Source organism: Panicum hallii, chromosome 1, assembly GCF_002211085.1.
Source record: "Panicum hallii strain FIL2 chromosome 1, PHallii_v3.1, whole genome shotgun sequence".
Lineage (NCBI taxonomy): Eukaryota > Viridiplantae > Streptophyta > Magnoliopsida > Poales > Poaceae > Panicum > Panicum hallii.
The window spans coordinates 35797775-35869863 of NC_038042.1; the positions used below are offsets into that span (position 1 = coordinate 35797775).

Consider the following 72089-nt stretch of genomic DNA (forward strand, 5'->3'; position numbering starts at 1 on the left):
ATGTCGTGTCTGGGCTTAGCATGACATCCGTCTTGACGACGTGTTGTAATTGTCGCGTATGTTTTCCGCTGCCAAAAACCATAGCTTTAATGGTTGGTAATCTTTTCTCTAGATTTGAAACTTCATACTTCTTTTATAACTCTTGTAATGTAATTCCCTATTATGTAATTGTGATGGTGATTGTATCTCTGGACTCACCTTTGTGTGAGGTAACCTTATTGATCCTGTGTATCGGTGGTTTATCGGGACGTTACCCGACAGGCCAAGGGATTATACCGTTTGAAGCACGTTGGAGCCCTCGGGATTGGACTCGCGTACTTGAGCCGGTATAATTCAGGTTGGTTCTGCCACAGCTGGTATCAGAGCTATAAGGTTACTCTGGAGATACATTTTACCTTAAAAATGCTTTCAGTATAAAAATTTGACCAACAAAATGTTTGGCAAAACTACGTTGGATTCGTTAAGGATTGTACTTAGTACGTAAAGCCCTAGGGTAATGCTTATAAGGGAAATAGAGTGGCTGTATTATATATATATATAACTCTAACTACCAGCATTACTTTACTGTCAAAACTTAAATTCCTGCACAACCCAACCTTACTTCCTGTAACGACATCTACGAACGGAGGTAAGAAGGTAAGGATCCTCAGCCAACTGAGGGAGCTTGGCCTTCCCGTCGGTGATGCGAACCGAACGCTGTTTCTCAAGCAGTGGCCTACTTGAGATGCTGCCAATGTACCAACCTTGGTTGACTACATTGGGAGTATATGGTTCGGCGCAGGGTATGGCGATCGCAGTTCATACCCCCGCACTTTGCGGTATCCCCCGTGAATACGTTATCTCGATAACGTATGTTAACGTTGTCTGTACGGCGGTAATTGTACAGATGCTGTTTCTATAGTGAACAGTAATGATTGGGGACGCTTTCATGACATGCTGGCATGAAAGGTTCAATATATACATCTTGTGGTTTTCTGCAGGTACGCTAACCTCGTTGCGTAAGCTTGAACGTAAGAACGACTAGTATATATATAGGGAGAGACGTATTTATATGATGCCACCGTAACTAACCACGTAAGTCCAAGGTTACTTGGCAGTTATTTTTGTTTGCGAGGACGATAGAACGTGCATACATCATGACATCTTGGATTGACCTGATTGACTTGTTTGATACGTTGATGTACTAAAATATGTTGTTTGTATCTGAATGCCTGCTTAGACTTTGTGTTGTGGGGGCCAATGTAATCTGATAGGCTATCCTAGAGTTGGGAAAGTCTTTAGTGAATCAAATCAGTTGGGTCATGTTTGGACCTTATCGTCGATCTTAGCTTGACCGCTAAATCAAATCCTTGATCTTGTTTTAAATCTGTTTCGGCAGAACCATTGAGTTCCTTCCTTTGATGGTTACATTTTAATAATCATCAACCAACCCTTCAATTCATCATTCAGAGATTTATCCATCCTTTCATGATGTTGTACCTTATATTGTTGACTATTCTGGTTACAACATCTGAAAACTACACCTTCAATTTTTGCTCAGATGATTTTGGATAAATTAAAAAGATGTATGACAATAATTACATTTTGCATACAATTCTCCCGGCAAAAGTCATGCATCATAACATATACCATTTTGGTCAATGCATGGTGTTGCATCATCATCGAAAGCCCGTAGACTAACTAACGAGTGTGCCTCTTGTACAGCTTTAGGTTGTCTTCGGCTTCTTAAGACCTATCTTGCTGCTGTTGGCACTATAGGGTTGCTATTCCTCTTTTGTGGTGGTGTTTAATCACATGATCATGTTGCCGTGTCGGAACCTAAGGCCTCATGTGCGCTGCAGCCATATGATTGAGCCATTAGGAGCGCACTGGTGACTAGGTCTATGTGACGTAACCCCACTGCAATCTCTTCTTGTGCAACCTTACTAGTGTCCTAACTTTTGATCCTCGTTTAAGGATATAGACTTACCCAGGTGTTAGTTACGAAAGAACGGTTGTAGGGCGCGAGTCACGTGTATCATCAACTCATGAGGGTATGCATCATACTTCATACATATCATACGTGCACACATTGCAAGTATCGTCATTCTTGCATCATAGTGTATGCATCATTCGGTCAGCATCATGGCAATTGCATTGTGTCATATGCATCATCTCGGTCGTGCATGGGATCCCTCATCCTCATGTTGCACCATTATTGCAATCATACATTACAACGGTGCATCATGTTCATGATTATATGTCGAGCATTGCACTCTAAGCTGAAGCATTTTATCATTATTTCTTGATTGCATCGGTCTAAATAGGCATGTTTTGCAATAACATCATCTAAAATTATTCAGGTAACAAACTCTGAGCAGAAATGTTTCAAACATCACTTATCAATCTCTCAAATTATTCTCGCTTGCTATCCATGAGTTTCGTGATGAATGTCGTCGACATTTATCATCATCAGGTGATGATCTTAACTCTATGAGAAATTGATCACTTTTTTTTTTTTCTTTTTTTTTTTCCTCTCTTCTTTCGTCAAACTCATCTATGTACAATCTCTTCATGCTCTCGTTATACTCATCTCGTCATGCTCTCATCATCAACCTTAATCTTCTCTGGTGTGATTGCTTTTGTCACTTTTGGTGTGTGATTCACTTCTCTTCCCCTTAGAGCCTTTCGTTCGAATCTCGGGACGAGATTCTTTTTAGGGGGGGAGGATGTGACAGTTCGTGTATTTGCAATACTAGATATATTTTGTTAGTGTGAAATATGTGTTTGTTTGTATAAAGCTTATGTGTGTTTGTGTGAAGTTTTTGAAAATTTAAAGTGCAAGTAAAAAGGGGTATTTTTGTAATTACAGAAAACCTAGGGTTGTTTTTGCAAAATGTATTTGGATTAGGATAATTTCAAAATAAGTGAAATATATTTTTCTTACTTTATGTCTTGTAAAAAAAATATATATATTTAATCAAAAGTTTAATTGGAAATGAGTATGTTGAAGTGTGTAAAATTTTTGGGTAAAATGGTAAAAATAAGGGTGTTTATGTAATTTTATAAAAGTATAAGTCCTTTTATGCAAGTATTTGAATTACAAAAGTAACTTTCAAAATTACTCAGGACTAAAGTGTAAAAGTGCAAGTCATCATGACATGTCTATCCAACCATTATGACGAGTTTATCCCGTCATAATGACGTGTCATGAATGCTTGCATTTAGGTCCTGAATTTTATAAAATTACGCTTTAAGGACAAAAGCAACTCAAATCCAACTTTTATTTAAAACTTCACGCGTAAAAATATAAATTTTGAGTTTTTGAACTTGAGCCCTAAAGAAATGTTGTAGAGTTTGAAAAACTCTCCAACTTTCATTTTGGGCATTCCTTCATTTGGGGTTTAAATCAACGGGAAATTTTGTTTTACAGTCAGGCCCCTGTAGTTTTCTATATTTATGCAAAGGTCCTTGGGAAATCCTGTTTCCCTTTCTCCTCTGCTCTTTCTCTCTCTGCCTTATCTTCTCCCTGGCGCTTCTTTGTTTCTTGGCCGGCAGCACCTCTCTGCTCCTTTCCTGTTTGTTCCTCCTCTCTCTCTCCTCCACCGACCGGAGCAGGCAGCAAGCGCAGGCGGCGGGCGCTCAGGGCCGGGCGGGCGACGGCCCGAGCGCGAGCGCGCAGGACGCGCGGCTGGCAGCCCAGGCGCGCAAGCGGGAGGCAGGCCAGCGGCTGGCCAGCGGCGCACGGCGCGTGGGAGCAGGCGCCAGGCGAGCGCAGGGGCAGCGGCCCGGGGCGCGCGCGTGCGAGCGCTGCGCGGGAGGCGCTGGTGCTGGGCGGCTTGGTGTGCGGCAGGGCCAGGCGGCGCGGGCCGAGCGGCGCACAGGCACTGGAGCGCGCGGAGGCTGGCGGCAGCGGCCAGGCGCGGCGCTGCACAGGAGCGGAGGCCGAGCTGGCGAGGCGTTCGGCTCGCGGCACCAGGCGGGTGCGGGAGTGTGTGGAGGCTGGCTCGTGCGAGCGCTGGTGGTGGCGCAGAAACTGGAGCGCAGGTGGAGGCATGTGGCGTGCAGGTGGGCGCCGGCGGCGCGCGGAGTTCAGAGCGCGCGGTTGGTGAGGCCGGCAGCACGCGGAGGTAGGCGCGGCGCGGTGGCTCGCGAGCTGGAGCACGATGGTGAACGGAGCAGGAACGGCTCAGACGGGTGCTGGCGGCGGACGTGGAGCTGGGCAGGAATGTGTGGGGCGCGTGCGCGGACAGTGCAGGCGTTGGGCGTGAGCGCACGGCGCGGACAGGTCCTAGCGCGCGAGCAGGTGTGTGCGCGGAGGGCCCAGGAGCCGAGCGTCACAGACGGCGCTGGCTCGGCCGAAGCGGCGGAGCGCAAGCGCGAATGCGGAGCGCGTGCGGAAGTCGGCGGTGCAGGTGGAGCCGCGAAGCGGCTGCGGTTCGGGCGGGCGAGCGACGGCACCACGGTGGCCGGCTGCGGCTCATGAGCGAAGACGCGCTGGCGGCGTGCAGCGCGGAACGCAGAGGTGGAGCAGCAGCACTGGGCCAGTGTAGGCGTGCGATTGTGGCTCGGAGTGAGCGCGCGCAACGCGGGAACAGGCGTGTGCGGGCCCGGGCGTCAAGCGAGCACGAGAGCGGGAGCGACCTGGTTTAGGCAATGCAGGAGCTTGTGTGCTGGAGAGCCGGTGCAGGTACTGAAGCGGCAGGAACGTCAGCGGCGCCGAGCGGGTCGCGCGAACGTGCGCGTAGTGACGCGCGGAAGCTGGCAGTATGTGCTGGTGTTGGGTGGCCGGAGCAAGTACGGCACAGATGCGGCGCGACAAGGCCGAGGCGACGCCGGTCCAGCAGATGAGGAGGAAGAGGAGCAGCAGCACGAGGTGGTCGAGGTGGAAACAGCGGCGCGGTTTTGATAGCAGCTAATCCGCAAACAGCATGGCGTCCAGGGTTTCCTCCCAGGGTTTGACCACGTCAAGTGCTCAGCGTGGGGCGGCAGAGGCCACAGTTAGTGATGCGGCTACGAGTTTGGCGAGGCGAGTCGAAAGGAGGAGTGGTGGAGCGAAGGCGGCAGTTAGGCGTGACGAGCTCGGAGGAGCCTCGATGCAATCAAGCACGGCAACCCTGCCCGGCAAGCTTTTTCGCCAACCACGGAGTCTCGTCATCGTCGAGCTTTTCTCATCACCAATCCTGTTTGCCACGGGAAATCACTTTCCGCCCATTCTTCTCCACAACTAAAGCTACCCCAAGGTTTGCCCTGATTCACTGAAACTTCTTAATGCCGGCGACTCGTTTGCCGAGATATCATCGTTAACATTCTGTTATCTGTTTTCCCGAACCGGGGACTTGATTGCTACATTTTAGAAAGTTCTAGGGTGTTCTTTGTAAAATTTCCAACGCTTTCTGTATTTCAAATCGATGAACTCCTACATTTCATAGATTTTCATAAGAAGTTCATAAAAATGTAAAATCAGTTTCGTTTGAAACCCTAAGTCAAAACCTATAAGTTTTATATTGTGATCTTGAGTGAAAGTCTTTAATGTGTGGTTTAGGTCAAATGTTAGAGAATGAATGTTTTATTGTGCCTTATATTGTATGCTTGTGTTATAGCTAGAAGATAAATTATAGGGTGTATGCTTTAAGTGGAGAAGTGTGATAGTTAGTTACTCCTATCACCCTAGAGCTCATATCCCTACCATCAAGACATTGTCCCCGTCTCGATTGCTGTTTCTTTAGATTCCTTGTCGTATAAGGATCCCTGTTAGTTTGTGTATGTCTGCTGCTTAGCCAAAACATCTCTACGGTTATGCCTCAGCATCAGCTTTTGGTTCAGCCGCTAAATATCAGTTTTCTTGAGTCTATGGTGTTTCTGTGTAACAGCTGTCAGTCAATACTTCTACCATCGGCTGGTTAGCTGATACGATTGTTACCTTTCTAGTATCGGCTATTGCCGATACAATTCTTTCGTTCTGTTCTACATTGGCTGCACATAGTCGATATATCTAAGATGCACCCACAATCTTAGGGTTCCTGCCATCGACCAACCCAGGCCGATTTTAGTTGCTCTCCATATCAGTTATGGCCGATCAATCCTTAGTTTTCCCATCTTTATCCACACACTTCTATCAGTCGATTTATCGACTGAGAGATCGGCTATCTATATCTACCGGTCATGTACCCTCAATCACACTCCTTTCGGCTCTACGTCACTCAATTGTTGTGCTGACGTAATCGAGTCGATACAACCACACTTAGTTACCTAGAATAACCCTTAAGCACCTCTCAGTTAAGACAACTACTTTAGGAATCATTCCTCTGCCAAAGTAATCGATGCTTTCATCGATCATCTAGGAACCCGATACACCTTTCCATCGGCTAAACCCTCATTGTTTCCAATCGGCTCTGTTGCAATCTTCAGCAAGTAGCCGATCATAATTAGATGTCCTCTTAAAGCTCTATCTAAGTTTAGTTTCAGATCTTTTTGGGTGTTAGGTGAATAGTGTGTTATATGAATGCTAAATTGCAATTGTATTGGGAAGTAAAGTAGTGTTATGTGCACACTTTGAATATAATGTCGCATTGCATGTAGATACGATTACTTCGGCAACGGTACCTACGAGATCTCCCCGGAGTCTACGGAGGATGTTCCTGAAGACCGAGTGAATGTCACCAAGAGATCAACTGAAGCCCCGAACCAAAGTTCGGAAGATGTTGACTTACTGACTTCAGACCCACCAGTAAAGGCAAGCCCCGGACATATCCCACTACTTTATTTACACTACAATCTATGTCTATCTATATTATATTTTGCATTAAGTCTAGGAATTGAAGTGAAACCCTAGATGCATGAATCCTAGGAATCCAATGTAATGCTCCCGAGTCCTTATCGGTTAGATGCTTCGCTAATAGGACCGGTAGAAGTCGAGTGATTTCCTGTCACTCGCGCGATATAGGAGTTGCATGTTTACATTTCTGCAATCACTATAAGGATGACGGACAGGGTCATGTGCTGCATCATGACCTGAAATTTTACCCTGTCTGTTTTGTTAAAAGTTGATAAGGTCGATCCATGTGGTAGTGGTGGCTAAGTTTTTGAAAGTACTAGCCACATGCCGCGAAATATGGTAAGCGGTAAGCCTAGTACCCGATTGGCCCGGCAAGTGGACGCGCTTCCACCACTCGACTTTTATTTTATGTTTACACGCACCGACGTGTGGGAGTACGTTCTGCAAGGCAGACAGGAATACGGGTTTTGTAGTCGCGCTACAGACGTATGTCCTGTACACATTGGGTGTGCGTACGGTCCTGCAGTCGCTTGTGGTGGCCCTGATCCACAACCCGGAATATGAGGGAAACGGTTGCTTGGAACGCCCTGTTGGTATTCCGAGCGTGTGAGTTAGGTTTACCTTGCAAGGTTAAATCCGATTCGAATCGTCCGCCTCTCACGAGGATTGAGATTGCTTATCCCTTTTACCACATTGAGTAAGAAGTGGAACTAATGATGGATAATCTTGATGGATGATAATCACTACCTTGCTTGCTTAGTGTAGGTGCTAATCTAGAATAAATACTCAACTAGAAAATGAAAGCTAAAATTTGAAAGTAGTTCGTACTCTTTGTTGCTTTTCAGCTGAAAATAAACCCAGAACCCTCACAATGCTTTCATGAGTCTAGCTATGGGCTAAAGTATACCCAATCCCGGGTAAGCCTTGCTGAGTATTAGTATACTCAGCCTTGCTAGTTTTATGTTTTTCAGGTAAAGCCCTTGAAGACCCTACTCTTTCCCTGTTTTGGCCCTGTGCTCTTCCAGAAGGTTGGTCCGTGGAATGGAATCCGTGCTCGGCCAACATTGGTGATACCGAGTGATGTCGTGTCTGGGCTTAGCATGACATCCGTCTTGACGACGTGTTGTAATTGTCGCGTATGTTTTCCGCTGCCAAAAACCATAGCTTTAATGGTTGGTAATCTTTTCTCTAGATTTGAAACTTCATACTTCTTTTATAAACTCTTGTAATGTAATTCCCTATTATGTAAATTGTGATGGTGATTGTATCTCTGGACTCACCTTTGTGTCAGGTAACCTTATTGATCCTGTGTATCGGTGGTTTATCGGGACGTTACCCGACAGGCCAAGGGATTATACCGTTTGAAGCACGTTGGAGCCCTCGGGATTGGACTCGCGTACTTGAGCCGGTATAATTCAGGTTGGTTCTGCCACAGCTGGTATCAGAGCTATAAGGTTACTCTGGAGATACATTTTACCTTAAAAATGCTTTCAGTATAAAAATTTGACCAACAAAATGTTTGGCAAAACTACGTTGGATTCGTTAAGGATTGTACTTAGTACGTAAAGCCCTAGGGTAATGCTTATAAGGGAAATAGAGGTGGCTGTATTATATATATATATAACTCTAACTACCAGCATTACTTTACTGTCAAAACTTAAATTCCTGCACAACCCAACCTTACTTCCTGTAACGACATCTACGAACGGAGGTAAGAAGGTAAGGATCCTCAGCCAACTGAGGGAGCTTGGCCTTCCCGTCGGTGATGCGAACCGAACGCTGTTTCTCAAGCAGTGGCCTACTTGAGATGCTGCCAATGTACCAACCTTGGTTGACTACATTGGGAGTATATGGTTCGGCGCAGGGTATGGCGATCGCAGTTCATACCCCCGCACTTTGCGGTATCCCCCGTGAATACGTTATCTCGATAACGTATGTTAACGTTGTCTGTACGGCGGTAATTGTACAGATGCTGTTTCTATAGTGAACAGTAATGATTGGGGACGCTTTCATGACATGCTGGCATGAAAGGTTCAATATATACATCTTGTGGTTTTCTGCAGGTACGCTAACCTCGTTGCGTAAGCTTGAACGTAAGAACGACTAGTATATATATAGGGAGAGACGTATTTATATGATGCCACCGTAACTAACCACGTAAGTCCAAGGTTACTTGGCAGTTATTTTTGTTTGCGAGGACGATAGAACGTGCATACATCATGACATCTTGGATTGACCTGATTGACTTGTTTGATACGTTGATGTACTAAAATATGTTGTTTGTATCTGAATGCCTGCTTAGACTTTGTGTTGTGGGGGCCAATGTAATCTGATAGGCTATCCTAGAGTTGGGAAAGTCTTTAGTGAATCAAATCAGTTGGGTCATGTTTGGACCTTATCGTCGATCTTAGCTTGACCGCTAAATCAAATCCTTGATCTTGTTTTAAATCTGTTTCGGCAGAACCATTGAGTTCCTTCCTTTGATGGTTACATTTTAATAATCATCAACCAACCCTTCAATTCATCATTCAGAGATTTATCCATCCTTTCATGATGTTGTACCTTATATTGTTGACTATTCTGGTTACAACATCTGAAAACTACACCTTCAATTTTTGCTCAGATGATTTTGGATAAATTAAAAAGATGTATGACAATAATTACATTTTGCATACAATTCATGTAACATACTACTCATATAACAACCAAAAAGATCTGATCTAAACCTAGACAGAGCTTTAGGGGGACAACCAACTAGAATCGGCTACTCGTTGAAGATTACACAAAGCCGATTGGAAACAACAGGGTTTAGCTGATGGAAAGGTGTATCAATTTCCTAGGTGATCGATGAAAGCATCGATTATTTTGGTAGAAGGATGATTCCTAAAACAGTTGTCTTAACTGAGATGTGCTTAAGTGTTATTCTAGGTAACTAAGTGTGGTTATATCGACTCGATTACGTCAACACAATAATTGAGTGACGTATAGCCGATTGGAGTGTGGTTAAGGGTATATGACTGATAAATATAGATAGCCGATCTTTCAGTCGATAAATCGACTGATAGGAGTGTGTGGATATGGAGATGGGAAAACTAAGGATCGATCGACCATAGCCGATATGGTAAACGACTAGAATCGGCTTGGATCGGCCGATGGCAAGAATCTTAAGATTGCGTGTGCACCTTTGATACATCGACTATGTGTAGTCGATGTAGGATAGATTAACAGATTTGTATCGGCAATAGTCGATACTAGAAAGGTAACAACCGTATTAGCTAACCAGCCGATGGTAGAAGCATCGACTGACAGCTGTTACACAGAAACATTCTAGACTCAAGGGAAACGGATGCTTAGCGGTTGATCTGATAGTCAACGCTGAAGCATAACCGCAGAGGGGTAAAAGCTAAGCAGCTGAAACACATAAACTAACAGGGATTCTTTTACGAAAAGGATCTTAAGGAAACGGCAATCAAGACAAGGATAATATCTTGACGGCAAGGATATAAGCACCAGGGTGATAAGATCAACTAGATATCACACTCTACAATTTATCTTCCCGCCATATCACATGCATACAATATAAGGTACAAACAAAGCATTCATTCCCTAACCTTAACCTAGACCATAAATCAAGACTTTCAATCAAGATCACAACATAAAACTTGTAGATTTCGACCTAGGGTTTCAAACAAAACTGATTTTGCATTTTTATGAACTTCCTACGAAAATCTATGAAATGTAGAAGTTCATCAATTTGAAATACAGAAAGCTTTGGAAATTTTACAAAGAACACCTTAGAACTTTTTAAAACATAGCAATCAAGTCCCTGGTCCGGGAAAACAAATAACAGAAGGATAACGACGACATTCCGGCAAAGGAATCGCCGGCATTAAGAAGATTCAGTGAATCAGGCAAACCTTGGGGTAGCCTTGGTTATGAAGGGGAATACGCGGAAAGTGAATTCCCGCGATGAATAGAACTGGCGACGATAAGATGGGCTCGACGATGACGAGATTTCATGAGTGACGAAGAAGCTTGCCGGGAATTGTAGTGGGTAGAGAATGGCCGAAGAGGTAATCCCCACGGTGATTTGCGGTCTTACTCGGCGATCGACGAGGAATAGGAGTTGCTGGACGTCGTGGACTTATGGGATGAGACGATGGAGCCGAATGGGTTCGCTATACTGACTTCTCCGCGAACCCTAGGGTTTTCCTGCTCACGAGCTGAGTCGGCCACCGGTAGAACGCTTCCGCTCGCACTCGCGAACGCGCTGGTTCAACTTCGCTCAGACCTCCAGGTTCTGTAACTCCGCCGTCCTCTCCATCCGCTGTGACGCCCTCAGAATCGGTCTATCACCGCCGCCGGTCATACGCTGCGCGTCGAACTCGCGCCGCGTTACTTCTGCCCTGATCACCTGGCCGCTGTACGGCTACTCCTTCCGAATTCGCCGCGCTATAACCGTCGCCTTTGCTTCACCATCCTTTCTTTTGGCTCGCCGCCCCTCGCGCATCTCGCGAGCAAGCGAGCTCGCGTCCTCGACACGACCACTCTTGCACCATCAGAGATCACCGGGGCGTAGTTAGGGTCGATGCCATCACGTTCTCGCATCTCGCGCAGAAGCTTTCTATCGCAACTCCTTCTGCGCGTGCCGTTGCTCGACACGTCGCACTCCAACACTATTTGCTCGTGCCCGTGGGTTCGTTTTGCTCCGGCCACTCAATACCTGCCCATACCGCCAACTCCCACGCGCCACCACGCGCATGCTTGCGCCACTCGCTCGGCATCGCCCACGAACCATTCCTGTGCCGCTGCCACGCATGCCTGCTGCCTCACCCGTGCGCCTGGGCCACTCCGCGCGTCACTGCTCACTCCGGGTTGCTCGCCTCCACCCGGGTCTCGCACCTGCTGCGCTCGCACGTGTCCTGCACGCCATTGCTCGCTCGGGGTCGCTCGCATCCAGCATATCCGTGCCGCGGCGCTGCGAGCCTCGCCCCAGCGCCGCTTGGTTCGCGTGCCGCTCACGCGTTTGCTCCACGCCTTCCATCCGTCCGCGCAACGCTCTCACCAACCACAGCGAGCCCCTGGGCCGCCAATCCTTTACCATTCTCCTCCGTCCAAGCCCGGCGCCGTCCCCGGGTACTGTCTCCGTGCTCCAACGCCACCGTGCGCCGTTGCTTGGCTCTGCTGGCGCTCGCGTGCTGTCGCCTGCGCTCGGCCCACTCCAGCCGAGCCGTCCCCGTGCGCGCCACCCGCTGCCCGCGCGCCCGCACTCGCCTGAGCCCGCCGCTCCCTGCCTGGACCTGCCTATCCGCGCCATCGCGGCCTGGGCCCGCCTCCAGCTCCTGCGCCGCCAAGGACCGACCTCCAGCGACGCCCGCCGGCCTGCCTCCGCCTGGACGCTCCCCGCCTGGCCCACCAGCCCGCGCGCTTAGCCCTACTGCTGCCGTCGCCCTGGCTCCCGCGCGCCGAGCCACCATCTGCCCGAGCCGCCGCTCGCTGGGCCATCTCGCTCGCCTCAGCGCCCCGCGCTCGCGAGCCGCCCGCCGCTCGGGCCGTCCGCGCCGGCCGCCTGGCTGCCCGCGCGCGCGCCCGCGCCTTGCGCTGCGGCCCGCGTCCGCCTGCGCGCCGCTGCCGCGGCCCACTGCCGCGTCACGCGCTCGCCGCTCGGGCCCCCGCACTCGCCCAGCGTCCGCTGCTGCCTGGGCAGCCCCCGCCCGCCGTCCGCCTGCCCGTAAGGGAGAAGCCCCGGGCGCCCCTGTGCCGAACCAGTGGAGGAGGAGAGAGGGAGGGAAAGGATGAGGAGGAAGCTGTGCTGTCGGTGGGGAAAAGAAAGAAGGAGACGGCAGGGATAAGGGAACAGAGGAGAAGAAGGATGAACAGACTTTCCCAAGGACCTTTGCGTAAATACAGAAAACTATAAGGGCCTATCTGTAAAACAAAATTTCCCGTTGATTTAAAACTCAAATGAAGAAATGCCCAAAATAAAAGTTGGAGAGTTTTTCAAGCTCTACAACATTGCTTTAGGGCCCAAATTCAAAAACTCAAAATTTATATTTTTACGCATGAAGTTTTGAACAAAAGTCGGATTTGAATTGCTTTTGTCCTTAAAGTGTAATTTTATAAAATTCAGGACTTAAATGCAAGCATTCATGACATGTCATAATGACGGGATAGAATCGTCATAATGATTGGATAGACATGTCATGATGACTTGCACTTTTTACACTTTAGCCCTGAGTAAATTTGAAAGTTACTTTTATAAATCAAACATTTGCATAAAAGGACTTTTACTTTTATAAAATTACATAAACACCCTTATTTTTTTACCATTTTACTCAAACTTTTTACCCACTTCAACACATACATTTCAAATGCAACTTTTGGATAAATATATATTTCTTTACAGGGAATAAAATATGAAAAACACGTTTGCAAAACCACCCTTTACTTATTTCGAAATTACCTCCCATCCAAACACATTTTGCAAAAACAACCCTAGGTTTTCTGTAATTACAAAAATACTCCTTTTTACTTGCACTTTGAAATTTTCAAAAACTTCACACAAACACACATAAGCTTTATACAAACAAACACATATTTCACACTAACAAAATATATCTGGTATTGCAAATACACGAACCGTCACAATACCAGCAGGATGCCGATGCCACATCTGTCTCCACAAACTGATCCGTTGAAGTACATAGCCCAAGCTCGTACGGAAAGCGCCGCTATGTTGGTATTAACCCTCTCAGCAATGAGATCCGCTAACGCCTGCCCTTTGACTGCTTTTGCGGGTTGATATCGGATATCGAACTCTGATAATGCAAACATCTATTTTCCCAATCGGCCTTTCAACACAGGAGCCGATAGCATATGCTTTATAACATCCGATTTGCAAATGATGATTACCTCAGCCGATAACAGGATGTGGCGAAGCTTGGTGCACATAAAAAATAAGCAAAGGCAGAGCTTCTCCATATCAGGATACCTTGTTTCTGCGTCCAACATCCTTCTGCTGAGGTAAAATACCACCCTCTCCTTGTTATCATATAATTGTACTACCACTGAAGCAATAGAGGTGTCACCGACTGACAAATATATATAAAATGGCCTACCTTGTTGTGGTGGAACCAACACAGGCGGTCGCGATAAATATTCTTTAATTTCTTCGAATGCCTGTTGCTGTTCTGCCCCCCAGCGAAATTCTTCATTGGTTTTGATTTTCACTAACTCCATAAAAGGTTCAATCCGCCCAGACAGATTAGAAATAAACCTCCTGACGAAGTTAATCTTGCCAATAAGTTGCTGGAGCTCCTTCTTGGTAGTGGGTGGCACCATAGTGCGCACGGCTTCCTGACTTTTTAAACCAATCTCGATTCCTCTTTCATGAACCAGAAAACCCAAAAACTGCCCAGCTGACACGCCAAAAGCGCACTTCTTTGGGTTCATCCTGAGCCTGAAGTTTCTAGTTCGTTCCAGAATCTGTCGTAAATCACCCAGATGTCCTTCAACCGATGCTGACTTCACCACGGCATCATCGATGTAAATTTCCACCAAATTGCCGATCAGATCATGGAAGATGTGGTTCATGGCACGCTGATACGTAGCACCAGCATTTTTCAGACCGAAGGTCATAACCACGTACTCGAATAGGCCCACCGCTCCAGGAAGTCTGAATACAGTCTTGTGTATATCTTCGGGGGCCATAAAAATCTGATTATACCCAGCGTTACCATCCATGAAACTCAAAATTTTATGACCAGCAGCTGCATTAATCAATATCTCTGCAACAGGCATTGGGTATTCATCCTTTAGAGTGGCCCTATTGAGATCTCTAAAATCCACGCAAACCCGCCATCGGCCATCCTTCTTCTGCACGGGTACAACACTTGAAATCCATTCGGCATACCTGCAAGCCCTGATAAATCCAGCTTCTAACATCTTCTCTACTTCTTTCTTCACTTCAACCAGGACATCGGCTTTCATCTGGCGTGCTCGCTGTTGGAACGGTCGAAATCCACTTTTAAGAGGAAGCCGATGCTCCACTATGCTCCTATCCAGCCCAGGCATCTTTGTATAATCCTAGGCGAAGCAATCGGCATATTCCTTTAATAGAGTTATCATCGGCTCTCGTATGGATGGATGCAACTTCTTACTAACGAATGTTGGTCGTGGCTTATCCCCAGGACCAATATCTATTTCTTCGAGTTCGTCAGCCGATGTGAAACCATATCCTAGTTTTCCATCCTCCGTTATATCGATGTTGTAAATGGAAAAAGAAGATGGTAACAAGAACATTGGTCGATCGTCGAGATCAGCCGCTTCATGTATCCCATTGTCTCTCAAGTTTTTACAAAAAAATAAGGCCGGCTGTCAGCGCAAGCCATCCCATAATGACTATGTTTCATTTTTTGGGGCCGATTGCAGGAATCAGCCTCCATAGGTACACCGTGATGACTTATCTCATATGACTCTTCTACTCCATAAGGCCGGTGGATAAGACCAGCCTCTCTCCATTTTTTGTAGCCTCGATGCGATCACACCCTTCTAAACTCATCCCTGAAATCGGCTCTTGATCTTCCGCATCCCAGATGCTCATGGCAGCATGCGAGATTTCTATTGAATCATCTGCATGGACCACCTCCACCTCATCTCCGTCCCACTGGATTAAACACTGATGCATTGTGGAAGGAATGCAACAGTTAGTGTGGATCCAATCCCTGCCAAGTAGGACAATGTAGGTACTTTTCCTGTTAACGACGAAGAAGGAGGTCAGAACAGTCTTATTCCCAATAGTGAGATCCACACTGAGGACACCCTGAGGTTCGGAAGTCTGCCCATTAAAATCACTTAGCGTGACATTAGTCTTGATTAGGTCTCCCATGGACCGCCCAAAATGGCGTAAGACCAAGTATGGCATAATATTGACCGCTGCCCCTGTATCCACCAACATCTTATTAACAGGTTGGCCGTTTATGTACCCTTTAAGATACAAGGCTTTTAGATGCTTTTAATTCTTGGCTTGTGGCTTCTCGAATATCACCGGTCGAGGTCCTAAATCAAGCTGGGCTACTGATGACTCCTCATGGGCCCGAGCGTGAAACTCTGCAGGGAGCACAAAGACCATATTTGTATCAGCCGATATGTTCTTATCAGCTCTTGCTGACTTGGGTCGCCACTCCTTTCTGGAAGGGCGTGACTCTTTTTTCTGCACATGATTGACCTGTTCTGCTAAATCCGGTCGCGCTTTCCTTAGTGACTCGATGTATTTGGCCTCAGCTTCCTCTAGGCTGCGCAGCCACTGAACCCTGCGCTTCTGAGAACGATTAAGTCCGTCAGGGCACCAACGTGGACGATGATACCTATCTTCCTCTTCATCAAAGTTCTCTTCCCTTCGTGGTGATTGAACCCACTCTTGTCGGGCTGGAATAGGCCCTAACCGTCAGAAAACCGAGACACCCTTTGCGTCTAGCTTTACAGGTCTGCACTCTGGGCAATCCCTAATGGTAGGCAGCCGACTCATACCAGAATCCCAATAATACCTGAAGAACGGGTAGTGCCAATGATCACGGGCGTCTTCATGCTTCCTCAAGCGCTTCCCAGTGCGACGCCCATATTCTTCCTCCTCGGATTCCCGCTAAAGACGCTGCTAGTACCGGTATTCATACTTCTTGAGAAGATCAAAATAAATGGGCCGTTGATTCCTCACATACCTTACTTGTTCTTCTGTGACATACCCCTTTCCTTCTTTTTGGGGCCGATCGCTGGGATCAGCCTCTTTGTTCTTGACTTGGTGGCGTGATGTTACCCCCGCCATACTGATGCCGAGCGCAAAATCCAGCTGTCGCCTTGCAGACCGGTCGTAACTTTCCACCATGTTTACAGCAGGGAAAGGCTGAGTGTCGACCTTCATGGCGGTCTGGCCTAAGATCAATCGGCCTTGCTCAATAGCCGATTGGATTTGCCGACGGAGCTCCTTGCAGTCGCTTGTGCTGTGGGTAAAGGAGTCGTGCCACTTACAATATGATCTTCCCTTCAACTCCTGCGCCGTAGGAGGCTTGTATCCTTCTGGAAACTTCAACTATTTTTCTTTTAACAATAGGTTGAAAATTTGTTCGACTTTACTCACATCAAAGTCAAACCCCTTTGCAGGCCCACTTTGCTTCACCCGCTTGCAGGGCACAGGATTTGCGCCGCGGGTCCACTCCGCGATGGATACTTCTTGCTTGTCCCTGAAGTCTTCGGCCTCCTCGGCATCAACAACCGCCACTTGTCGCTTGAATTTTTCTTGATACAACTTAGGATGACGCTGCTCGTGCGTGGTCAGCTTCTGGACCAGATGCGCCAAAGAGGTGAATTCCAATTGAAAAGCTAGATCTTTGATCGGCTTCAATAATCCCAATGATGCCAATTCGACTGCTTCTTTCTCTAAAATCCGTGTTGAGTAGCATCTATTCTTCACCTCCCTGAAACGTCGGACGAATTCCGCCATGGTCTCTCCACGCTTTTGTCGTACCTGTGCCAGATCGGCGATCCCGGCTTCTGCAGCTTCTGAATGATACTGAATGTGGAATTGTTCTTCCAGCTACATCTATGTACGAATAGAATCAGGACGTAATGATGTATACCATCCAAAGGTTGGTCCTGTGAGCGACTGCGAGAAAAACCTTACTCGCGACGGATCCGATACAGAGATCATCCCCAACTATGCCAGGTATCGGCTCACGTGTTCAATAGAACTGGAACCTTCTGCCTACTGAATTTGGTAAACTCAGGAAGCTGATACTTGGGCGGCAATGAGATTAGATCGTAATCGCTCGGATACGGCTTGGCATAGCCGATCGCCCTCCTCTTTGGTAATATGCCAAACTGGTCTCTCAGAATGGCAGTGATTTTCTCCGCTGCTTGTGACCCTGGGGCCGAGTGTGTACTGTCGTGGCTCGGCCCGGTAGCATAAGTTGCTAGCCATGCTTGTTTTTCTGCATCCGCTCCGGGAACCCCTCCAACTGCTCTCTGTACCGGATTATTGCTGTCCGGTATATAAGCACACATATAGCCATGTGGGATTTCTCTGGGTGGCTCTCTGAAGAATTGGTGATCCATAGGTTCACCACCCACTTTATAAACCACATAAGCCGGAGAACCATGTGACTCCACGGCCGCGAGTACATAAGGCAATGGTGGCCTAGTTTGGAACGGCAATTCTCCCTTATGACTCCCCAAGGTAGGCCCAGTTGGAGAACACTGATGCTTCATAATTTTCTGGACCACACGCAAAGCCACACGCTCGAAAGCGTTGACCAAGTTCTCAGAATGTCGGTGCAACGAGTGAGCCACCGCATAATTTACTTCCTGCCGCAGAGCTCTGGTACGGTCTTCAGATAGAACAGACAGATCTACTCCATCAAGAGCACCTTCGGGTGAAAACCCTTTCCACCTAACACCATGGTTGCGAGTCCTTTCAAAAGAGCCGATGAGATCGGCTTCGTATTGAGCCTTGATTTCATCATATCTCTGCTTGTGCTCAGCAGAGAGCTCCTCGTAGGTGATCGGATCGTCCCTTGCCATCCCGTTGACCGCAACTAACGAAGTTGACGAAGATGACAAAGATGATGAGGAAGGTGTGATGTAATTCCTGTATGCACAGACACGCGTAAAGGTTAGTCCGAGCCGTGATCGGCTCATCACTTCCTCCCCAGTATCGGCTACGAAGAGCCGATTGCATCATACCGGATCGGATCTTTTGGAATAGGCAACATATATATTTGATAGCAATATGAATCTTGCTTTACAAACACCAAACTGATCCAATCTACGATAACTAAGCCCTCACTGCATGATCGGAACATCCTACACGTGATTGAGCCTAATGAATAGCCAAAAGCATCGGAACAATCAACCTAAGCAGAGACCCAAAAACCAGCCAAAGAGCCGATTCCCGAAGCAATCTCTTTTCAAGCTACGATTCGATACTAATCATACTGTCGGAACTTTCAACTCGTTTGCAAGGCCTAATCATGCACATATTAAGCTAAATCCCTAATAAACAGACTAATCATAATAGATTGGATCTACTGATAAAAATAAAGCAAGACGTGACCATCGCATCCAAAATCGGACGCGACGACCACCAATCATTCATGAGCAACGAACAAAGCATGATCGGGATACGAAGAAAATAATGTTACTCTATGCGTGTTAAAATAACTAGTGCTACTCACCATCTACATGGCTTTAGAACGAGCAACACATAAAACAAACAGGCAAGGGTGATGCTACCCCGATCACGCAGAGCGTGATCGGAGCCGCATGACACTTACCCGAGAAAACCCCTAGAACAGGGGAGGCGATGCGCCGAGAGTTGTTGATGAATGATTCTGTCTCCTGTTTATTCATGGTACATATTTATAGTCTGTAGACTTGTCTTTCTTAACCAATCCTAACCAAACATGACACGACTCTTAACTGCCTATATCTATATTTACACGGCCTTTCTGGCCCCAAACATCCGCACAAGGTCCAATTCGCAAGCCTATTATAGTTATCTTCCAAGCCCATCTTGCTCCATGACCTATTTTCGGCCCGTCCAGATTATGGTGATAACATGATGACTTTATCTCATAGAGAAAAGAAGAAATAAAATTTATTAAAAAGATTTGCAAGGGAGTTTAGAATCACAAGTTGTGTGGGCTTCTTAAAATTGAACTGATCTCATGCCCCGTTTGGAGCCTTGAAATTGAATTACATTTTAATAATTATAATTTAGATATAAATCTATTAAGCCAATATGATTATATACAGAATATATTTGTATACTATTATTGGCCACATGAGAAAGATATTTATGTGCTATATTTTTACTATAGATGTGTGAGATAAAGAGTATGCTATAAGACATAGTTTGGTAGTGTATAGAATCGATTTTCATCTTCTATCCTGTAAATTTAGAATAAGCTTATTTCTAAATTTTGAAAAGTGATTGGAAAGTGGTGGGATATTAAATTCTAAACCAAATAAACTAGTATATTAAATTTCTCCAAAATAAGAGGACGGCCCGTCAAAGTTTACACCGTTCCATCTTCTAGCCGCTACCCTTTTTCACGGTTGGGTTGATCATTCTTCCAAACAAAGTTGCACTTTTTTTCTTGTTGAGAGACTGAAAAATTGCACATCTTTCAGTATCATACCAATACCAATGATAGCAAAGGTGACTTGGAGATGAATCACGGGATTTTTCCACTTAAGCCACCAAATTTTATACTATATGATGATTAAAAGGGACATTTTCAAACAATAAACAGCACCAGTGGACTCCGAAAAGCATCTAATAAAAAGGATCACAGAAAGTGGAAAGAGACAGGACTCGGATCCTAGCGAAGCATAAAAACAAATGGCCGAATCTTGTGGCCGTTATACACGGAGGCGTTGCCCTCAACGTGCTCCTCTGCCGACATCGCCAACGACCAGCTGCCCCCTCCTCATTATCCCCGTGCCTGATCCCCGATTGAGCAGATAATCAAGCCCCATTCTTGCAGCATCCGTGGTGTTGATTTCCTTCCCCTTCTATCCTCTCCAGTAACCCCCAGCAGGGCACCATTATTAGGCTGATAATGGTCCTCCTTCCCCTTCCCTACCACTAGTGGCATGCCATTGATGCCATCTTGATACCCTCCAACTTCTCGTCTCCGCTCGCTCTTCCAGATCTCATCCGCTTCTCCCTCTTGGCACTGTCCTGTTTCTTGCTGCTCCTGTCTCCGCGTGTGATTTGAGTCTGACTTCGTTCTGTGGCGCTTCTTGCTTTTGTTTCTTGGCTGCTCCTGCTCGCGTTCTTGGGTGTGGTGGAAGAGCGGAGATGGGGTTTTTCAGCGCCGTGCTGGGTTTCTTTGGGTTTGGAGTGGGACTGACCTTGGGGCTCGGGATTGGGTACTACCTCTTCATCTACTTCCAGCCCACCGATGTGAAGGTACGATCTACCTCACTCCCCTGATTTTTTTTCTGTGTGATTTGGGTGTCTCGTCTCCTCTTCGCGGAGTGGCCTGTAGGATGTTTAGGAGAATGGCGGCGGCCGAGAGAGGAATTTTGATGATTTCGGGGGTTGGATTTCAAATCGTAAAATGCTGAGCTTGTCTGGAACATATAGTTCAGTTCAGTTATGTTGCTTGCCTGCCTATTTTTAACAAGAAATGCTTGTATTGAGCACGCGAGACTATGGCCGTCTGATTTAATGGTCTTGGAATTCGCTTGTGTTGGTCATATAAGAGGGTTGTCTGGTTGCTTGCTGATGCTCTTATTCAAGTGCAGTGAATACTGACTACACAAGAAGAGAAATATAGTTGCTAGGAATCTGGCAGGTCCAGAGTGGTGAGGTTATGGATAATTCAAATAATTAATGCAATTCAAAGGGGAAAGATGGTAGAAGTTCGATTTTTTAATTTGCCTTAAAGATTGCGAACGGTTTAATTCTGTCAAATGCAAATTAGATGTTTGATGCATGATGTTTTGTACAACATCAGAATGTAGCTATTCAGTGCTTTGTTCTTGTTTCCTGTTTCAGATTGAATATTATTCGAGATCACATTGTTTTAATTCATGGCCATATGAAAATTAGTTATTGCCATCACAACTAGTGATGCATAGGTGTATCCTTTTTGTTTGCTTGAGCCAGTGTTCTTCATTCAATCATCTCATAATTTCAGGATGTGCATCGCTATAGTTTATTTCTACTGGAAGAAGTCTGAAATATATATAAATAGCCATTATGCTTTCTTCCTAAGCTCACTCACTAGACTGCAGTATCTAATATCATGTACTTGGAGGTGTAAGAATAGATTGAACTCTGGTATCTGGTATCTGAATGCCTTACATGCATACACTTATATTTATTACCAGCACCCAAATTTATCATTTTTGATGTTGCTTTCGCAGCACCCTGTGATCAGGCCACTTGTTGAACTTGATACAAAATCACTGGAGTACATGCTTCCTGAGATTCCTCTTTGGATAAAAAATCCAGACTTCGATCGGGTATGATTATCCTCTCAGTCAAACTTCTATGCCCTTTCCATAGTATCTTATATTTGAGCGCTGTAACATAACACAAGTCCCTTTCTTTTTGTTAAACAAAGATTGATTGGCTAAACAAATTCATTGAGACTATGTGGCCCTATCTTGACAAGGTATGTGCTACCCTCGGTGTTCTAAAAAAACCGCAATATGTTTTTTCAAAGTATTTTCTGCTTTATTTTTTTAAATGTCTTCTTTCCTAGGCAATATGTAAAATGGCAAAGGAAATCGCCAAACCAATTATTGCTGAGAACACTGCAAAGTATAAGATTGATTCAGTTGAATTTGAGCCATTAACATTAGGCTCACTGCCGCCAACATTTCAAGGTAAATTATTCTCTGACATTTTAGTTAAAATGAATATTTGAGAATTCAGTTACATGATGTAGCTTTTGGATGGTACAACTCCAACAGAATGTTTTTTCAGACTTGTAGTACTTTATTTCAGAAGAGTATTTTAGAATGTCATGTTTTTAGTGTCATGTGTTGATAGTATAGCATAACACAGAATCCTTTATCAAAAAAAAAAAAGAAGATCTCCACTACAGATTTCGTTACCCATGGTTCAAAATTCTCAATTGGTTTCCAGGTTGTCTAGACGTACATGCATGGTGAGTTGCTCAGGTGTTCATCCATACTTACACTAAATAGGATACCCCGAGCTGTTATATTGTTTCCTAATTATTTGCTGCCCAAAATTATACAACTCTTAACCTCACCACCATTACACACTGATAATCCAATCAGGCCTCCACTAACTGGCCATGGTTTTTCCAAGATAACTTCCATGATAATACCTGAGTTATTCACTACACATCTTTCAATGGCAATGGTCCAATCATCATTTCAATAATACCTGAGTTATTCACTGCACATCTTCCAATTATCCAATCATTTCCTAATATTTCATTGCTTTCATGTGTGCTCTAAGTTCTGGTATCAGAGACATTTGGCACATTTTATATTTTGAATACTTCTGAACATTAAAGTTAGGGCAGTGTCCCCAATGGTAGAGTTGACCACTATTTATAAGAAACTTACACATCACCTAAAGATGGCATGATAGAATGACTTGCAGACTTGACTAGACTGTCTACCACATAAGCAAAATGTTGATGTAAGCACCCTCATCTATCTATAGTGCATCCGTTTCAGATTTCTGCTTGTGTGGAGAGAGAATTGAGAGAGAGAGAAAAGATAGCTCTTCAACTAGAGCTAATCTATAGCGTAATCTGAGGTACTCGTGGGGCCACCCACACCTTTCCTCTCCTTCTCACAACTACTTTGGATAATGTGGTAATGTTGGATTGTTGGAGGGCTAGCCTTTTATGCTATCCATAGACGAGCTGGCAATCATATATTTTAGAGAAAATTCCCTATTTGGCCCTACTAAACTTACCTCTTCCTTCCTTAGCCCTTTTTTTTTTCCCGAACTTCCCTATCTGACACCACAACTTTCATTCTTCCCTAAATTGACCCTTCTTTTACCTCCGTTAGGTACTGCCATGAACTCACATGCAAACTTGTCAGATCTTTTTAGGAATAGACCAAAATGCCCTTGCTCTATTCTCCCTCCCCCACTCGATTCCTCAAACCTATGAAACTGACGGCGGTGGCGGCATGGATCCGGCGGAGGAACCAGGCGGAGGTGCACCCCCCCACGCGCGTCAAGGCGGAGGTACGGGAAGCGTCGCGCAGAACTAGGCGGGGGGCGGCGCTGCAGCAGGCGCGGGAGGCGTTGCGCTGCCTGTGGCGGGGGGCGGCGCTTGTGCATGCACGGCCTAATCCGCGGGCCTCCCGCTGCAAAACTACGAGTAGGGGAGCGGCAACCCCGGCGGCTCGCCGGCGCCCAGACCGGGCCCGCGGCCCTCCCCCAAACTCCCAGTACCACTCACGCCCCAAAACCCCCGAGCACAGACGTTCCTCGCCGGCGGCGACACAGCCACGCGCACGACGGCCGGCTGCACCCAGAGCTCCCAGCATTGACCAGCTGCCCGACTGGCACCATAGCACCCCACGGAGTGCGCCAAGACCCGCAGCAGCGCCTAAAAACAGTTGGAGCTCCTTGCTCCACGGCGACAGCCCCGGCCAAGCCTCACCGCGACGGCGCCCGTCCGTTCCGGCCACCCTAGGCCCGGAACTGACGCTGGGAACACGATCCTTACCTCTCACTCCTCCTCGCCAACCCCCTGCAACACGACCTAGAACCCAGGACACCCAACTTCACCGATGGCCTCACCTACATGGCACGATGGCGGACGGAGGTGGCGAAAACTCGATGCTCGTCGGTGACAAGGGATGGCAGGGGCTGGGATTCGAGCGAATGGGTTCGTGGGAGTGTGAGAAGGATGTGAGTGCAAGGAATTTGATTGGATTGAAGAGAGGGCGATGAATTTCGACGAATAGAGGAACTCGGCCAAAAGAGGAACGGACTGAGCGGGAGGAAGAAGATGACTGCCTGTGGTGGTTTATATTCAAATTCTCACGGTGATCCGATTTCCAACACATGCTTGCTTGTTTGGGCGTGGATCCCTTGCAGCGGGAGGCGGCAGGCGCGCAGCGTGGGGCGGGTCGCGGGGCCACGGGCCTGCTGCAGGGGCGGGTCTCCTGCAGGACCCGGCTCCCCTACCGAGCTCCTCCGCAACCAGTTGCATCCCGTGCAGGTTGGAGTCCACCACCAGGGATGCCGCCGGCCCGCCGCCCTGCTCCTCCTCCTCGGCGAGCGCCTGGCGCAGGCGGTCCCATAACGGCTCTCGGAGGCGGTCGTTGATCCGCAGCAGCATGCCGGCTAAGTCCGCGTCGCTGCTCGACGGGAGCAGGTCGGCCAACGGCACGCCCGCCGCGTGCAGGGTCCCGGCCAGCTGCAGCATCGGGGTGAGGTGGCCCTGAAATGGCAGCGGGAACATCAGCACGTGCCGCCGGCATCCACCACCGGTGCCCGCCGGAGACGCTGCCTCCGCCGTCGCCATGGCTGCTCAAGAACTAGCTTTGCGTGCGTGCAGTGCAGCCTTGGAGCACTAGGGAGAAGATGACGACGAATCTTGACGTTTGGTGAGCCCGCAGCAGCCTCAAGCGCTGCAACATGTACATGTACAGGGTAAAATGGTCTTTTCACGTGGCGGTTAACACTGTTGGTGCTCAAAACTGACGGAAGGGCCAATTTAGGGAAGAATGAAAGTTATGGTGTCAGATAGGGAAGTTCTGAAAAAAAAAGGGCCAAGGAAGGAAGAGGTAAGTTTAGTAGGGCCAAATAGGGAATTTTCTCTATATTTTAGAGTGGAGTAATAAATTATACCGAGCAACTGTTGGAGCTTCCCTTATTTTAAGTCGTCGTCTCTGTCATTAAAAGCAGATGCTGTTGTAGACCATAGGTTGCTTGATGCTGAGCTAGTATGACAATTTTCCTGACACTCCAATGAAGGGATGAAGGTCTACACCACTGATGAACAAGAACTTATAATGGAACCTTCAGTAAAGTGGGCTGGGAATCCTAATATCACCGTTGTAGTCAAAGCATATGGGCTAAAAGCAACGGCACAGGTACATTATATGTATGTGGGTTGAATTAGATTGTAGTTATACATGCTGCAGCACTTTATGTTTGAGAGATCAAGCTAATTTGAACAGACTAGTTTTCATTGTAAGATTATACTTTCCTGTATCATATCTACTGTTACAGGTAATTGATTTGCAAGTATTTGCTCTACCACGCATAACCTTGAAGCCACTGGTTCCTAGCTTTCCATGTTTTGCTAAAATACTCGTTTCACTCATGGAGAAGGTAAGTTCTGAAGCATGAATTAATTTTGGGTATTTCCGATGTATCAAGCGACTTATATGCTGTTTACGTTTCTGCAGCCCCATGTTGATTTTGGTCTGAAACTCTTAGGAGCAGATCTCATGGCTATGCCTGGCCTTTTTGGATTTGCTCAGGTCCGTTCTACATTAACAGGCTTGTCATTTCATCCATCTGATAGCATTTCTGGTATTCATAAATGTATAGTATGCAGCTCAGTCTTTTCTATTTATTAACTAGTTAATTTCTGCGTCAATAACTAAATCTAATTTATCAAGTCATCTACCAATACATTGTCAGTTTAGATCTCCTCTATCCAAAGAAACTTACAGATCATGCATGGATCCCACAGGAAACTATCAAGACCCAGGTAGCAAATATGTACTTGTGGCCCAAAGTTCTCGAGGTGCAAATCATGGATCCTGCAAAGTAATGCCATTGTTCAATTATTTCTTTTATTTATACATGTCTGTGTTAAGTTGGTTAATTCAGTACCTTTTCTCTAACATGGTACACACAGAGCACAAAAGAAGCCTGTTGGAATTCTCTATGTTAATGTAGTACGGGCTGTTAAACTCACCAAGAAAGATCTGTTGGGCAAATCAGATCCATATGTGAAGTTAAAGCTAACAGAGGACAAACTTCCGTCAAAGAAAACATCAGTGAAGCGAAGCAACCTGAACCCTGAATGGAATGAGGAATTCAAATTAGTTGTTAAAGACCCAGAATCTCAAGCTCTGGAGCTCACTGTTTATGATTGGGAGCAGGTAAACATTAATTTTCCCATGTCCTTCAGCCTTCTCTAATTAGGCTTATATATTCCAACCTTTCATGACTATATCTTGCCGTATCAGGTTGGGAAGCATGACAGGATTGGAATTAATGTTATTCCACTGAAAGACCTTACTCCAGACGAGACAAAATCTGTTACACTTAACCTGCTGAAGAGTATGGATGCAAATGACCCAGCAAATGAGAAGTTCCGGGGGCAGCTCACTGTTGATGTAACATATAAGCCATTCAAGAAAGATGATTCTGATGTTGAGACGAGTGATGAGTCTGGTGTCATCGAAAAGGCTCCTGATGGCACGCCAGAAGGTGGTGGTTTGCTGGTAGTTATTGTCCATGAAGCACAGGATGTTGAAGGAAAGCACCACACTAATCCATATGTGCGAATTTTGTTCAAAGGTGAAGAAAGGAAGACAAAGGTATGCAATAAAACCTTTAGATATGGAAATAAGTACTCATGCAAAATCACAGTAGTAAATTTTAATGTTTGTTTTGTCTAGAATGTTTTACTGTAACAAATACTTCCATTACATCATAGCTCCAGTCACCATGTTACAGATGTAATGCTTGAAATAATGTGTGCAGCATATTAAGAAGAATAGAGATCCACGATGGGAACAAGAATTTGAGTTTGTTTGTGGGGAACCTCCTATAAATGAAAAAATGCAAGTTGAAGTCATTAGCAGGCCATCAAGTCTTGGCATACATTCGAAGGTATTAGTTCTCTGATTTTACCTTTCTTGATATAATGATACAGAGTAATAGGCATTTTGAATTTACGTGAGTTGATAGAGTAAAATTGTAAGTACTATTTCTAGGCATATGCCTCATCAAGACTGCATGGCAGCTGTTGCTCCAGGAGTACAACCACATACTTAGTGGTCAGAGTAAAGTGCTCCCAGGGTCCTTGAACGTTTTTTGGATTCTTACATAGGTCGAAAAAGGCAAAAACTCTCCAATGAGCTTTTGGACCTTTAAACTTTTTAAATGGTTCATAATTGGACCTATGGTGAACCACTTGACTCAGATGCTCATTTTGATAGTTTATGGACCTAGGTGAGAATCCGTGGAAATGTTTAAGGACCCCTGCTGCGTTTTACTCTTAGTGGTCATACTGGGTGTATGCCCGTGCGTTGCTACGGGTGTCAAATACTTTTAGTGTAATAAGATAGCCGAAACATCATTTCTTTACCATTGCAAAATTGTCCATGGCGGCTACATTTGTGCATTAATAACTTTACTCCATATATGTATATGTATGGCTCATTTGAAAATATAGATAACTTCTTGTGCATTTATATCTCTTATAAAAAAAGCTCAAACATGCTTGACTGACTTCGAAATATAATTATAATTCTACGGAACTGACTCTTAATTACATGTTCATTACATTATTAGCTAGAGCATCACCAGCAATATAATCTTAGTAAGGAATCTAATGAAGTGGTTAATATGCCTCCATTTTTTTTTCTCGAATACGCAGGAGAGCTGCGTAACTTTGTATTAAGGAGGAAAATAATCCAATTACAAATCCAACTTCTCACCTTGGATTAGAGAAGTGGAGAGTGAGAAACCGAAGGTGACTGTTACAAAGAAACTAATGAACTAGGACCTGACCAAAACAACCTAGCAAAAAAACTAGGAGACCCTCCCTAAGCCTAGGGCAGCAAGGCCCTTAGCACCCCCTACTTGCCACAGATGTGATTCATCGTTGAAGGCCTGCAGCGTGATCTGAAGCCTTGGGGGGGATCCATCAAACACATGAATTTCTGTGCTTCCAGAGGATCCAAGCACCCAGCACGACTAGGGAATTGAAACCTTTCCTATGCTGCTTCGGAACTTTCCTCCAAGAAATTCTCCATCAATCAGCAAAGGAAACCGTCCGTCGGGGAGGCACCAAGTTGGTCAGATTTAGTGCTGCAAAATGCTCAACCAAAATTGTCGGGCGAAAACACAAGAGTGAGAATATGTTGGTCTGTCTCATCCTCTTGATCGCAGAGGGGGCAGTGATCAGGGTGTGGGAGCTGTCCAACAGCGGTTACGGATTGCAAGCCAAACAAAAATTTTGCACTTGTTAGGTGTCCAAGCTTTCCACAACCGTTTCCAAGGCTCAAAGTGGATGGCACCGGTGAAAAAGGCTCTATAAGCTGATCTAGAAGAGAATAGACCGGAGCTTTCAAATTTCCACCGGTGTAGGTCTTCTGTGCTAGTGAGATTAAACTCTGAGAATGCGTCCCAAAGCTCCAGATATTCCATGAGACCATGCTAACTGAGAGCCCCCCCTTATATCTGTAACCCAAGTGAGATCATTCATGGCATCAGCCACTGTTCTTGATTTTCTAACTCGCACAGGGACAGATTTGTGGACATTTGGTGCAAACTCCTCTAGGCTTTTTCCAAACAACCAACGATCAGCCCAGAACAAAGTATTGACCCCGTTGCCTACTGCTGTTACAGTTGAGATAGCAAACATCGCCGAGGTGTTGGAGTGGACTGGTATATCCAGGCCTGCCCATGGGCGATCTGGTTTGGTCTTTTCAATCCAAAGCCAGCGTATTTGCAGCGCCCAGCCCATGACCTCGAGGTTATGAATGCGCAGCCCCCCAAGGTCAACTGGTCGCATGGCCTTTTCCCAAGCAACCAAGCAGCAGCCTCCATTCACTTCTTTTCTTCCTTTCCAAAGAAAACCTCTTCGGATTTTGTCAATTGCGTGAATAAACCACTTGGGGACCTTGAGTGCAATTAGCAGATATATTGGGATGGCGGTGAGAACGAAACGTACCAGTACCGCACGACCAGCTAGGTTCATGAGAGAAGCCTTCCAACCAGTGAGTTTATTAGCAATTTTTTCGATCCATGCCAAAAGATCACCTCTTCTCAACTTTTTATCCAAGATGGGCAGACCTAGATAAGTGGTGGGAAAAGCAGAAGTTGTGCAATGTAACCTCTGGTTGACCACTTCCTCAATGTCTTCTTCACAATGGATAGGAATGACACAACTATTATGAAGGTTGGTCTGCAGGCCAGATGCTTCCCCAAAAATCTTTAGCAAGTTTTTGGTGAGGAGGAGATCAGCTTCTTCGGGGCGAATAAATAGAGCCATGTTGTCCTCATAAAGTGAGGCGTTGTCCAGTAGAATGGAGCGGTCGCAGCAGACCTTCTGACTTGGCTCTTGTAAACAAACTGTTCAAAACATCCATGACTAGAATAAAGAGCATGGGAGACAGGGGATCTCCCTGCCGGAGCCCCCGCTGATGAAAGATAAACTCCCCTGGCTCTCCATTCAAAAGAACTTGAGTTGAGGCGGAAAGGACCAGATTGTTAATGAGGTTGCACCAAGAAGTACCAAAACCAAAGATATGGTAAGATTTCCAGTAGGAAGCTCCAAGCGACTGAATCAAAGGCTTTTGAAATATCCAATTTCAGGAATAGGCTAGAGATCTTACGGTGATGTAACACCTTGATGGTTTGTTGGACAAACATAAAGTTGTCATGTATGCATCTTCCCCGGATAAAAGTGCTTTGATTGGTGGCAACCATACTGTTTAGATGTGGAGCCAGGCGGTTTGCCATCATTTTTGTTACTAGCTTGGCAAAGCTAATGGACAAGACTGATTGGGCGGTAGTCCTTTGCCTCCAAAGCTTCTGCCTTTTTAGGAATTAGAGTGAGGAAAGCAGAGTTGAGCAGCCCTAATTTCCGTGCATCCCCTTGCTGTAATATGAGTATGGCTGCCATGAAATCCACCTTAATAATCGACCAGCAAGATTTATAGAACTGTCCAGTATATCCGTCCGGCCCAGTTGCTCTATCTGCTGGGAGGGACCTGATTGTTGCACAAACTTCATCTTCAATGAAAGGTAGATCCAGGGAGGATAGATCAAAACCTGTTCTATGGAAGGCCGACAGCTCCAAGGTAGTGTTTCTAGGAACAGCTGTGCCTAGCAGGCCATCAAAGTAATCAAAGAATAACTGATGCTTGTCCTCTTGAGCCGTGATAACACGATCACCATCCACTAAGAAATAAAATTCTTGCGTTTCCGGAAGCTAGCTTGTTTATGAAAGAAGGATGTGTTCGCATCCCCATCTTTCAGATACCTGACCCTCAGAGGCGAGCAATAGTTCTTCAAGTGAGGCTAACACAAGACAGTCGCTTGAGCTTGCGTCTCAGCCAATCCTTTTCCGAAGAAAGGGTACGGTGGTCTTGGGCCAACTCAAGGTGGTAAAGAATATGTCGTGCTAACGCTAGCTGCTCCTTGACATTACCGGTTTGTTTTTGACTCCAAGATTGTAAAGCCCTCACTAGTTGTTTCAACTTGATGGAAATTCTTTCAAGTGGACAGCAGTGCTGTACAGGCTGGTCCTAGGATTGCTGTACTGCCTCATGAAAACCTGATAGCCGTAGCCAAAAGCTCTCAAAATGGAACCTCCTTTCCTCCTTATTCCTTCCCGAAGACCAAGAACCAAAGGACTGTGATCAGACATCTTAGTGGCTTGGCTTTGCAGCAAACTTTCAGGGTACAAATCCTCCCAATCATTGGTGCAAAGGACCCGATCTAGCTTGACTAAGGTTGGTGTTCTCGCTCATTCGACCAGGTGTACCTTCTTCCTAGAAGTGGGATCTCTTTCAGTTCCAAATAATTCACAAACCGGCGAAACCTCCCCATCGTAGCACGGTTGATATTGTCATTGTTCTTGTCTTCAGATCAGTAGATCGTGTTAAAGTCACCAGCTAGCATCCAAGGTCCAGGGCAGTTTTCTCTTACTTCACGGAGGTCTTCAAAAAAAGCTACCTTGTCGGCATCATGTTGGGGCCCATAAACTCCAGTGAGCCACCAAGGTGGGCCATCTTTGCTGCTGAGCAGAACAGAGACAGTAATGATGTACGTGGTGGTGATCAACCGAAAAGCAACCATCCCGCCAAGCAATAAGAATGCCTCCTCTAGTTTGGTGCACTGGCAGATATACAAATTTAGTGAACTCAGGACCAAGAAAAGGAAGAAACATCTCGCTGGGAAATATTAGACAACTTAGTTTCTTGAAGGCAAACAACAGAAGGCCGAGCAGTATCAATCTATCTCTGTCATTGAGGCCTCGTACATTCCAGATCAGGATACTCGCACTATCCACAGAAGGCCGAGCAGTATCAATCTATCTCTGTCATTGAGGCCCCGTACATTCCAGATCAGGATACTCGCACTATCCATTGACAAGATAAAAAAGAGCAGGACCAGAAGAAACAAGTTTAGACCACTACAGCAGCAGCATTTGCCTGCACCTCAGTTGGTACTTGCCAGCCAAACAGAGCAGAAAGAGAAGCCACGTGGTCGCGCCCCAACAGATGGTTGTAAGATTTGACGTACCGATCAAGACACTCATCTGAAATTCTTCCTTCCTCACTGGTAAGGCCCAGCTTTCTGCAGACTGTGGAAGCAGAAGTACGGTCTGTTTCTGGAGGCAGCTTGGCGAATCGTCAGCTCCGCCGTGGCATACTCACCGGGCCCATGGTCTTCTTTCTTCTTTTCTGGATTGTTGGTGTTGGCACCAGGGCATCTATCTTCTTATAGACTTTTCCCAAGAACTCAGCAGCCGGTGCTGGTGCATCATCCTGCCTTCTTGTTGTCCGGGTATAAACGATGAGGTTGTCCGGCAGTACACGGTGGTGCACCGGTGATGATGATGCACTAGGAGGGGTGGACAACTCGGGCGACAACAACTCCTGAGCAGGGGTATGTTCGTCAAGCACTGAGATCAGAGTCAATGCCGCGACCAATAGTTGGAGTCATAGCCTCAAGAATGGGCTCGAAGGAGATCGCAGCCGGATGGTTACTACAGCGGGATTCACTGGGTTCCAGGGCGAAGCTTCAACAGCAGTAGGAGCTGGGGGCGCACCCTCGACTGTGGTCGCAATCATCACCGGAGGAACGCTAGCCGGGACCGCTGGAGGCGCTTCCTCAATGGTGGTGGTCGCACACGTTAGAATCGTGACCTTGACAACAGTAGGGGTCCTGGCCACCGGAGTAGCAACATCAATGTTGGTCCTGGCCATCGGGGTAGCAACATCAACGAAGGTAGAGGTGGGCACTGGAGATGCGTTGATGCTCGTGGTCGCAGGTACTAGAGCCGCATAAGTGGTCGCAGGGATCCTGGTCGCCGGAGGTGGTGACACGACCGAGGTCGCAGGCACAATAGGGTGGGGGGGCACCATCGACAGCGACAGCGAATTCTGGCATCGGAGATGCGTCGGCGGCGAAGGGAGTCGTCAACTCTAGGAGAGCGGCAATCTCCTGAACCAAAAATGCATTCTCAACGGTGGCCGAACACACCGGAGACACATCCTGGTCGGAAATAGAAGAGCTCGCAGGTTCGCCTTGTTGGGTGTGGGCACTAGGGCTGCAGCAGTGGTCGCGTGTGCCGAAGCCGCAATAGTGGTCGCGGGCGCCGGGTTGGTCGTGGGTGCTAGAGCTGCCTTAGTGGGCGCAGGCGCCGGGACCATGGCTGCCGCCAACAAGGGAGCAATCACCCGCCCAGGCGAAGTCGCGGTGGGAGTCGGGACAACAATTAAACTCGTGGGGGGAGGAGCGAATAAAGCTGGGGAATTTTCCAAGGGTGGTGGAACCGAGGGAGCAGTGGTCGTATTAATCATGGCCACCGACGCTTTGACCACGGTTCGCGGGCGCCCAAATCCCCTCGAAACCCGGCATTGAACAGGCGTAGTTGCCGAGTTGACACCTCAGGCGCGAATGAACCAGGGTGCAGTGTCAGACCCGGGACTACGGGACTGTGTACATAACGTAGATCATACAGGATTAGGGGATAGGACATGTCCTATACCTTATCTATGTTGTACTCTTCTCGCATACGAAGTAGGACTAGCCGGTACAGAAGGAAACTACTCGAGTACGATTCATGTAACCCTGTCCTCCCGGATATATAAGGGCGAACAGGGACCCCCTCAAAACATCAATCAACACCCATGGCAATACAAACCACCTAACAGGATGTAGGGTATTACGCACATCGCGGTCCGAACCTGTCTAAACCGTGTGTTGCTTGCACCTTTGAGTTCCTGATCTCGGCGTCACCCTACCTAAAACTTACCACCTCGGGTATACCCCTCGGTGGGCAGGCGGTAAAACACCGACAGCTGGCGCGCCAGGTAGGGGTGCGCATCGAAAATCCACCGGCGAACTCGATGGCATCGTTTTCAAGTTCACCAGTGCTATGCCCCCTTATGGCACGACGTTTGTTTTTGGCTCGTGGGTTTGCGTCGCAGATGGTGCGGGCAATTTTCGTCGATTCATCGTCGACATGAAGCCGAAAACTCTCGCGGCGAGTTTTCACAGCGACCTCGACGAGTTTGTCGATAATCTCGACGACTTGTCAACCATGGCTCCGCTACGAGGACCGAGGAGGAGTCCGTTCTCGATGCGACTCTGTCCAGCGCTGCAACAACCTTGCTCGGTTGGACTCTTTCCAATCTGAGGACTTGCGTAGCCGATCGCGACTCGGTCTACGCAATTCGGCCACTAATCATCAGGAGGCCAACGATTCCGAGTCCCTCTCCGCATTGGAAAAGGACTTGGACTATTTACTCCGAATCGGAAAGCTCGAAGCCACCGCACGTCGGGGGGCTGCGGTTTGTCTTGGTGACAACGGTCTGATGATCACCTCCACTTCAGAGGGCCGTTTCGTGCATTGGAAGGGCATGAAACTCTCTGACCTACTCGAGGATGAAGACCGACTTGTGGCACACCTTGAGCCCTTGCCTTTTCAGGAGGGCAGGCTATTAGCCACCGTGGCAGAGGAGTCGACCGAGCTAATCGAAGCGAGCTCTGATGAGCTCATATCTCGCTAGGTGCTGATGGCGGAGGAGGGCGAGGATGATGGCAACTTACCCATCGTCGAACTTGATGTGATATCCGAAGATGAGGCCACAGCCAATGCCGGCGACGAAAACGACGCTGATCGTGAGGCACAGAGGGCCAGGAACAGAGCTCGCGCAGTCCGGCGAAGGAGGGTCAACGAGCGCATGCGATCTATGCATCGCGAGCTAGACGCCGAATTCGCTGCCGTAAGCGAGCGGGGCTTCAGAACTCCGGTGGCCAACATCGCCAGGGTAAGAGCTATACTCGAGCGCAGTAACGATCCAAGCCTGCGTCAAGCACTTCGCTACGCGCAGAGGGCTTGGATTCAGCTCGACCAACAAAACCCGGCGTCCACCGTCAGAGAAGAACACGTGGGCGAAAGCAGCAGCCAGGCTCACAGTCGAACGGCAGGCGGCCGTCCTCGACCTCATTGCAGCAACAACAACGACAACGTTCGCGGGAGTCAGGCCACTGGCGGGAGGCAGCAGCCACCTCCAGGAGGCAACTCGCGACAGGCCAATCATCGGAATCCTCCAGAAGACCTGCGCTAGCGAATCAATGAAGGACGCGATGTGCGATCCATAATCGATTCCAGGCACAGAGAGCGTGAAGTAGCCATGACAGAGGGTACTGACTGCAGCGACCGTTTTCCAGCGTTCACCGCACGGTTTAGTAGTTACAAGTACCCTGAGGGCTTCAAGCCGATTGGGATCACCAAGTATGATGGCAAGCAAATGTTTGCGAAGCGCAAGACCGTGTATCGGCTTTGGACCCTGCGCCGCTCACGTGGTTGGAGAGCCACAGCAACAACTCGATCGACTCCTGGGAGCGGCTCAAGAAAGTCTTCATCGACAACTTCCAGGGGGCGATCACCCGTGCAAGTACTCGTCACGATCTTGCTCAATGTAAACAGGAACGTAACGAGCTCCTACGGTCCTATACACGCCGTTTCTTCGACGTGCGTGCCACCATTGCGAATATCTTGGAGGAAGACATCATCGACTGCTTCTGCAACGGCATCACCGACCCAGGCATCTACAGAGACTTTGGGCGGAGCAGACCGAAAACTGTTGCAGGGCTTTGCAACATGATGCACGACTTGTCCGAGCAGGAGGAAAAGATGCGGGAGCAGTTCTCGAGGCGCAATGACAGCAACCTGAGGCGCCCAAATGACAACCGTACCGACAAGAGCCAGCGGGACTACTCGGGTCCATCCCGAAAGCGCAAGCCAGACGACCTTGTCGCGGCTGTGGATCGTCCTTCGCGAGGCAGGAAGACAACGACGCAGGAGGAGTTCGAAAAGCTACTGCAGAAGAAATGCCCATGGCATCCAGGTGCCAATCATGCGGCAATGGATTGCTACCACCTCCGGAGGACATTCAGCAATCCCGGTGGTGGCAAGAAGAACAAGCCAGTGGACAAAGAACCTGAAGAGGATGACCAAGGGGACAAATTGCACAACGTGAAGTTCCAGGATGCCTCGAAAACCGTCAACGTCATCTTCGGGGGAGATGAGGACTTCAGTTCCAGGCGGGAACAGAAACTGCTGCTCCGAGAGGTCATGCCTGTCGAGCCGGCGGTACCACGACCACTCCGTTGGTCGGAGGTCCCCATCTCGTTCTCACGCGACGATCAGTGGACAAGCTTCTCGGAGCCAGGCAAGTTCCCCCTGGTCCTAGACCCGGTGGTGGCTGAAGTCAGGTTCACCAGAGTACTCATCGACAGCGGAAGTGGTCAAAACCTCATCTTCGCCAGCACTTTGAGAAGGATGGTCCTGGACTTAACGGACATGCTTGTTCCAAGCAAGTCTCCTTTCTATGGCATTATCCCAGGTAATGCGGCGCATCCACTTGGCATGGTGGTTCTTCCAGTCACTTTCGGCACGAGGGAGAACTACCGCACCCAGTTCATCAAATTCGAAGTTGCCAACTTCGAATCTTCTTATCATGCCATACTGGGCAGATCGGCACCGGCCAAATTCATGGCAGTGCCGCATTATGTTTATTTGCTTCTTAAGATGCCAGGACGAAGTGGGGTACTCACTCTTCGAGGCGACTTGAAGAAATCGTATGACTGCAACCAGGAAGTGATCCGGGTATGCTTCGACTGTGCGTGTGCCAGATGCTTAAGGAGAAGTACTTGCGGCCGCGCAACAACTCTCCCAGGCCGGACTGGAAATCCCTACGAGAAAGGCCAGCAAGTCGAGCATCCAGTCGACCGGCGACGTGGCCCTTAAGACGATCCAGCTCCACGAGGGTGACTCATCCAAGACCGCCGTTATCGGTGCAGGCTTAGATGAGAAATAGGAATTCGTGCTCGTTAGTTTTCTTCGGGTGAAAACCAGCGGATATGCCAGGGGTGCCCAGAGAACTGATCGAGCATAGTCTGAATGTAAACCCACAGGCTGTGCCTAAAAGGCAACGCCTTCGAAGGTTTGCTCACGACAAACGTGAGACAATCTAACGGGAAATAGCTAAACTCCTCGCGGCTGGCTTTATTAAAGAAGTAATCCATCCAGAGTGGGTAGCTAACGCCGTCCTTGTACGGAAAAAGAATAATGAATGGAGAATGTGCATGGACTACACCGATCTCAACAAGCATTGTCCAAAAGATCACTTCGGGTTACCGCGCATTGATCAAGTTGTCGACTCGACGGCGGGTTGTGTACTCCTCTGCTTCCTTGATTGCTATTCGGGGTATCACCAGATTGCGCTTAAGGAGGAAGATCAAATAAAAACCGTGTACAAAACTATGTCTTTCAGGTTGAAAAACGTAAGAGCAACCTATCAACGCGCGATTCAGATGTGCTTTGCTGATGAGCTACATCGGAATGTTGAGTCCTACGTGGATGACGTGGTCATCAAGACCAGGAATCCCGACGATCTGATTACAGACTTGGAAGAGACATTCAGCAGCTTACGCAGGTTTCGGTGGAAGCTCAACCCAACTAAATGCGTTTTCGGAGTACCATAAGGGAAATTGCTCGGGTTCATCGTCAGCAACCGAGGAATTGAAGCCAATCCTGTGAAGATTACGGCCATCACTGGCATGGGGGCTCCAGCCACAATCAAGGATGTGCAGAAGCTAACAGGATGTATGGCAGCCCTGAACAGGTTCATCTCCCGACTTGGGGAGAGAGGACTACCCTTCTTCAAACTCCTGAAATGCCGAGACAAGTTCCAGTGGATGAAGGAGGCCGAGCGGGCCCTGCAAGATCTGAAACAACACCTTCAGTCACCTCCGGTCCTTACAGCACCACTGCCGGGAGAAGATCTACTGCTCTACATTGCGGCGACAACTCATGTTGTCAGCAGTGCCATTGTAGTCAAGCGCAGCGAGGAGGGCCATGCGTTTGGAGTGCAGAGGCCCGTGTACTTCGTCAGCGAGGTACTCTCCGAATCTAAGGTACGATACCCGGCAGTTCAAAAACTTTTATATGCAATACTGATCACATCAAGGAAGCTGTGCCATTACTTCGACAAGTACAAGATCACTGTGATTACGGATTCTCCGTTGGCGGATATTCTGCACAATCAGGACGCCACGGGGCGTATATCAAAGTGGGTAGTGGAACTGGGGGCTTTGTCAATCGACTTCAAGACACGCACTGCAATCAAGTCTTAAGCTCTAGTCGATTTTATGGCCGAGTGGTGAGAGAACTAAATTCCAACTCCAGTTGACAAGCCAGAGCACTGGACCATGTATTTCGATGGGTCCCTTAAGCTCGATGGCGGTGGTGCTGGGGTCCTATTTATTTCTCCGAGAGGTGAACAACTGAAGTATGTCTTCCAGATTCTTTGGGAGGTATCCAGTAATGAAGCCGAGTATGAAGCCTTGCTTCACGGGCTACGTTTGGCGATATCACTAGGCATCAAGCGACTATTTGTATATGGCGACTCACTTCTGGTCGTTCAGCAAGTCAACAAAGAGTGGGACTGCAACAAGAAGTTCGCAAGCTGGAAAATAAGTTTTCCGGCTTGGAGGTTCATCATGTGATACGGAAACATAGTGTTGGCGCGGACATACTATCCAAACTGGGATCCACCCGTGTAGAAGTTCCAGCTGGAGTTTTCGTCCAGGAGTTGAAACAGCCATCCATCAAGTCCTCACCTCAAGTAACCACAGATGCTGGCCTTCAACAACCTGATCGGAAGGTTATGATGCTTGGAGAGGACTGGAGAGAGGCTTACATCGACTTCATCAGGGACCAAAGACTACCAGCGGGGATGGATGCAAGAAGCGCAGAGGCAGCTCGTGTCATGCGCAGAAGCAAAGGTTTCGTCATAGTTGACAATAAACTCTACCGGCGTGGCGCACGATCAGGTATACTCATGAAGTGCGTCACGGGAGAAGACGGCTACGACATACTGCGGGAGATACATGAGGGCGTTTGCGGGAACCACGTAGCTTCAAGAACGCTGGTGGGGAAAGCATACAAAGCTGGTTTCTGGTGGCCCACCGCAGTGTCCGATGCTGAGGACCTCGTGTGGAGATGCTAAAACTGTCAATTTTTTGGCAAGAAATCTCACGTCCCAGCTCACAATCTTATCACCATACCGCCATCCTGGCCGTTTGCTTATTAGAGTCTTGATATGATTGGGCCCTTTACAATGGCGCTAGTGGTTTCACTCATGTATAGGTGGTTATCGACAAGTTTACCAAGTAGATCGAGTACAAGCCGGTAGCCAAGCTCACACCAGATAGAGTCGTTGATTTCATCTCCGACATCTTGCATCGCTTCGGCTTCCCGAATACCATCGTCACGGACCTGGGATCAAATTTTACGGCCAACCAGTTCTGGGAGTTCTGTGAAAATGCGTGCATCAAGGTCAAATATGTCTCTGTTGCACACCCAAGGGCTAATGGTCAAGTCAAGAGGGCGAACGGCATGATAATCGAGGGTCTGAAGAAAAGACTTTGACGAAAATAGCAGGAAAGGAGGAAAGTGGATACACGAGTTGCCACATGTTGTCTGGGGGCTCAGGATTCGGCCATTCAAAGGCACAGGACAAACACCTTTCTTTCTTGTCTACGGCTCTGAAGCTATCTTACCGGCCGACATCATGTGGAAATCCCCAAGGGTTGAAATGTACAATGAAGGCGAAGCGGACGAAGCAAAGCAGTTAGAGCTTGACTCTGACGAAGAGGCTCGTTGCACTGCTCTTGTTCAGTCAGCACGATACCTGCAGGGGATCCGGCGATATCACGATCGCAACGTGAGAGAACGGTCATTCAGTATAGGCGATTTGATCCTACGCCGCATCCAAGATGAGTCCGGCTTACACAAGCTCAACTCGAGATGGGAAGGACCGTTCGTCGTCAAGCAGATTACAAGACCGGGGTCTTATCGTCTACAATACCCCGAGGGCCAAGACGTCCCAAATTTTTGGAATGTTCAGAACCTGCGCAAGTTTTACCCATAAAGACGACGTGCAGGGATAGCTGTTCTCTGAGCGCCTAAATGTTTTTCTTCCGAATTCAATTTAGAGGCTACGTGCCATAGAATTTGGAATGTAAATTTTCTATCAAGATACGGAGGCTATAGCCACGTTCATGTTCTATTTGACTCGACTTCTTGTCATGAGCTTTGACAGTCGTTGCGATGACGATCGCGTTTTTCCTAACAGGTCAGTTCCGCTCGATCGGATTATATCTGACTTGTTGGACGGGCTCACATAAGGAGCTATATCGACTACTCCCAGAGTCACTGCACTCGGGGTAGTTTTGACTTTTTGCCAGGAGCATGACAGTCGTTGCGATGATGATCGCGTTTTTTCCTAACAGGTTAGATCCGCTCGATCGGATTTTATCTAACTTGATGGACGGGCTCACATGAGGAGCTATTTTGACTACTTCCAGGATCGTTGCACCCGGGGTAGTGTCTACTACTTAGCCTATGAACATGGATGACAACCCAGAAATCACAAGGCAAATACAAGTAGAGACGTCAATGACAGATATATTACAAGGAGAAGAGTACTTGTTTTTACAATATCTCAATCCTGTATTACACTTTCCACTATTTTTTCAGCTACAGGTCGGGCTTCTAGGAGTACTCGCTGAATTGCTCTTCAGAGCACTCTGTAGCCACACCCTGCGCGAATACTTCTAGTCGAGCCTGAGGCCAAAAGGACTTTACAAAACTTAGCGCGTGGCTGCCACTTGTGATGGGGGCTTCGGTGATGAAACTGAGGACTTTTTGCGGAGCTCCGAGAAGTCGCTCCAGCAGGGATCGCCCGTCTGCTTCGCTGCCTTCCGGCGGATCCACCATGTCAACAAGCTGTTGGGCGGCCCCCTTAAGGTCCTCCAGCTCCTTCTGGCGCTGCTCCAGCTCCTTCTGTCGCTGCTCCTTCTCTTCGCCCAGCGTCTTGATTTGCTGAAGGCAGTCGACGAACTGTTGTTCAGTGTCGGCGATCACCTTCTGTAGCCTCTCGACGTCATCTGTACGGCGATACAGCATATTCTTCACGTCAGTAAGCAACTCTTCTTTATATGTTAAGATTTTCCTAAACTTTGTGGTGAAGACAGTTTTCAGAACTCAAGTCAAACTGCTAAGGGAAAGTACTCGAGCGAGCAAAGGACTTGCCTTGGTGCGCCTTTTTCTACTCTTTAAGCTGTTCTTGGAGTTCGGCGTTGGATTTCTCAAGATTGCGAAGATCGTTCTTGAGGAGCCATGTTTCTCGCGTCCGCTCCAGTTTCAGCTTGTCGAGTTCCCTCTAAAGATACATGTTCTTCTGATGTTCTTCTTATATGCGTTGATCCTTTGCTCGGAGTTCCTGGAGGCCACTCACCCATACTTTCAGCTTTTCGGATTTTTGTTGGGAGAGTTTGGCCACATCCTGTGTAAGGGGAAAGACTAAGACAAGCAACTCGACAAAGTATAATGGCAGAAGAGTAATCATGCCTTATCACGGTAAATTGGTACATCTCCTTGGAGATCTTCTGGAAGTATCGCATGTTGTTGACCGTCAGGAGCGGATCATCCACTAGGTCTGTGGTGATGATGTTCTGGTATCCACTCCCGGACACCAGCAGATCTTCAGGGTTTCTTGAGGTACCCGCGGCTTCTTCAGCTGATGGTTGTGGGGCACCTGCAAGTCGACACGCATTCGGAAACAAGATTCAAGAGTTCATTGTTGGAGCACTTAATGTAAGTCCACTCCCCAGATGGCAGCCGCGAGTCTTTCCCCTTCCCATCCTTCTCGTTGGATTTCTTGGGCGCCATTTCTAGATCTGCTTGCCACGAGTTGCTTGGGGGCTGCAGAGAAGTGGCGGAGGGATTCCGCTAGTTTGGGGGCTTGAAAAAGGGGATGAAGGAGGAGCACAAATCTGATTGGGGATTCGGAAATTTCTCGGCGGATTGAAGATTGGAAGCACGGATTTTACCTTAAGTTACCGCGGGGATAAATAACCAGCGGCCAGATACAGGTTTACTGTTCTGAAGTTGAAGAGTCGTCTCGAGGAATATTCGGAAGATGAGGGGTCATTTGGTGGATCTTTTAGATTAATTATTCGATTAATCATTTTTTGAGGGTTAATTGTCCCGAAAAAAGGGTTTTTCAAATTCCAAATCTATCTTCCATCATATGTACCATCACACCAATTATTTATCATGGGAATATTTTTTTCACTACATGCCACGACCATTGGATCCTTATTTCCAAACCTGAGAGATTTGGATTCAAGGCTCGGGGGCAGCGGGATACGTGGCATCGACTACTTATTTTTCGAGTTTATTCGAAAAGTAAGTAAGGAAGATTCAAGACTACCGTGACCCTCAGCCTGATTCTTCGATTCAACCTAAGGCTCGGGGGCTACTTCATATGGAGTGCGATTTTTCATCGCACACCTTACCAAAGAAGTAATTCGAGGCATGAGCACCTCATAGCTTCGATGCAGCTAAGGAAGTACTCGAAGAAGAACTTCAAAACGGAGCTTCAAAAGAAACCGAAGACTACTTCGAAAGTACTCGAGGAGCCTGCAATACTCAGCTACGAAGAGCTTGGGGGCTTGTCAGACCCGGGATTACGGGACTGTGTACATAACGTAGTTCATATAGGATTAGGGGATAGGACATGTCCTATACCTTATCTATGTTGTACTCTACTCGCATGCGAAGTAGAACTAGCCGGTACAGAAGGAAACTACTCGAGTACGATTCCTAGGCTAGTGTCGGACTAGGATTCATATAACACTGTCCTCCCGGATATATAAGGGCGGGCAGCTACCCCCTCAAAACATCAATCAACACCCAAGGCAATACAAACCATCAAACAGGACGTAGGGTATTACGCACATCGTGGCCCGAACCTGTCTAAACCTTGTGTTGCTTGCACCTTCGAGTTCCTGATCTCGGCGTCACCCTACCTAAAACTTACCACCTCGGGTATACCCCTCGGTGGGCAGGCGGTAAAACACCGACAGTGCGCCCCAGCAGGAGGGCCCGGACTGATCATCCGGCGACGGACTGATCACCAGCGCCGGAGCAGAGGAGGATGAAGGCTGCCGCTTCCATTGCTGGCGACGACCACGAGTATCATCAGCGGGCGGAGGAGGTTGTCGCGGTGCATCCGTAGGCGGGTCGCCAAGAGTCCTCACCAAGACTTGAATGGGATAAGTGAGGGTGCGCCGCGCCTGGTCGCCGGCCCCGACCACCATAGCTGGCTCCGGGATCACGAGATCAATCCCCGGTGGAATGCCACTGAGGTCAAAGCACCGAGCAGCGAGCCGGAAGACCTCGCGTTGGATGGTAGTTTCTGGGTGAATGCTGTCAGGGACGCAGCAATCACTAAGGAGTTGTCTCGCCGTCTCCAAGTCCCAGGCGTGCGTCAGGATGCCCCTGAGCTCGACCTCCACAGCGTAGGGGAACAATGCTGCCGAAGAACTAGGGGGGGGGGGGGGGGGGGGGAGGGAGGGAGAGCTGCTGCCGCCGTGCTCGGGATTGGCGGAGGGTGCCGGAGCAGAAGCATCATGAGACCCCCGCCGTTTGCGAGCCCGCCGTCGACGTTGCCCAGCGCAAGAGCTACGCGCTGGAGGGGCTAGGGAGGTCCTAGCAGGTGAAGCCATGGGTGCCTGGAGGATGGAGACCTAACACATGATGCCTCCATGAAACGAGCTAACTCAATATGCCTCCATGAAGTGGTCACCCTAGTCTGACTGATGTGTATTCCTGCATGATCGAAGATAATTAGGAGGTAGCATCATGTGTTAGGTAAACTACCTACTAATACAATGTCTTGTGGTGATTATATCGTATTGCAAGGTTGATTGGAAACTATAATCTAGCATATTCTGATCAAAGAACAGTCTGAGTTTCCCCTCATGCTCTGAAGTGAAGATCACTGGAAATAAAATCCTAATCTGGACATGCCAAAGGAATTTGTTTTTTTTTCCTTCGGTACACGCAAATTTGCATCAAATAAATATGGACTAAAGGTTTCAGTGTTTTGGAGACTTCACCTGATCAGGGATGCTTCTTTCAAGCAATCTGCTGTCCTGAAGTTTCACCTGTGCCTCTTTAAGAAGTCTTAGCTGCTACGACTCTGTAGTCTGGAAAGAGCTTTCAGGAAATGAAAGTGGCATGGGTAGATAATTGGTTGGTGTTCAGAATAACACATGGATCATGAGAGAATAAGACAAAAGAATTCAACATATAACTCTGATTGAATAACATGTCGATTCACAAGAATAACAATAGAATGGACCCATTGACTCAGATGGTAGGGTATACTTATTTCTCATTTCAGTGCTTCTATAACAAGTACCAGTTTGGATAGGGGATCTGGATCCAAACCTCATGATTTAGATAACATTGTGACTGAATCTTGAACATTCCTAGGATTCTGAAAAAACTAACCTTACTGAATAAATTTACATCTATTAGGTGTACCAGCAGCTATTTAAAGAAACTAAGAAAAGAATATCAAGCTATAACTAAGAATCAGCAGGGACTAAAAAGTGTTGAAGACAAAAAGCTTACACATATTCATAAGAATTCAGGCAAAGTAGCAGATGCCTAACCTACTCATTGTAGTACTGCAAATAATTAAAAGAAATACATAGAAACAAATGCCAATTTTTATGAAGACAGATGAATCCTCATCAGTCATCTTAGAGCAAAAACCAGTGCACTTTGAAACAAAGATAGATATTTGAAAACTACAGAGAGCTAACATCACCGACAATAAACAATGTCATGGTTTTTGCCATATAATAAAACATTTTAGTGGCAAGCTTGGGCATTTCAATTAAATGGAAAAAAACTTGGTACAAATTCAGAGCTCTACTGTCTGATAGCATGCCACCATTATCACCATGTTGCCATCAGCTGACATTGAACTAAATTCAAAGGTGAATACAGTCAACTAGATTCCCTGAAGAACAGACCTGTATTAATCCTTACCACTGTCATATGAACTCCACTAATACACAACATTTCGATCATCTTAAAAAACAAAGAAGGGGAAGCAACGGCCAGCAGGACAGAAAGTATGCACTCAGATATCTACTATTGCACTGCATTCCAAATATTCAGCAGCCATTGCAAACACTTGGGACAAGTGCGTCTCTAACGAAAATGTACTTTCTGACAGATTCGTATTAAGGAGCCATTGCATTTTTTTCATCCAATGCAATCAATCTGTACTAATTTAAAATGGAAACAGCCAAATTGAGAAGTATAAATTCCAACTATTCTCTCAAATTTTCACTCATTTTCTCCTATAAAGAGAGGCTTCTCAATTTGAATCACAAGGAGCTCAAATTTTCTTCGCTCTTAACTACATTTCTTTTAGAAACAAAGATTATGCAATTCTTTTTTTTTGAACGAATGGGCACAAGATTGTGCCTATTTCATTGATAAAGAAGGGAGATTACAACCCGACTAGCCGGTAAAAAGAGCAAATAAACAATTAATCTCGAGCTAACAAGGACGCTAGATCTTTTGCGCCTGCTGAAATCTAGGCTGCCGCTTCATTTTTGATCTTCGCCAAAAGAGATGCCGTGGTTGATTCACAATGGCAGAAGACTTTGGAGTTCCTTTTCCTTCCACGCTTCCAAGCTGATTAGGAGTGTAAGACTTCTCAACGCTTTGCGAGGAACGTAGGGTGTAGTGGTTATGTTGGTCCACCAGTTGAGCATGTTGGCACTATGTTGCTCTGTGATGGCTGCAGACCGGGTTACGCCAACCAAGCAGCCGTGAGACTCCAGATCCTTTTTGTATATCTACATTCCACCAGTAAATGATGTGTCGTTTCCTCGGTCCTTCTGCACAGGGGGTAGGATAAGTTGTGTGGCCAACAACGATGGGCTAGTCTATCTAAGGACCAGACTCGGTTTTGGATGATGAGCCAGGTGAAGAACTTGCATTTGATCGGTGCCAAGGCCTTCCACATGGAGCTAATTTGTGGTGAATTGGTGCTTCCAAAGAGCTGCGCTTTATACACGGGAGCTGTCGAGTAGTGTCCTGTGGAGGAAAATTTCCACGTGATGTGGTCTTCCAGATGTGGCAACAGGTCAACGTCGTGTGTGAGGTTCCAAAGGGTTGCAAATTCACTAAGATGTGTAGCAATTAATCCTCTGTGGATGTTGAGATCACTTATCCAATTATTGTTGTTTAGGGCTTCCTGCACATTCCTCCTTTTAGTTCTGGATATGATATAGAGGTTTGGTGCAATGTCTTTTGGTTGTCGCCCTTGAACCCTGCCCGAGTGCCAGAAGCTCGTCTTCTTGCCGTTTCCGAGCTTTATCGTGGTGCAGGTGGCGAAAAGAAGAAGGCCGATATCATCGCAAAGGCATTTCGGTGAAGATTATGCAATTCAAGATATGAATATAATTAACATTCAATTGAGCAATTGGAACATGTTGAGACAAGAGGGAAGTAACATTAACAGAAGCATAAGCTGTTGCAATCCTGTGCTAGAAGAGCTTCTCAGTGATTGCAGCCGATGTAGCCCCAGTCAAGCATCCTTTGAACGAGAATGGTAGGGATCCGAACATAAGTGCAACACAAGTGCCGGATGAGCAGCCTCCCGCAACAACTCCGGAACATATAGCACAAGATGAACTTGTGATTCAAACATTTTGAAAAGCAAGTGATAATACCTGAAACTAGTTTATAACATCCAGTTTATAGCCGGCGAGCGTGGAGTAGAAATGCTGATTCATCTGGTCTATAGCATCTCTACTGAAAGAAGCGCGATGGAAATAGAACAGAACCTGACGATTAGCCGCTTGGATGGTGATCTTCTCTTCTCCTCAATCAAGGCTGTCTCCACTATGTAGGGCCTTAAGGAACGCCGCGCAGTTCCTAGCCGCCATCGTCTCAACCACGGCTGCCGACGAAACTGTCACAATTCGCGCGGCCGTACGTGCGGGCGGAGTCGACAAGCTTGGGGCCTTGGAGTTAGGTGCTGGTAGCGTTGCGGGAAGATCTCGAGGGGCTTCGACAGTTGGTCGGAGGAGCGTGTGGAGCCAGCGACGTGGGCTGAGCACGCGAGGGGGGGGGGGGCAGCGTGGGTCCAATCGCACAGCCGAGCGCGGCGATGCGAGGCTGAGCGCGGGGTGGCGCTGCGGGGCCGAGCCGTGGGCGTGGCGGCGGCGATGCGGGGTCGAGCACGGGGTGGAGGCGGCCGCGAGGGGGGCTCCGCCGCTAGCCAAGCGTGCGTGGAGCTGGCGAGCGATGTCGGTTCGCGCGCGGTTGTCCAGAAGGAAAGGAGCTGAGGAGGGGAGGGCATCGGGGCGGAGCAAGGGGGAGGGTGTCGAGGCGGAGTGAGATGGGAACCGTCGGGAAGGCGTAGTTGCGGAGTAAGAGGCGGGTTGAGGGGAGGGGTGAGAGGTGCTGGATCAGACGAGCAGATGATCGGACGGCTGAAGTTAGTAATCGGCAGACCCACGCGGACTGGTCAAAGGTCGCACCAAATTTTGTCCAACTTCATTCCTTTTATTGTGGTAGAGATTATTCCATTAATTCATTTCCACTAGGATTGCTTCAGGCGATGCTAGTTACATTTCTTATGAGTGATGAGAAGGAACCACTGGGAACTTCTAGTTCATGAATCTGTCAACATGGTCCATATTTTCCTAATTTGAAACTCTATCAGTCTTAGGTGGTTTCGTTAATATTCACTATTTCTACTGACATTTGTAGGTGAAATGACAATGTTGTGAACCTTTTTCATGAAAAAAATTGACAAATCTCTAAATCTAAAGACAAATTTAAGACCTTCAAGAAAGGTCGTGAATTGATTCTTTGTATAATTCTCCTTGTGATCTGAAAGTTGCTATCCATTTTATGACCATGTTCAATTTGGTTTTTGTTTTGAAGTCTGACGCTCCTTGGCATTAAGTATCTTATAGCTTCTTGGAAAACTTGAGCTCCGTTCGCGTCAGCGTTGGATTATAATATTTTTTCACAAAACTGCTTTTACAAATTTTAATATATGGTTAACCTCTTGGAGATACTAATGGGTGTCAAATTACACACCATGTATGACAGAAATAATAGTTGTACAACATGATTTATCTAACCTTAATATGTATAAAGAGAAAATGTAGTATTTTTCACAACTGCTTTTCACAGCAGTGCAAAAAATCTAATCAGGAATTGTTCAATATAAAAAAAATGAACCAAACATTACAGTGAACCAAAACAACCAATCCTCAGTTGAGCACATTTCACTATGGCCCCGAAACATTTACATTTTTCTTTTAGCTCTATGTTTAGAAAATGGTAAAAGTTACGTGCTTGGTTAAAGCAACCTACTCCAAGAATAAAGGTAGAAAATAAGCAATAGGTTTACAAGACCAGTGCTATTGTGGACAAGCTTTCTGGCTCATGAGAATCTGTTTTTCCCTGGACCCAGGATGTTACTTGGCATATCATTTTTTCCCCCATATTGATAGCCATGATCCATGAGAACACTGTCACCCACATGATAGGAAAAGAACTGCTGCATCAGCTTAAACACAGGCATAGCCATACTTGCACACATTGCCAACTGCATAAGATCATGTTCTGAGTATACAACAAAAAACTTGACTAGATGTGTCGGCCACTTCGTCATCGTTCTATTTTTCATGTCTGTAAGAAAGTTGTACCTACTGTTTAGTACTCACTCTTTGAAAATATATGTTGTTTTAAGATTTCTGCTGGTCCACCTTTTCCAACTTTTACAATCAATATGTCAATATAAAGAATTATGTAGATTGGTATGAGATGTTGCTAGATTCATCATGGAAATGTTCTCATAATGTTTAGTTAGCTTGATTTGAAATGCCATATTCTCAAAGAAATATATAGTCAAATTGTTAACTTTTACCATGTGGACATCATTTTGAACTTGGGGGAGTACGTGATTTAGAAGAATCTATGCATGAAATCTATGATTGCTAAATTTTCTGTAATCTTTACTGCTGAAGTAACATGGATATAAAATTATATTATCAGGAATCCTAATTGTAACCTTTTTCCTGATATTGTGTTTGAGAAAAAAAAACTTTTCCTGATGTAAAGACCTAGTTGACAAATATACCGAGTTTAAAATCTGTAACAAATATATGCGTTTTAGTTGTGCTAAGTAATGAGTCAATATGGAAGTTTAGAAAGCAGGACACCGCATACAAAATGACATGCAGATTATAATCCCTTAAGCTTTAATTAGCATGAGTGTCTGCACATAACACACTACATTTCATTGTCTGCTGCTAACCAACCTGCTTTCTGTTGTATGTTTTAACTTTTCAGGAAAGTCTTGGCTATATTGTAATTAGCCTTGCCGATGTTATAAACAACAAGAGGATCAATGAGAAATACCATCTCATTGACTCAAAAAATGGCCGCATTCAATTGGAATTGCAGTGGAGAACATCCTAAAAGACCTCACGGGCTGAAGCCATGAACCTGTAAAATTTGTTTCTATTCTAAACTTACCACACATGTAAGTATAAGCATTTGTGGACATCTTATTTAGTTATTTAAAACTGCTTTTGTTATAATTTCCAAGTTGTTCTGGACATCATGTTTCTCCAGTTTTAGTAGATGTGGTTCTGAACGGAAAGTGTTTATCGAGATGAATCACAGGATTGATATTATGCAAAACATTCTATAGTTTGTTGCAGCATGGTGTAAAGTGGTCCTTCGGTGAGTGTCATGGTTCGTTTGAACGGCACGTCTTTTTGGCTACGTATCTCTCCAAAATGCTTGCTTGCATGGTTTCTTTTTTTTAGGAGAAGAGAGTTTTATTACTCAGAAAGTTGGTTACACTCATGAGCAATAAGATGCTCAACACACACCGGGGCTGCGAAACACCACACTGCCGAATGATGCGCTCGCTTCGCCAGCTGCACTAGCTCTCTTCCCGTATGGACTACTGTCCGTTCCAGCAGACCGTCGCCGGCTGCAACCACTTCGTCCACGATTAACTTCAGTCACGGACGATTACCACCACGCTCCCACCACGCTCCCTAAACAGAGCCACCAGGGTGCCGCAGTCTGTTTCCAAAACTGCACGGTTCGCGCACCAGTCCTTGGCCAACTTGAGACCTTCTGCGCAAGCTAGAGCTTCCACCTCTTCCGCGTCTCCTCCCCTGTTGATGTACTTCCACGCAGTTAGCTGAGTTTTTCCTCCGGTATCACTGATCACGATGACGAAGCCACCTTCGCCGGAGCTTCCTCCGGTATCACTGATCACGATGCTGAGGCCACCTTCGCCGGAGCTTGCATAGTAGGCACCATCAACATTGATTTTGATCCATCCTTCACTCGGCGGCACCCACTTCAACAGCTCCCGTTTCCTTGGTTCCCGCTTGCCTGCAACCAAAGAATCATGTACGGGTCGTTTCCCTTTGGCGTCGAAGTCATGCTCTTGTTGTCGAATATCGCACAGTTCCCTCCAGTACTTCTGCAGAAATCTGACCGAGCCTTCAATGGACATTTCTCTTAATCATGAGCCAGATTGTTACGTACCTGCCATGTTCTCCACAAGGGCAGCAAAAGCTTAGCCCCGCAATCTGTATCCAGGCTATCAAGTATCAACGACCGTTAACAGGTTGTCAGGTGTCAATTGCCAGAACTGTTGCTCATCCGGCAAATTCCAGACCTGACGCAAAGCCTCACGCAGGGCCTGGGCATGACCACATCTGACCAGGGCATGCATCGCCGATTCATCCTCGACCCACACAGCTCGCATCTGCCCAAATCGACAATGGTTTTGTGCCTTTTCCTTCCTGGGTTGCCAATCCGTTATGCATCACCTTCCAACCAAAGATGAGCACTTTGTGTGGCACAGGTATCCTCCAGTAGCTCTGCCAGATTGGCCTGTTACTCTGACCGCTAGAGGAAGACTGCAAGTTTCCTGTTGATTCCCAATGCTGGTCCATGGCAACTTTGTAGGCATTCCTCACCGCAAAGAGATTATAAAATCAGTGGATGGGGTTCTTGGCAAACGAATCCCCAAAATATGATCAACATCATGTGGCATAAAAACGTCTCGTATCACCTCTTCCTTCCTTGCCATCCGATCAGGATCAATAAGCTGGGACACCCACTTCAACCTGCAGGGACGTCTCTTCCCAGCTGGTCGCAACGATGAGCCCCGGGGAACCCAAGGATCACGCCAAATGCGAACATTCGCCTGAACCTATCCTCCAAATAACTCCTTTCTTCACCAATTCTAGTCCATGTACAATTGCCTTCCATGTCGGCGACTGATTACTCGGGAAGGCCGTGTCCAATAAATTACTGATAGGAAAATATTTCGCTTTCTTTACCCGGGACATAAGCTGCCGGGCCGATCGATGAGCCTCCATGCCTGCTGCGCGAGCAACGCTTGGTTGAACACCTTCAGGTCCCTAAAACCCAATCCTCCCCTCCATTTGGGCTTGGTAAATCTATCCCATGCAATCCAGTGCGTTTTCCTTTGTCCTCCAAGCTCGCTTCACCAAAACCTTCTACCTCGTAAGAGCAGCATGCACTGGTCCTGGTAAAAAGAACACACTCATGACATAAACAGGCATTGTTTGAGCCACTGATTTAATTAATGTATCCTTTCCTGCAGAAGATAGGAAACGCTCATTCCACGCACTGCATCTCTTAATAGCCTTGAACCTGTCTGCTTTCAACCTGCTATCAGGTGTTAGCAGACCCAGGTACTTTGCTTCGAAAGCTTCCCTGTTGATATGGCTCTTAACCACCTCCATCGTTTCCACATAAAAAGGACAGAACATTTGTCAAAATTAATCAGCTGTCCCGTTGCTGTGCAGTACCTGATCAGAGCCTCCTTGACACTACTTGCCTGCCTCTCATGAGCTCTGAAAAACAGCAGACTGTCGTCAGCAAACAGCAAGTGTGAGACCACTGGGGCATTACGGCACACTTTCAGCCCATGTACTGTGCGATTCCTGTTTTCTTGCTGCAGAACTTTTGACAAACCTTCAGCCACAAAGAGAAATAAGTACAGTGACACGGGATCTTCTTGGCGTAGACCACGTGTGGGCTGGATGGTATTCAACAGAACACCATTGAAGGGTACGGTGTACCGTACAGTGGTCACACATTCCATGATCCACTGTATCCATGTACGGTGAAAGCCTAGCTTCTCCAAAGCATGTTCTAGGTAACTCCAATCCACACGATCGTATGCCTTGGCAAGATCCAATTTCACTGCACAAAAATTCCTGTCGTCTGTATTTGTAACACCCTAGGTGTTTGGAGTGTTGATTTCAGATCATACATATACCATCATGCATAATAACCAAAATAATTCAAACAAGAAAATTCTTATATGTAATATGCACGTGTATGTATGTGTGTATATGGGGCTTTTCCATTTTTGTGTTTGAAATTTTTCGTGCTCAACTCGACACTACAAAATGTAGCATACACACACACACACACTCAAATTTCAGTGCCTAGAAAGTTCACTTAAAAGACCAATGGATAATTCAAATTCAAACACATGAAATCAAATATGAATTCAAATCCTAGTAGTCGTAAATTAAAAATAACTTCAAAACCATAGCTCAAATGAATTTTGACCTAAAATAAAAGTTGCAGATTTTCAAATTCTGTACAACTTTTGTATTCAAAGTTTTTCAGGTTTCCTTTTAAAATTTTGAGAAAAACTGATTTAAACCTTGGCCCTTTTCTCTCTTTCTCTCTTCTCTCTCCCTTCTCTCTCTTCCCTCCCCTGCGCCCGACCGGAGCAGAACTCGACGGCCACCTGGCTGCAGACGGCCGGCCAGTGCTAGACGCCAAGGGACTTCCCCCTCGATAGGCCCCCGACCAACTGCACAGGATCGCCCGTGAATCCTTCCCTCGTCAGCTCGCTCACACCACGCGGCGCAGGGAGCCCGGCGGGGCAAACCGACAACGACACGGCGTCATGGCCTGCCTCCGGCCACGCCCGTGCCCCTGCTGCGCTCCCTCCCCTCGGCCTGGCCAAGCCCAGCCGCTCCTCCCCCTTCCCTCTCGCCTATAAAAGGGCAGCCGCCCCTCCTTGCCTCGCGCTCGAGCTGCTCCACCCTCGCCATTGCCACGCCAAGCTCGAGCTCACTGCCAGCCCGCTGCTCTGCTCCTCCTCCGCCAAAACCAAGGCTCAGAAACAGGTCATCCTCGACCTGCTAGAGCTCACTAGCCCGTCCATGCAGCCTCTCCCTCGCCGGACCACCGCCGCCCGCTGCCCGCACCTCGCCGGAGCTCTTGCTCACGCCGGCGAGCCCCTCCCCGGCCACACCCGACCCAACCAAGGCCACAAAAGGTAGCCCTCGACCCCTCAAGCCCCTCCCCCACCCTTCCCTCGCTGCCGGCCGGCTAGTGCCCTCCCTGCCATGAAATCCGGCCAAGGTGACATTGCAACGATTGGGATCTTTCCAGAGGGATTTCTGCAAGAAACCGAGGACCTCCCTGTAAACATTCAACTCAAGTTTTGAAACCAAACCAGTGAACTTGCAAAAATCGTATAAGATCGTAGAAAAATCAGAAAATTGCAAACCCAACTGTTTTGGAATCCATGGAACCAAATCTACAACTTTTTCTTACATGCAGATCTTCAGTTTCTATGCATTTCTTGCTCTAGAATAAAAGTTAGTTTAAATAGCTTTTATGTGTATCTTTTGTTATAGGCTAGCACTGAGGTTGATTTTTGGATAGTAGATTAGTTTCTAAATGTTGAGCCTTGTGCAAAAATCTCAGATCCAGAACAAATCTCTAGATATAGTTATTAGTAGATCTTACTTTTTGTACTATTCTGATAGATGTATTTATTCATGATGTTAGACAACTATTCTAAGCATGAGACTTTTACAGTAGTACTACCTTGTTATATAGATGCTATGCAAAAAGTTTGGGATATTTTTCTTATGCTTAACTTGCTCATATAATTTTAGTTAAGAATAAATTTATTAAATAAGTATAAATAGTCTCTATGCTTGGAAAAATATGCAATTTTCACCGGAGACTATTTTTGATAAGTTAGTCATGCTAGAAAAGTTTGAAGATCAGATCAAAGTATATTTGAAGATACAAATAAATCCTTGCAGCTGCAGAACTATTTTGTTTAATTTTCCATGCTCTGTAAGTTGCACAATAAAATCTGAAAATTTCACGGTAGACTCACTATAAGATTATAAGTAATCAGTAAATTTTAAGCACCATTACATGCATGAATTGTTTTATATAAATGAATCTATGTCCGAGCAGTAGCTTGCTGTTTTATTTTTCCTGTTAAATCTACCGCCCAACATGGCTGCTGTGATGGTTAACCAAACTGAACTGCTCTGTCAGCTTATCCAGGGGCAGCAGGCATTTCAGCAATTCCAGCAGCAGCAGTACCATCAGCGGAGTGGGCACAATGTCCACCAACCTCTGGTTGCGGGCTATTAGGATTTTCTGAACACTCAGTCCCTTCTGTTTCACAAGATGGAGGAACCATTGGACGCCGGCGCTTGGATTCGCACCATTGAATCCAAGTTTTCTATACTTGTGGTACCTTGTAATGATGAGAATAAGGTCCGTTTCACCGTGCAACAACTTCACGGTACCGTATTTCTTTGGTGGGATAATTATTTCGCCATGCTCCTGGCCGATCATGTTGTCACTTGGGAGGAATTCAGGAATGCCTTTAGAGCCCATCACATTCTAGAAGGGCTTATGGAGAGGAAGCTGAATGAGTTTCTGGCTCTTACCCAGGGAACTCGCACCGTACTACAGTATGCTCAGGTTTTCAACAATTTCTATCAGTACGCGGGTTATCATGCTGACACTGATGCTAAGAAGAGGGATCACACTTTCGCAGAGATCTTAACACCAAGCTCAAGGACCGCTTGAACCCCATCAGGGCGGATACTTATAATGAGCTGGTGAACTTGGCTATCACTCAGGAAGATTGCATCATGGCTCATCATGCTGAGAAGAAGAGGAAGGCACCAGCTGGACCCTCTAGTGCTCCACCATAGAGGTATCACATAGTGTAGAATGCTTCCTCAAAGGCTCCTCAGAGGGCCCCTCGGTATTCAAGCCACCTCAGCAGCAGGGTGCCTCGCGTCCCCTTGCTTCTCAGCAGACTAGCCAAGGCCGAATGCTCCACCACCCCTTCGTCCGAGCAACACAAACCACTATTTCATTTATGGGAATTCTAATCACTTTGCTCGAGAATGCCCTTAGGCCAGGTAGCCTAATCAGGGCCAAGGTTCTAGTCAGAATAACAAGAACAAGGGCAAGAGGCAGACTGTTCAAGTCAGGTGGGGAAGGATTAATTTCACTAAACTTGTAGAGCTTCCCGAGGGTGCGCTAGTGATGTTGGGTACATTCTGATGCGAACCCGTTAGGGTTTGTTCCCAATCTTTCGGTGAGAGGGGATAGATAACTCGATTGGTGGATGGAGACGACGTTCACGGCCCGACTACAGCCTTCCAAGGATGCTGCGCCTTAGCAACCGAAAACTCAACAAGCCCTAACTAAGCAGTACCAGTAAAGGCTCAAAAGGGTCTATAAGATTGCGGTGGAGGAAAAACAATTCTACTATTTTTGGCTTTTTCTGGACTGTAGGAAAATAAAAATAGCGAAAGATTGGAAGTCTCTCACCGAACAACCTTGCTCTGATACCAACTGATGTGAACCCGTTAGGGTTTGTTCCTGATCTTTCGATGAGAGGCGTGGAATAACTCGATTGATAGAGGAGACAACGTTCACGGCCCGACTACAGCCTTCCAAGGATGCTGCGCCTTAGCAACCGATACACCACCTCCTTTGGTTGCCGCGATCTTGTGGAGCGCGACACCCGGCCACTAGGGCACTTGTCCTGCAAGCAATCGAAGAACTAGCAAGAACAAGTACTGAAAATTACGAGATGTAATTGAAGGTCTCAAACCGAATCTCAATTATGGAGGGGTTCCGAAAACAAGTGGACGGGTGGCTGGATCAGCACGCGCGTCTACAAGGAAGTAGCAAAAGCTAAACTTGCATCTAACAAAACCCGAGTGTTCTTGACGGCGGCTATAGGTTATAAAGAAGTGGGAGAACGACCACAAGGGTGCTGGGGTCGTATTCCAACCCTAGGACTCATCCGTCTTGGACTCTACTTGATACACGGCCCGTTGGGCCAAATTAGGGTGACGCAACACCGTGGCTGAAAAGGACTCTGTAGTAAATCTAGGATTGCGGTTGATTCCGAATAGATATTGAGGTGATTCTGGATCCGTTGGAAAGTAGATTTGATAATCTTTCCAGAAAGTACTTGACCGACCAAAACGGAGTCTGGATGAAGTCGTGGCGGCTGTTACAAGTCGTGTCTGTCCTGCAGTCCGAATCCAGCCTGCGCGATGCCTCTTCCCTTTTGATCCAATCCATGGTTCCTGAGTAAAACAAGAGTGCACGTGTCTCCATTCTCTAAATATGATGAACCTGAGCTTAAGAGTGAACTTACTTGATGGGTAAGCCAACGAGCACGAGCGCGAGTAATAGGTCCAAGAGGTGTTGTTGAAGTAGATACTGGTGTAGGTGTGGATGTATCGTTAGTGGCGATGTCCTCATCACATTCTCTATCCACAACAAGCCTCCAGTTATATTATTTGATTCCGGTGCATCGCATATGTGACATTCAGGTACTTAGGATTAAAACACACTAGATGCTAGTAGGAAGTATGTATGTTTGATCTTTTATATGTGTGCTAAAACTTGCATGCAAAGGGAAAAGGGTATTTGTGTAATTCTGGAAAATTTAGGTCTTTTAGTGTAAAATGGGTGAGAATGGGAGGTAAAATCAAAACATATGAAGGTTGTTTTGCAAAAAGTCAAGAACTTATGTTTAAACCGCAAATAGAGGTGAAACTACCCAAAGGATGCAAGTGTAGTGTAGATTTTAAATAGGATTTCTTTAAAGTTTAAAACTTTGCCAAGTTTTAAGTTAAATTCAAATCCTTAACTCTTTTGAAACTAAACCTTAAAGAAAAGTTGGAGATCTTGATAAAGCCTACACTTTTGCTTTTGGGCACATTTTCATTTAAGCTATGGTTTGAAAGTTAACCTTGCTTTAAAGTGAAGTCCCTGCACTTTTGACAAATTGCAGCTAGGTCCTTCTTCATCTACCTCTAGTCCCCCTCTCTCTGTTTTTCTCTCTGCCTGATCCCGCCGCCCTCGCCGGCCATGTGCCGAGCACCTGCTGCCCCGCGCTGCTTCCCTCTGCGCCACGTGCCGTCCCAGCACCCGCGCCACCGCTCCCCACCCCGCGCTGGCCCTCTCCTCGCTCCTCCACGTCGCGCCACTGCCGCCAGAGCCGCCACGCATCCCGCCGTTTGCCAGTAGCTGCTCCCGCGCGGCCGTGCCTTCTTCTGGACCTTGAGCATGTCCTGGAGCTCCCCACGAACCCACTCTTACTTTTTCGCGCCTGCATTTCCACTGCTTTTCCTTTTCCCGAGCACCCCACCTCGCCGGAGCCCCACCGCAGCCTCGGCTTCCCGTCGACAGCCGCCTCCGCCGCCTCCCACCCCCGATCCATTGCTCTAGCAGCACCGCCGCGACCCATTGAAGCTCACAAGCCCGCCCAATTTCGTTCTCCCGCGCTAGATCGCCCGGACCACTACGCCGGTGAGCTCGAGCTTCCGCCGCCGCTCAGCCTCGCCGTCGTCTCGACGATCTACTGCCTCTTAGCCCCAGCCAAGCACACCACCAGCACCACATCATCACGTAGAAGCTTCCCAGCTACTTCCCCACCGCTCTCCTACCCTCCATCCTACCCTCCAGCCACCGGAACGACGTCGCCGTCCCTCGGACCTCCGCCGCCCATCTCTATTCGCCGTCGACGCGCCGTCCCAGTCCTTCTCTTCCCCAACACTGGCCACCCCCGTGACCGCCGTGAGCTCCTGAACCTTTCCCCTCGCCGCCGGTGAGCCCCCTCGTTGGAATTTGGACGCCACCGATTGGCATCCCTGTGTAGCCCGGCCAAGAACCCAATTGCAAGGATTTGAATCTTTCCAGGGGCCTTTCTGTAGGAAATCAGTACCCCCCATCTATTTCAAATTAGCCAATTTGTAAAATCCATAGGAATTTGTAGAAAAATCCAAAAATTACCAAACCAATTTTGTTGTGTTCCAGAAGTTTAGTTCTATAACTTTTGTTACTAAAGTGCAGTATGAAAAAAAAATATTTTTAGAGTTATTTTAAAGTTTACCAAAAGGGTATCTTGAGTATAACTTATGAATATTAGCTCTATTGCTTGTGAATTTTGGTAAGTAGCCCTTTTAGGGTATGAGTGAGCTTGTGTAAAAATTTCACCTGAAGTAATAAACCCTAGCTGGAATTAATTTAAAAATTATACAAATCAAGCTTGCAATGGTTTAAATTTTTTCAAGCATGTTACTAAGGTTTTCATGCTTAGATCTTCTTACCATGTAATGCTATACAATAGAGTAGTTCATAGTAAATATTTCAAAAATTTATAACACTATTTTGTTTAAGATTTGAATTTAAATTGGACATTTGAATACAATTCAAATGCTTTAGTGTTTGTTTTCAAAAAATTATAAAAAATTCATAGTAAGCTCATCCATTAGGAATAAGCTTACCCTCAAAATTTTAGGACCCTAGCCTTTATGGATTTCAAAATAAAAATCAAACCTGTTAACTTAATTCAATTAAATCAATTAATTTGATAATTGAATCAAAGTACACATGGTGGGTTAGAATTCAAACTTCCTGCTTTATGAAAATATGTTTATCAATTGGTTGGATTGCAACTTTATCGTGAAGTAAAATTCTTAACTCAAGAACCATCTAATTTAAATCATTGCATATCATGTAGAGTCAACGACACTCGACGACGGAGACTACAAGCTAGTCCAGGAACCCGAGCAAGGATTTTCTGAAGATCCTGCGAACGTCGCCGAGGTTATAACTGAAGCCCCAAACCAAAGTTCGGAAGTCTTTGACATCACTAACCCTAACCCCACTCAAGAAGGCAAGCCCCGATGCATAACCCAGTACTTTAAATTACTACACTTATGCAGTTTTATACTTATGTATCTATATTATGCATTACGTCTAGGAGTTGAAATGGAACCCTAGGTGCATGAACCCTAGTAACCTATGTATTGATCCTGAGTCCATATCGAATAGATGCTCTGCTAATAGGACCGGCAGAAGTCGAGTGATTTCCTGTCACTCGCGCGATATAGGAGTTGAATGTTTACGATTCTGCAATCACTATAAGGATGATGGACGGGGTCATATGCAGTATCATGACTTGGAAAGTTACCCCGTCTGTGTTGGTAAAAGTTGATAAGGTCGCAGTGTGTGGTAGCTGTGGTTAAGCGTTTGAAAGTACTAGCCACATGCCGTGAAATATGGAAAGCGGTAAGCCTAGTAACCAATCGGCTCAAGGAGTGGACATACCTCCCACCACTTGTAATTTGGTTTTTCACACGCACCGACGTGCGGGAGTACGTTCCGCACAGCGGATTGGCGTACGGTTATGTAGTCGCGCTACAGACGTATGTCCTGCATATTTATCAAACCCGATTTATAAGAACATAAACCGAGCAATCATATATGCGCCAGGATCAAGTCACGCATATATACAACAGAATCATCAAGATATCACAACGCGTATCTCGAAATAAAAGTGTATAAATCATAAATGAATATCTTTATTACAACTGAATCAAGAATCAGTTCAAGGAATGCGGAAGCGTGAAGTAAATACATGAAGAACAGGGCGCCATAGGGACGTCGGCTGGGAGACAACGCCTAGAAATTGTCAAGTTCGCTGATGTAGTCCTCCACGTCGCCTGGTACTGAGCAGCAGTCGAAGACATCCCAAAGAGAATAGAAGAATAGAGAAGGCAAGTGTGAGTACACAACTTGTACTCAACAAGTATAACACGAATTATGAGGCTCTAAGGTTAGCTGACTCAACTGTATTAGCTTTTAATCTTGGCAAATTTTATTAAAGCTATTTACTATAAGTGGATGAATTACCATAACCCAAGTTGCATAATAATTAATCAAAATTAGTCATGAGTCTACTGAGAACCAAACCAAACCACCAAAGATAAACCACACTAATCAGACGGAGGATCTGGGCCGCTCATGACCGTGAGCACGGCTAGTATACCAGTTTTACACTCTCGAGAGGTTGCACATCTTTACCCACAAGTTGTGAGCTACGCTAGTTGTTCATCACATTTCCTTAGTGTGACGCCCTGAAAATTTACCAAATCAAATTACGCGCTAAGATGTTTTGTTCAAAACCTTGAAACCCTAATCGCCTCCCGGACTCTTCGCCGACCAAACACTCGGCTCCAGCTGTTGACCCAACCCCTTTTCCAATGACCGTACCCTCTTTTTCCTCGCCGCTGTCCCATCCCGCACCGCTCGGCGGCCGACGACCACGCGCGACCGCCTTTCCGCGATCAGCGCTGACGCGATTCTTTTCTCCTCGCGCAACGCGCGAATGACGCGCGCGCGTGGCCGACCGGCCGCGGTCACCGCCGCGATCGGCGCCGCCGCGCCCCTCTCTCTCTCTCCTCCTTCTTTCCCTTTTTCTCTCTCCCATTTCTTTTCTTTTCTTTTCTTTTTCCCCAATCTCTCTTTCTCTTTCTTTCTTTTCCTTTCTTCCCTTTTTCCTTTTTCTCTCCTTCTTTCTTCTTTCCCCCCTCCTCCCTTCTCTCTCTCCTTCCTTCCCCTGCCGCGTGCCCGAGCGCGGCCCGGGCCGTGCGCCTGCTCTGCCCCGGCCGTGCCGCGACGCACGCGCACGCGCAACGCGTGGCCGTGCGCCGCGCCGTGCCGCCCGTCGCTCGCACCACACCCCTGGCCCACGCCGTGCCGCGCCGTGCGCGCACGCGCGCGCCCGGACCCGCGACGCCGCGCCACCCGCCGCTGCCGCGTCCCGCCCCGCCGCGTGCACCGTCATTTCCCCACCCTGTGCCGCACAGCACCCGACCCTCCCCCACGTGCGAAGACCGGCGCCCTCGCCGCCACGCCACGTCATGACGGCCGCGAGCGGCCAAAGGCCATTAATGGCCGCCCGCGGAGCCGCCGGCCGAACCCCTCCTCCACCGCCTTCCCCGGCCTATAAATCGGCCCCCGCGCAGCCCGCCCCTCCCCACGACCTCCACCACCACACGGCCCCTCTTTCCCCAAGCCGCAGCGCCGCCGCCGCCCCTAGCCCCGCCGCCGCCCGCTGCCCGCCGTCGTCCGGCTTCCACGTGCCACCCCGGCCCGAGGTGAGGCCGGGAACCGATTCCCCTCCTCTCCCCCTCCCTTTTCCCCCCAATCCCGAGCCGCCGTCGAGCCCTGGCCGCCGGAATTGACCGGCGCAGGGGCTCCTCCTCCCCTTCCTCTGTTTCCTGTGGAGAGGGGAAGAAGAAAGGGCTTTTTGCCCAAAGGCCCCCCCCTTCTCTGTATTTTCCAAAAGAACACCCCCCTTGTGCCACTTTTATCTGCAGGCCCTTCTGCTCTTAGTTAATTAGAAAGACAACCCCCGCCGTGTAAACCTAATATCAAATAAACCCCTACACCTTTCTAACATACCCCAAAATAGTTCTGGAAATTATAATCAAGTCCTTTCTATAGCATAACTGTTTACGAATAAGTCCCTGAACCCTGTTTAACCCCTGAACCCCCCCTTCACCTCGTCATTTTATGCGCCAAACGATCTCCGATCGACCCGAAACTTTACGAGACCCTTTCTAGTATAGTTCTAACCATGCCATTACGAAACCACCCAAAAATATTACCCCAATCTCCGTAACTAAATCATTTCCGATTCAAGCTCAACGATAGAAGCTTTCAGTTCTTCTGATTGATTGTGTGCTTGTTCGCTTGCATCGTAGGACACGGAGTGAACGAGGAAGGTCCCGACTGTGACCAAGTGAACGAGGACCCGTTCTGCGACCCCGAGCCCGAGGGACAGTGCTTCGATCAGGACCTCCCGCAAGGGTTTGATGATGGCAAGTTCAATCCCGCCCTTTGATGCATGTTTCTATCCTAATTTTTATAAACACAACCCCGTGGCCTGTTTTCTAAAATTGCATGGTTTTGCTTGCTGAAAACATGGTAGCATAGCCACCCTTGTTTGTGATAACCATACCTTGACCACCTGGTTTTATAAAGAAAGTGTGTGTGTGTGTGGGAAGGGATAAAATGTGGTTTTGAAAGACGAGTCAGACGGGATGGATGGCATTTCTGTGTGAATTGCCGTTGGTGTGCTCGTACCTGTGTGGTAGAGCAAGGAAGGGAGATATCCATCTTGTCACCCCTAAGGACCGAGTTGATGTGTCATCTCACCTAGCTTCCTGTCGTGCAAACCACTTGACCGTTGTATGGGCAACGGCTTAGCATAAATCCCACTAGTTAGTCTGATAGCCATTAGGAGAGCTGAGAGCAATGGGTGATCAAGGAGAAGGGATAAGCTCTGTGTGACTTATGCCCCGGTTAAACCTTGGAGATAGGTCGAATGACCCCTTGATGGATCCCGTGGTGGCTGGTCAGGTCTAGCTAAGGTGGGTAATGGCTTTGTTGGGATCTGCACCGACACTAAGGTGATCGTGCTGTGGTACCCCACCTGTGGGTAAAGTAGCACACCTCTGTAGAGTTAAAAATCTATTCGAATAGCCGTGCCCACGGTATTGGGCAAGTTACGGTGTGGTCACATAACTAGTGTTTCTCTCCGGGAATGGTTGGGCTGGTGTGTGTTGTTTGGAAAGTGTCCGGCGGTTGTGCCGTGTGCTACGACTGACGGGGAGTCCGGTAGCAGCTTAAAACTTGGATCCTGTGTGGATCAACAGCATGAGCTCTTGGGTACTGAAAAACTTGTTTTGGAAATATTTTTAAACGAGCCTTTGCATACAACCGAGTTCTCCGCAAATGAACCATAACCTTATCCTTGGATTGTCCTGTGCATTAATTTCTGTCATACCCTCTCCGTGGGTGTGATTGGACTTGCTGAGTACGTTTGTACTCACCCCATTCTTACTTTTACAGCGGAAGATCCAGACTACATCCCCGAAGACATCGAGTAGGGTTTCGTCCTGCACCCAGTCTTGCCTGTGGTTAAGGCCACCGCTGGAACTCCGCATGGCGCAAGACTCTGATGACCCTCTTTTCGTAGCTAGTATAGTAGTGTGGGTTTTAGTTGTAATCCTCGCGATAGTGGCGCTTCACTGCCCATTACCGCGTAGAGTTGTACGGTGATGTATCATCTGATGTAATAAAAGTGTTATCAGCCTCCTGGGACTGATAAAGCATCACTTTTAAGTCTTCCCTAATGGGGGGACGCTTCACTTAGGTGAGATGGCTAGCAAGCACACTACGAGGCCGATACAAAGGACACATTGGTAAGGTGTAACCGCTAAGGATTCTGGATCAGCAACTATGGAGCAAGCCTCGAGGGGGTACAAGCACACAGCACAGACCAAGTCTCGTAGCGCGAGGGCCATAGAAGCTTACCACCCCTCTTGCCCCGCAGGTAAGTTACTCCCAAACCAAAATGATCTAATTAGTAAGCCAAGACCGTCCCATTCCAGTCTTGTGGTTGCGCGGTTATCCCAGGTTGTCGCTCTATGAATCGGTCCTTATGGAGAGTGGCCAACCAAGCACTAAGCACTGTGGTGGCCCCCTAAACCATGTTTCTACTAAAAACATATTTTAACGAGACGTGAGCCGCTCAAGCACACAGCATAGAGGGCCACTCTCAGAATTAAGTTGCATATAACCATTAATCAATTTAATTAAAAAGGACCAAGTGTATGAGAGCACAGCACCTAGCACGACTACACAAAATGCAACCCAAGGCATTTATATAAAGGATAAAAGTGGCTAGGAAATCCTTATAGGCACACAGTATTAAAATGCAGTATGAAATTGTATTTAAAAGTGACAGGACGTTCATGTTATACTTGCCTTCCTCGAAGTTCTCCTGCTGCTGTTCAAAGGGCTCTGAAGAAGCTGGCTCCTGGTACTCTTCCGGTGGCTCAACGTCTACTCACGAACGAAACGTCCAAAACATGGTCCACACATGCACACACATGAAAACAATGACAAAAGATAAGAAACAGTACAACAATACAGTACAATAGCACACAAAACTAAGCTAAAACCATTCTACACGTTAGCACGATCGCGTGAGCGTGAAAACCATCTAAAACGGAGTTAGGACGCAAAATCTAGAGCTAAAACAAGGTTCAGGGACTTAACTGTAAGAAAACAGGAGGTTCTAAGGGGTTTTGCACTAAAATCGAGGGCTTAAACCTATTTAAACCCTAGACGCAGGGGCTAACACGCAAAACTACCAGATCCGGACTGCGGGTTCTATTTTTAAAGAATCCAGGGATCTAAACACTAAAGACTGGGCTGATCTGCAATTACTTTTGAACGGCGCCGGACTGCGGGTTGATTCCAGGAGAGTCCACGGGCTCTTTAGCAAAATAGCCAGGCCGAAGGGGTATCTTCTAATCTAGGCCGTCGGATCTGGATTGGACAGTTCAGACGCGTTCCAGTTCGGACGGTCCGATCTGCACGGCGGGGGTCCGGACGGTCCGATCTGACAAGAACGCGGCCGGCGGGGGGGGGGGGGGGAGGGGGGGGAGTCGCCGGACATTGGTTTCCGCGGCGGCGCGTCGCCGAAGCGCCTCAAATCCGATGCTCCAGGGGTCAAAACTACTCGAGCTCGGGTCAGGGATGGCCTACGTGACATGGGTAATCCACCTAGGGCTACTGCGGGGCTTGGGAGGCCTCTGAGTGGCGATATCGACGGCGGCAGAGGGTTTGCACGGCGGCGTTTGCCGGCGTGCGACGCTCCGGGCATTGCGGTGGCCCTAAAGCTACGGGGTCTAGCGCAACAGGTAAAGGGGGCGGACGTGTTGCTCACCGAGGGCTTCGGGTGGGTTGAGGTACGGCGGAGGGTGACCGTCGACAATGGCCGACGGCGGAGACGGGTCGGGCTTCACGGGAAGGTCGATGCAGAGGTGCTCCGGCCTTCTGGTCACCGTGGGTCGACTCGTGGAGATCTTGCGAAGGTCCTACGAGGGTTAGGGAGGTCCGGGGATCACCGGCGGCGAGGAATCGCAAGAGCGGAGCTGGATACCGGCGGCAGTCCTCGGGCTCGATTCCGGCACGGGCAGGACTCGGGGTCGAGGGTGGAAGCCTTGGGGAGCTTCCTAGCGGGACGGCGAAGCTGCTGCGACCCTTGGCCGGAGCTGGGATGCATCGGAGCGGCCGGCCCATGATGGAGTAGAGGTGCTGCACGGCGGAGCAAACGGCCGGTGGTGCTAGGGATTCAGGGCGGCTGTAGTGCAGCGGTAGGCCACAAGGAGGGTTTAAGGGAAGGGTTACAGGGGCCAATTAAGGAAGAGGCCGGCGGTTTGGGCGTGCGTGCCCCGGTGGAGATTGCGGCCGTGATCCGCGCAGGAGAAGCGGATCGTGCAACCGCTCGGCGCGATCCTGGCTCGGGGAAGGAAGCTTCTGGAAGGAGGGCGCGCACGGGAGACTGGCCGATGGGCTCGTGCTCGAGTGCGGGGTGGAGCGGGGCCACGTGCAGCGACAGCACGGCGGGGCAGAACAGAGAGAGCCGGCACGGGGAATAAGAAGGAAAGGAAGGAGATGGTCACCGAGAGGTGGGGTCGAGCTGAGGGAATGATTGAGAAAGAAGGAATGACTGAGAAAAGAACGGGAATAACTGAGAAAAGAAGGAATGACTAAGAAAAGAAGGAATGACTGACCTACTTTCCTGTTTCCTTCCTTTTCTTTTCCCGTACCAACTCAAATCTATTTGAATTCAACTCAAATTTGAATTCAACTCCTATGCACTCAACCAAATAAAACTTATGCACCAGCATGAATGCACAAACATGTTGAGCTAAAATAAATTTTAATTCTTTGTGAATTAAATTATAAATAAATTTAAGCTAGGAAAAATAAATACTTAGAAAATTTCTGGAGCCCAATTAAATTCATTATAAATCTCAAAATTTTACCTTAGGTTGTTACAAACCTACCCCCCTTACAGGAATCTCATCCTGAGATTCAGATAGGCTGGCTAGCAAAGAGATCGGGATATGTCTTTCTCAGTTCATCCTCTCGCTCCCAAGTAGCCTCATCCTCTGTGTGATGACTCCACTGAACACGGCACATCTTGATCTTCTTATTCCTGGTAACTCTCTCGGACGTCTCCAGAATCTTCACCGGATGTTCGGTGTAGGTTAGATCTTCCTGCACATCCAACCCTTCTAGCGGTGCTCGTTCTTCTGGCACCCTCAAGCACTTCTTCAGCTGAGACACGTGGAACACATCATGCACTCCTGAGAGGTTGGGAGGCAACTCCAAGCGGTATGCTACCTCACCTTTCCGTTCCAACACCTTGAATGGACCGATGTATCGAGGGGCTAGCTTCCCTCTCACGTTAAACCTGCGGATTCCTCTCATCGGCGAGACCTTCAGATACACATGATCATCCACTACAAAGGTCAAATCTCGACGATGAACATCCGCGTAGCTCTACTGACGAGTCTGTGCGACCCTTAGGTTCTCTCGCACCTGCTGTACCAGCTGTTCTGCCTCCTCAACAATACCCGAACCAAATACCTGCCTCTCGCCAATCTGATCCCAATACAGCGGAGTTCTGCACTTCCGACCATACAGGGCCTCGAAAGGAGGTTTTTTCAGACTGGCCTGATAACTGTTGTTCTATGAAAACTTTGCATACGGCAGGCATTTATCCCAGCTGGTACCATACTGAATAGCGCAGGCTCGAAGCATATCTTCCAACACTTGGTTGGTTCTCTCTGTCTGCCCATCTATCTGAGGATGATAAGTGGTACTGAAGCGTAGCTTCGTATCCAATGAATCATGCAACTGCTCCCAGAACCGTGAAGTGAACTGAGATCCTCGATCAGATATGCTCTTCTTCGGAACACCATGCAGACAGACGATCCTGGAGATGTACAACTCTGTGAGTCTAGCACCGGAGTAAGTAGTGTTCACCGGGATGAAGTGGGCAATCTTCGTCAACCGATCCACTACTACCCATATAGAGTTGTACCCTTTCTGAGTACGAGGCAATCCAACGATGAAGTCCATAGTGATCTCCTCCCATTTCCACTCTGGAATCTTCAACGGCTGCAATAGACCTGCTGGTCTCTGATGCTCTGCCTTGACACGTTGACAAGTGTCACAGATAGCCACGTACTCCGCAACGGAACGCTTCATTCCATCCCACCAGAATCGTTCCTTGAGGTCATAATACATCTTCGTGCTGCCCGGATGAATGGAATACGCTGTATCATGAGCCTCACTCAAGTTCAGCTTCCTGAGACCCTCTACATCCGGCACACATATCCGACCCTTGTACCACAAGGTACCCTGATCATCCTCTCTGAAATGAGGTGCCTTGCCAACCTTGAGCAGTTCACGGATCTCCTGCAGCTTCTTATCTTCTTTCTGATGCTGCCTGATCTCTGCCTCTAGAGTGGGTTCTGCCTCGAATGATGCACTCGAGGTGTGATGCAAGAAACCCAAACTCAACTGCTCAAATTCCTCGCATAATTCCTGAGGCATTTGAAAAGCCACGGTCATGTTAACATAGCTCTTCCTGCTCAGAGCATCCGCTACAACATTGGCCTTGCCCGGATGATAGTGAATCTTCAGGTCATAATCCTTGACCAACTCTAGCCATCTTCTCTGCCGCATGTTCAGCTCACTCTGAGTGAAAATGTACTTGAGGCTCTTATGATCAGTGTAAATGTCACACCTTTGCCCAAACAAGTAATGCCTCCATATCTTCAGGGCATGCACAACTGCGGCTAACTCCAGATCATGAGTGGGATAATTCAGCTCGTGCCGGCGTAATTGCCACGAAGCATAAGCTATCACCCCGCCTTCCTGCATCAGGATGCACCCAAGGCCATCCCTTGAAGCATCACAATACACTGTGAACCTCTTGCTCTGGTCTGGCAGAGTAAGGACTGGCGCCGTAGTTAACCTCTTCTTCAGCTCCTCGAAGGCCTTCTAACACTCATCAGTCTAGGAGAAATCCACACCCTTCTCTAGCAAGGAAGTCAAAGGCTTCGCAATCTTGGAGAAATTCTCAATGAATCTCCGATAATATCCTGCTAAGCCCAGAAAAGAGCGGACTTTCTTCACTGTCTGCGGTACCACCCAGTCAAGCACATTCTTTACCTTTCCGGGGTCCACCGCAATACCTCCCTTGGAGATGACATGACCGAGGAATGGAACCTCGTCAATCCAGAATTCGCACTTGCTGAGCTTGGCATACAGCTTGTGCTCTCTGAGCCTTTGCAACACAAGCCTCAGATGTTTCTCATGCTCTGCCTCTGACTTGGAATATACCAGGATATCATCAATGAATATCACCACAAAGGTGTCCAGATAATCCAGGAAAACCTTGTTCATCAGATGCATGAAGAAAGCCGGAGCATTTGTCAAGCCGAAGGACATGACCGTATACTCGTATAGCCCATACTTGCAGGTGAATGCCGTTTTTGGGATATCCTCGGGATGAATCTTCAGTTGGTGATAACCCGAACGCAGATCAATCTTCGAGAATACACAAGCGCCCTGAAGCTGATCAAAGAGATCCTCAATACGGGGCAATGGATGCTTGTTCTTGATGGTGACTGCATTCAGATCCCGATAATCGACGCACATTCTCTTCACACCATCCTTCTTCTCTACAAGCAATACAGGAAAAGCCCAAGGAGAGAAGCTGCGACGGATATAGCCCTTGGCTAACAACTCGTCGATGGTCTTCTTAACTTCCTCATGCTCAACGGGTGCCATACGATAGGGCCGTTTAGCAATAGGAGCTGTGCCAGGCAATAGATCAATAGAAAACTCAATGTCGCGATCAGGCGGCATACCTGGCAGATCATCCGGAAAAACATCCTGGAATTCAGACACCATGCGAATACCATCCATGGGTCTAGCCTCCATCTGACAAAGAAATCTGGAGGGCTCCGAAGCACTGACTGTGACTTCCTGTCCATCTGGTGCTGACAAGTGAACAGTCCTCTAAGCACAATCAATCCTGACACTCCATCTAGCAAGGGTCTCCATTCCCAAGATCACATCGATACCCTTGGTGTCTAGCACCATCAGATTTGCACTGAACTCTACCCCCGTTATGACAACACTGACTATGGGACAGAAGATATGAGACCTCAACTGCCCTCCCGGTGAAGATACTAACATGCCCCTCTTTAATGTGCTAGTATGAATGCCATGATGCTCAACAAAAGACCGAGTAATAAAGGAATGCGTAGCACCAGTATCAAAAAGCATGGTAGCAGGGTGGGTATTGACCATGAACGTACCAATAACCACGTTGGAAGCCTCGGCCGCTGACTCGGCCGTCACGTGGTTCACCCTGCCCTGTGATGGCGCCTTGGGCTGAGCTGGGTGCCCCTGCTGTCCAGACTGCGCCTTCCAGGGACAAACGTTGGCGTAGTGTCCCTGCTCGCCGCAGTGATAGCACGCCCGTGGGAATGCTGGAGCCTGCTGTCTGGCTGGAGGAGTAGGCACTCCCTGCCGCGAAGCTGGTGGAGCCGGTGGAGCAGAGCGTGCCGGAGGCGCTGGAAGCCTCTAGCCCTGTCCCACCTGCTGCTGCTGAGGACGAGACGGGTACTGCTGCTGTCGCTGCTGGTACGACTAGACCTGCCTCTGCTGCAGCTGCTGCTGCGGGTACTGGTACCGAGGCCGAGTGGTGCTGCCAGATGCAGCAGGAGTCATCTTCCTCTTCTTGTCCTCAATCTCCCGACGTTTGCGCTCGGTGTTGAGGGCAGAGTCAACCAGATGGTTGAAGCTGTCGAAGCGGTGGTTCATGAGAGCGTACTCAAGGTGATCATCTAGCCCCTCCCTGAAGCGCTCCTGCTTATCGCCATCATTAGCGACCTCGGCGGGGGCGTAGCGAGCGAGCTGGAGGAAATGATCATGGTACTCGGTCACAGTCATAGCTCCCTGAAATGATAAGCACCGGATAAAGAGAATGGAAATTACTCAGCATTTCCAACTTCACGAAGATAAACAAGGGTGGGCTTGAGCTCAAAAAGAAATTGCAGGAAGATTTTACTCCAATTTACCTGCTTAAGCGCAAGGAACTCCTTGTACTTCATCTTCATCACTCCAGCAGGGATGTGGTGGTTCCTGAAACGCTCCCGGAACTGGACCCAAGTGAGGGCGTCACGGTCCCGAGCTGGATAGGACTCCCACCATCAAGAGCTGAGCCTCGCAGCTGCCCTGCCGCATATAGGACTCACTCCCGATCGTCGCACTGAGCGACATCCAACTGACGCTCCACTGAACGAAGCCAATCGTCAGCCTGGAGTGGATCAGCCGCATGGGAGAACGTCAGCAAGTGACCCCTCAGAAAGTCCGCGCGCGTGTCGTGGGGCTGCTGCAGTGGAGGAGGTGGCGGCTGAGCGTGGATTTGCTGCAACGTCTGGACAGTGTTGTTCAGGGTGGCCATCATTTGCATCTGGAGCTGGAAGAACTGCTCTGGAGTCAGAGGTGGAGGCATCGGCAACGGCTGGTCGGTACCCTAGTTGTTCTGCCCCTGCTAGCCAGAACCGGTACCGGTGCTCCTGGTGTTCACCATCTATTTGCAGCAGAACGAAATTTATAAGATTCAAATGCTGTACGATCCTGGAAAGAAAACTCTAGCACGATAAAGTAGAGAGTAAAGAGCGTACGTTTTTTTCCCCCAACGGTCTAACTCAAATTTTTTTATTACTTAATTCAGGTTTGCATTAAAGTCGATTTGCATGAGCAAGTTTAACTTCTAAACTATACAATCAACCAAAAATCCAGATGAAACATTTTGCACAATCACAAACACTCAATACTCAAACACTAGTCGAGTTTATCACACCACTCGACTACACAAACAGGCGCTCTAGCGTATTGTTGCAAAGGCATCCTAGGCTTATGAGGACAAACAGAAAATTGCAGGCCAACGTCTATGGAGAATATCAAACTAATTCTCGGAAAAATACAGAGAGGGTTAGCAAATCGAGGTTTAAAGCTCAAGGAATAGAAGCAGAAATGAATGTGAGTTTTGCGGAAGCAAGGCAAGAGAAAGAGAATCCCTAAACTCGACCATTTCTATCTAGGCTTCGTCCTACAGTCAACACGGCTCTGATACCAATTCTGTCACACCCGATTTATAAGAACATAAACCGAGCAATCATATATGCGGCAGGATCAAGTCACGCATATATACAACAGAATCATCAAGATATCACAACGCGTATCTCGAAATAAAAGTGTATAAATCATAAATGAATGTCTTTATTACAACTAAATTAAGAATCAGTTCAAGGAATGCGGAAGCGTGAAGTAAATACATGAAGAACAGGGCGCCACAGAGACGTCGTGTGGCAGAACCAACCTGAATATACCGGCTCAAGTACGTGAGTCCTCTCTTGAGGGCTACCTCGTGCTTCAAATGGTATAACATCTTGGCCTGTCAGGTAACGTCCCGATAAACCACCGAATGCAGGATCGAACAAGGTACCTCGCACGAAGGCGAGTCCAGAGATATAAAAGCCATTACACTTTACATCACAGGCAGTTATATTACAAAAGTACACCAAACATCATCAGTTCCCAGTGAAGGGAGATTATTACAAAACAGGTTTAAGTTTTTAAGTCAAAGCAGCGGGGTTTAAAAGCGTAGACAATGTACACGTCGTTATTACAGATATTATGCTAGCCCTGGCATAATATCACTCGGCGGAATCGGTGTTGGCCGGGGACGGATCCCACTCCACGGACCATCCATCAGGCAAAGGGTAGGGCCACAGTGTAATGAATGCTGGTTCATCAGTGGGATTACCTGAGGTAAATCAACAAAAGCAAGGCTGAGTATACTAATACTCAGCAAGGCTTACCCGTCTCATGGTATACTTAGCCATGTATCTAGACTTATGCAGGCTTTTCAGGTTTTTGGTAGAGTTTTTAGCTGAAAAGCAACAAAGAGTAGATCCTTATTTTCAACTTTTAGCTTTCAGGTTCTAGTTGATTAACCATTCTAGGTAAGCACCTATGTCTACTCAAACAAGGTAGAATCTTTAATCAAACATCATCTTTGATAATCACAAAGTTGCTCTTGTTACTCTATGTGGTAAAGGGATCAAGCAGTCTCAACCATCATGAGAAGCGGATGATTCCTGAATCGAATTCAAACCTTGCAAGGGTAAACCTAACTCACACGCTTGGAACACCAAAGGGTCGTTCCGAAGGAACCGTTTGCCTTTCATTCCGACTCGTGGATCAGATCCACCACAAGCGACTGCAGGACCATACGTACTTCC

General features: G+C 47.5%; 2 protein-coding genes across 3 annotated transcripts; one reads left to right on the forward strand and one right to left on the reverse strand.

Moving 5' to 3' along the window:
* The first annotated feature begins 20190 nt into the window (after positions 1-20190).
* LOC112886595 (synaptotagmin-2-like) lies at positions 20191-49391 on the forward strand. Of its 2 annotated transcripts, XR_003229167.1 has the most exons (13): positions 20191-20723; positions 21686-21784; positions 21886-21936; positions 22027-22150; positions 25245-25363; positions 25503-25604; positions 25682-25756; positions 25972-26048; positions 26140-26386; positions 26474-26827; positions 26994-27122; positions 27892-27987; positions 49018-49113. XR_003229167.1 is itself a non-coding variant. In XM_025956065.1 (12 exons), exons 1-12 carry the CDS (start codon positions 20613-20615, stop codon positions 49144-49146), a joined length of 1617 nt encoding a protein of 538 aa, XP_025811850.1. In that variant the 5' UTR covers positions 20192-20612; the 3' UTR covers positions 49147-49391. The 2 variants fall into 2 exon arrangements, 1 of the variants encoding a protein (XP_025811850.1); XM_025956065.1 differs by lacking the exon at positions 27892-27987 and having other exon boundaries at positions 20192-20723; positions 49018-49391.
* LOC112898067 lies at positions 24287-24792 on the reverse strand. The gene has a single exon (XM_025969771.1). It carries the CDS (start codon positions 24790-24792, stop codon positions 24298-24300), a length of 495 nt encoding a protein of 164 aa, XP_025825556.1. The 3' UTR covers positions 24287-24297.
* Positions 49392-72089: the final 22698 nt, after the last annotated feature.

Excerpts from the sequence above, each read along its gene's own strand:
- LOC112898067 (XM_025969771.1), bottom strand. The coding sequence starts at position 24,792 with ATGGCGACGGCGGAGGCAGCGTCTCCGGCGGGCACCGGTGGTGGATGC.
- LOC112886595 (XM_025956065.1), top strand. The coding sequence starts at position 20,613 with ATGGGGTTTTTCAGCGCCGTGCTGGGTTTCTTTGGGTTTGGAGTGGGA. Across the intron at positions 21,785-21,885 it reads AAAATCCAGACTTCGATCGG|ATTGATTGGCTAAACAAATT; the intron begins GTATGATTATCC and ends TGTTAAACAAAG. Across the intron at positions 25,364-25,502 it reads GGCTAAAAGCAACGGCACAG|GTAATTGATTTGCAAGTATT; the intron begins GTACATTATATG and ends CTACTGTTACAG.